This window comes from Aythya fuligula, chromosome 1, assembly GCF_009819795.1.
Source record: "Aythya fuligula isolate bAytFul2 chromosome 1, bAytFul2.pri, whole genome shotgun sequence".
Lineage (NCBI taxonomy): Eukaryota > Metazoa > Chordata > Aves > Anseriformes > Anatidae > Aythya > Aythya fuligula.
The window spans coordinates 62030886-62102974 of record NC_045559.1 but is presented as its reverse complement, the minus strand read 5'-3'; the positions used below and the strand labels follow the sequence as shown (position 1 = coordinate 62102974).

At 38.2% G+C, this 72089-nt stretch overlaps 2 protein-coding genes across 2 annotated transcripts; both read right to left on the bottom strand.

The window, feature by feature from the left end:
- Positions 1-3482: 3482 nt before the first annotated feature.
- On the bottom strand, positions 3483-27019 carry SLC13A4 (solute carrier family 13 member 4). The gene is made up of 16 exons (XM_032183378.1): positions 26921-27019; positions 22978-23106; positions 20319-20455; positions 19537-19718; positions 18838-18892; positions 17288-17327; positions 16557-16634; positions 14842-15032; positions 13447-13566; positions 10490-10591; positions 9890-9991; positions 8601-8698; positions 7303-7433; positions 6254-6415; positions 4417-4554; positions 3483-3620 (listed from the first exon to the last, which is right to left on the bottom strand). Exons 1-16 carry the CDS (start codon positions 27017-27019, stop codon positions 3483-3485), a joined length of 1902 nt encoding a protein of 633 aa, XP_032039269.1.
- A 3962-nt stretch (positions 27020-30981) lies between these two features.
- Positions 30982-57589, bottom strand: FAM180A (family with sequence similarity 180 member A). The gene is made up of 3 exons (XM_032185732.1): positions 57514-57589; positions 33070-33170; positions 30982-32216 (listed from the first exon to the last, which is right to left on the bottom strand). The coding sequence occupies exons 1-3, from the start codon at positions 57587-57589 to the stop codon at positions 31875-31877; spliced, it is 519 nt and encodes a 172-aa protein (XP_032041623.1). The 3' UTR covers positions 30982-31874.
- Positions 57590-72089: the final 14500 nt, after the last annotated feature.

Below are 72089 nucleotides of genomic sequence, written 5' to 3'. Positions count from 1 at the left end.
GTACATGAGGGCCTGTTTTAAATTCTGTTATTCAGATTTTTCTACAAGCAAGAGAGAATTGAACAACCACTGTAAAAGTATTACTATCATGCTCTGCTGTTAAGAAATAAAGCATTACTCTATCAGCTACAGGATAAAGAATTGCTCAGTGTAAATCACCTCAGTTTACTTCAGTGAAATTGTTCAGGTTTTATATCACAGGAAAAAATAGATATGTAGTCTTAATAAAATTCTAGTAAAAGGTAATATAAAATTGTCAGATGAAATAGTATCCTGCTACTAGTTAAAGTGATTATACCTTTTGGAGAGAAATCTTAAATTCTGGGCTGAAATCAGAACTTCCATTTTTATGGCCCGATGAATGTGATGAATGTTCAAAGCTTCTGGAAATCACTTCATTTGAAATCAGGCTTTCCCCTCGAAGAAAATACTTTGGCTTTGGTTATTGGTTCTGACAAATCAGAAGTTCAGTGACAGTACGTTTTAAAATGCCAGTTAAAGGTTCCTTTTTGTTTGTTTTGTTTTGTTTTGTTTTGTTCACTTGCCATTTATCCTCATTTCAAAATAGAAAAAGAAGCAATTGGCACCCATCACTGTCACCATATGAGCTGTGCAGCTTGCTCAACCCTAAGCTTGTAGTATTCTGCTACTCATCTGCTATATCTTGTAGTATTCTGCTACTCATCTGCTACTCATCTGCTATATCTGTAGTACTCTGCTATTCATCTGCTACTGTTTTCTCTTTTCCACTTTGAGATCCAGCTTCTGCCACTAAATACATTCTCATGTACTTTCTTGTTTCTTAAGTGAAATGAAGGGAATCAGAAATGTACATTTAAGGGCAGAATCTGGCTGTGCTGCATGCACTGACTGATCTGGTATGAAAAAAGTGCCAGTGCAGCACATTGCCTTCTTGGTGGGATGTGGCAGTGACAAGTGCCAGAAGCTGTGGACATCAAAATGTTCTGAGAGCTCTGATACAAGAGGGAAGGCTGCTGGGGAAACTCCCTGCCAGAGTTCACTCCAAATGTCTCTACATCAGTCCTGTGAGACACAAACTATGCCAGAGGCTCATGGAAATGTTTCTGAAGAAATGAAATATTGCTTTAGGTGTGCAACACAGCTTCAAGCAATATTCTTTGACCTAGTGCTATTGGTGTGATTACTGGCAGCTACCCTATTTGATTTGTGAATAAGCCTACATCTCCCTAAAGCTGATTGGCACACCAGCTGCTTTCCTCTCTTGCAAAATATAAATACCCCATGTTCATATCCCTTGGGAATTGTGTGGGATAGCAAGGCCTGACGGGAGCAGAGCCGAGCCAAGAAATAAGTATTAAGCAGTGGAGAGTGATTTGTTGCCAGACAGCTAGGGAATTTGAGGACGGTGGTGGATGGAGCATGAATTGAAAAGGATTAGAATATGAGTGCAAAGCAACTAAAGCTTTGGGAAGGAAACAAGCCAGAAAAAAGTTTGTTGTAAGGGGGAGAATGGCTGAAAGTAACTTTGGGGACTGTGAACAAAGTGATGTCCTGCTGGTTGTGCATGAGGACAGGCCCTTTGGATGGGGAGGATCTGTGTTCCTGAGTCAGGCATGGGTTGCATGTGTTGGGGTGCAGCAGAGATGCAGGCTCAGGGTGGAGGAATACAGGAATCAGGGAGGCGAGAAGGGTTTTCTTTCTTGGATTAGGATGGCATGGGAATGCACCAAGCCACGGATTTACAGAAACACTTTGTTTTTCAAAACCGAGTTTACAGGATGTACTATGAATAGAAATTGTTTTGTTAGAGGATGTTGTCTCCTGCTTTTGGTACAAGGAGTTAAGAAGTGCTTTTGTGATTTTCCAGTTTTGTTCCCCCTCTGCTGACCTGTAGCCTCTTACTGCGTCTGTTTATTTACAAGACAAGACTGTGGGATCCCTCTGTTTTGACAGAAGTCATAAAGCAACAGCTCCTGCTGTCTCAGCAGTGCTTTCCTAAGGGCTTTGTGGATTATGAGGTGAAATGTGTCTTATTTATATTCTCACAGAGTACAGAAATATGCAGTAGTGAATAATTTCTTTTATTGACATCTCATTTATGCTGTGTAGTCATTCACACTAACGTCTAGAGAGCCTAGATTATAAATGGAAAGCATAAAAATGTGTTAAAATATGTATATGAAGAATGTGATTACATGAAATCCAATCATCTTAATATACAGCTTAAAGTCATTGACATTAAAGAAATGATTAAAAGCAGCACATAATGCAAAAGAAGGTTTATGATGTATCACAGGTATCCAGTCAGCAAGGGCATTCGCTTTGCATACAATAAAGAGATTGGCCTTTTTGGTCTGCTAATTATCTGCTCTATGTGACAGTTTCCCACATTTCAAGTTCCTGTTCTCTGGGCTGCTAGAGAGCAGGCGGGTGTGATGTTCAAGTGAATACATACAATGATGAGATATGCCAGTGCAACTCCACTTCAGCCCTCTCCCTTCTTACTCATGGAGTAGCACTGAGGGCTATCTTAGAAGAGATGGTACTTTCTCTGTCAGGAAAATCATAAATCCTTAACCACCTAATCAGAGCCAAAAGAGAGGACTGCAATGGGCCTGTAGACCAGGCTATGTTTTGCTAGTCATGGCTCCCTTTACTGAGAAAGCTTCCACTGCAGCACAGTAATAAGGAAAGAAGATATTGACCAAAACTTTCTATCAGGGATTGCAAGTGCTGCAATACTGGAAACTTTGTACTAATGCTGTGTGATAAAAAACAAACTAAAAAAAAAAAAAAAGCAAAAAAAAAAAAAAAGTCATAACAACAACAAACCACCACCACCAAAAAAAAAAAAAAACAACAATTCTCCTTTCTAAGAGTCTTCTTATCTGTTTTGTCATTTCTTATTATCCCTTTGAAATGCTGTAGCAGATAGTGGGTAGCTGTATATATTTCCAGGCCATATGGATTCACTGATAAACTTTTTTTTTTTTTTTTTTTCCAACACAGTGATGACTTACTTCAAAAGAATAATAATAATTTGCCTTCAAAAGAAGTAGGCTTAGAAAACTCTGGCTTTGGGAAGAAGGCTCACCATTTACAATGGATTTATTCATTGTAGAAGTCAACAATGAAATTGAATATCTAACTACTGAGTACACAAGTGTATTCATACTTGTCTTCTCTCATTGAAGTCCAATATCCACTGTTTTATAGATCATACGTAATTGTTCTAGACCATGAAAAATCTATAGGCAGAGAATTTGGAGGAGACTTTTTTTTTTTTTTTTTTTTTTTTTTTATGCAGAAGACCTTCTTGTTAATTTTCTTCATATTTTTCCCCGGGATCTTGGTTTTGTGTATGCTCACATTTTCTCTTTTCTTTCATATGTATTTAGATTTACTATTTTGTCCTTACTCGCTTGGTCTTGCACTTTTATTTATTTATTTATTTATTTATTTTATTTTTAATTTGAATTTGTTTTGTTTTGTTTTTAAGACTAGATTTGGCTAGTGATGTTGCTTACTGCTGCCCATTCCGGAAAAGTATTCAGCTGGAAGAGTCTAATTCCCCACGTGTTGATTGCCACCATGACAACAGCCAGACCAATGAGATTTACACCCAGGCCAGCTTTAACCTATGGATAAACAAACAAACAAACAAAAAACAAACAAACAAAAAACAAACAAACAAACAAAAAACATTAGAGCATGATCAGTGATGACTTGATCAAGGACAGTTAACATGGAAAAAAAAAGGAAGGCGGCAGGGTGCATGCATGGTACAGAACTCTAACTTTGATGGAATATATTTGTAAATGTATGTGTACTTGTTTATACATATGATAATATGTATGATAATATATGTATACTGATTTGCAAGGTGACAAAAAAGCACAACTATTATTTATCATAGTGTATATCATGAGAGAATTCAGGAGTGGTAGATGCTGATGGTCAGAGGCTGATGCACCTCATTGGAAAATTAATTTGTCACTTGAACTTCTCAATCACATAATGAGAATGGGGTTTTATACTACACACAGAAAGAGGATAAGTGCTTGTTTTAGTGTGGAGCTACATGACAAATCTGATTCCTTGTGCTCTCCTCATTTCCCCAAGCACTGTGTCTGTTTCTTCTGCAACTGCCATTGTGCTTGTCCTAACAGATCAACACAAAGTATTGTGTACTTCTATTCTTTGCTACCTGTTTGACCATTATATTCATAAAAATAAAGATGAGAAATGTGCATATTCTACAGTAGATATGTAGATGTTCTTAACCTGGCAGTTCTGTGTCATAATAGCAGTGCCAATCAGCATGACTTTACATTAACACTAATATCATCACCATTATTACTGGCTGCTGGATGTGGGGACAAGGTGTCAGGGTTGCATGAAGCACTGGAGGATATACCTGATCTCAAGACTCACCATGTCTTTAATCTGGCAGTGCCCATAACTGAAGACAATGGCATTTGGAGGATTACCCACCGGCAGCATCACCGCAAATGAGATACATATGGTGACAGGAATCAAAGTGTATAAAGGATTGATAAGAAGGGTTTCTGACTGGAAGGAGAGAGGAGGAAAGAGAAATTTTACTTAATCAGTAAAAGCTGGTGCTGATAATTAAGATGAAAAAACTGTCTTTGCTTTATGTGAAGATAAAAAGTTTATGCATCTCAGCTCCCTCATTTCTAAACCTAAGTGTGGAAGTATTTTTTTTGTTTGGTTGTTCTTTAAAGTGGGATAATGGTTTAATTTGGAGCTGGTCACCCTTCAGGGATTTCTGCTGAGCTATTTCACACTGGGCATGGGTGAAGATTGCTATTATTAGGCATTCCTCAGTCTTTTGCTTGTTTTCCCTGTCATTCTGTGCTGTGTGTTCTGGATCTGTCACCGGGAGGTGCTTCAGCCTTCATCCAAGAGAGATCATAACAGGTTGAAATGAAGAATTTCCTTATTACAGCTGCTGAAGTTGATGAAACAATTCTGTAAAGCTTTCCCAAGTGGCATTTAAGAAAGCTAGTTGCTTGTGGTACAAATTTACATTGTGAGGGGGCCATACTGATGGAATGTTATTTTATTTTCACAGAATCACAGAATTGTCTAGGTTGGAAGAGATTTTATTTTATTTTATTTTATTTTATTTTATTTTATTTTATTTTATTTTATTTTATTTTATTTTATTTTATTTTATTTTATTTTATTTTATTTTAAAGTGGTCTAAATAATTTTTCTTCCACTACAGCCTTCAGTGGGGGTGAAATTTTGTATTTTGATTTGTGTTGTTTTAGCAACACAATACATAGTTCCATGGGGGAAGGAAAGGAAAGGCTAACTGGAGAGTGAAGGCTAACTGAAGACAGAAGTGTTTCCAAGTTACTTTCACAGTCAAAAAAGAAATACTGTCTAAAAATGGGTATTCATGCTACGAAAGTAGATTACCACACTAAATTTCTCTTTAGGAGAGTCTCTTTATGTGTAGCGCAGAGGTAAATTTGAACTCATAAGCCATTCTAACATAATTACTTATTTTCATCTGACCATATTTTCATATTACCTCAGAGCTGTTCACATAACATTCTTTGGTACAATCTCATAAAATTGCTATAATAGGGAAACAAGATTCATGGTCTGCATTCTTGGTAAGGAAAGCTTCACATTACATAAAAAAGAAGAAATGAGGTACGTTTCTGTAACTGCTGTTCTAATATGGAAAGAGATTTGCATTTCTTTTTTTCTGCCTTTGTCAACAGTGTACAATTTTTTAACTTTTCCTTACAAAAATCTCTGCTTTCCATGTTGGATGATAGCACACTTACCAGATCACACCCTTCAACACATTTTAATCTGATACTGAATTCATTAATACAGTCTTTTCTTAGAAGTAATGAGTGGGTGACCACTAATTAACGAACAACACATTTAAAATAACATTGATAAGCTTCATGCAGACTTCACCAACTATCTTGTTGATTGCATGATCACCTTTCCTTTTATTTAAACTATCTATTCTTCAGGGCAGGAGCTATGCTTTTGCGTTGTCCTAGAAGTCTCAAATAAATTTATCAGTGCTAAAATTGCGTATCACTATTTTTTGCCAGGCTGAGTTTATAAAGCCTTCTAAATATAAGACTGCAGACCAGTAGTTTGGGAACCAAGGCAGGGTTTCTTGAGATCCAAATGCCAATACTCTGCCATCCTGAAACATTCCCATGGGCCTATGAGAAAACAACAAACTAAAAATGCCATTGTTTTTACTCACCATGCTGCATAAAATAGGCAGAAATATGGTTATAGTTGCTGGGTTACTAACAAACTCTGTAACAAGGGACACCAAAATGCAGGCCAGCAGAGTTACAGCCCAGTAGGGAAGGCTGCTCAAGGAAAGCATTTGGCGTCCAATCCAAGTAGATAGGCCAGAGGTCTGAGGAAAGGACAAAAGCACAATAATGACTAAGTACATGGGATGTTTGTTAACCAGTTTGTTCTCTTTGGGGCAGTTTGCGTCAGAGAATGCCACCAGCAAATAAACAAAGTTTAGATCAATGCTTTCTCCATTACTGTTTGTTTAGTAAACTGGATTTCACTGTAGTGTTTAGATCAATGCTTTCTCCATTACCTTTTGTTTGGAAAACTGGATTTCACTGTAGTGCCTACTAAACAATTCTCCATAGTATCAAAAAATTAATAACATGAGTTGGCACCAAGGCTGATCTTTCCTCTTTCTTCAGCATGCAGACTGAAGTACTGCAAATTGGTGATGAAGGATTTCATAGTCTAGGATTTCATACTCATACACAAATTTATTTGCCTACAGATAGGTGTCTGTAGGAGAACTAGGTGTATATTCACAAATTGTATCGAGTGGAGGTACAGTCAGTATAGCCTAGAGCATTATTTGTTTTATCAATGCTGGGTGTTTGAATCAGTTGCCCAAATATGAGCAACCAGTGGCAACTGAGATGTTCTTCCCACAGCTAGCTAGCTACTAGTTGAGATTTCCCTCAGGTGAGGTTTCCCTCAGATCCTGTGTCATTTCTACCAGCCTTGTAGAAATATCTAGCTCTACTAGAGCATCTGAAATGGTAGTAGGTGCCTATGCTTACACAACTGATTTGAGTGCTACTCATTCTTTTGTTAGCTAGGTATCTTTCCATTGGGTTTAGGGAGTAGGGGCTAGCTTGTGTACAAACTTGAAAGTATCTGCTTTATAATTCCAATCTGAGGAGAATACGAAAGGATAAAATGCCAAGTTTGCATTATTTATTTATTTATTCATTTTAGGAAGGGGAATATAATCTAAATCCGTACCTTGCATCCAGCTGCTAAGGCATAACCACCTCCAACCAACACTACAATTTCCCAGGGCATGGTCTTCTGGAAGTCCTTCCAGGTAATGATGGGATCCAGTGTGTTAATGTCTGTTGACCTTTCACTATCTCCTATATGAAAACAAGTGTGTGATCAATGTTGCATTGGCATTTATACAAAGATCTTCACATTTCATGATAGTAGTAATAATGCAATAACCATGGAAGTTATCTTGAGACCTGTCTGTGAGAGAGATGAAGAAGAAAAGTATAGCTTAATTCTCTGGATAGCTCAGCCTCAGAAAATGCAGCATATTGATTCCCAATACCATGACCTCCCCTTGGCTGCTCTCTTGATGTCAATGGTTACAAAACCCTGTGCTTTATGCTACAGCTTCTTGAGGGAATGTCTGCTGTGTATATACCTGTGAAAATTATGTGTAGATTAAAAAGATGAAGTAAAAATGCGTTTATTTTGTTAAAGGACATTTTCTCTCTCCAGTAAGTCATGAAGCTTAATAAAATGCATTTATGTCCCTGAATCATTTATTGAAGTAGAAGCTAGATGGTGTTATTTTTCCTGATTGTTGCATGCATTTCAGTATAAAACAAAACAAACCAACCAACCAACAACAAACACATATCTATATACACTTGTAATTTTGTAATCTCTACATAAGACTGTGCAGGGAGTTCTGTTTCCATACATTATTGATGAAAGTCTAGCACTGCAAACTGATCAATACTTCTGAGTGCTATCCAAAAATGAACATGAAATGTTGATCATTATTATTATTAGGAAGATTGCAAAAGGAGCATTACCAAAAATTACAACTGTCACATATTTACTTACCTTTTTTACATCTACTTCATGAAATTATCAATGACTTCTTACATACAAGGAATGACCAAATTATTTACTAGAGCATTTATTTACTTCACCCAACTTTGAAAATCTCTGCTTTATCATTCTCAGTATGGAACTACATTTCAACCTATCCTAAAGCTCCGTCATATATTTTCAAAACTGTGTAAATACAGAAGAGATGGTGGCCATCATTACAAGACTGAGACTGTATCTGTGGCCTGTTAGTAAACTACCTAGTTAGATTACCTGTTAGTAAGGAGGATTACCTGTTAGCAGAGGACAAAAATGGAGTTTGAAATAGGAAAGGATGGTATCAAGGAAAAAAATATCTACACTTCCACTTGAGAAAAAAAATGTATTCTTCAAACATTTTACAGAGACCAGAAAAATATTGTTAAAAGAAAATGTGCCAGGGCTCACTCTTGCCTTACCTTTTTCTCTTTTTCCAAAACATGGCTTTTTTGCTGGAATGAGGAAAAGAAGGAAACCAAGAAAAACAGAGACAGTGGCATCAGTCCGGTAGCCTTTCCTAAGAAAGAAGTGGTGGAGTTAGCTTAAAAATTTACAGAAGCTTTCTTCAAATAGGTACGTAACAGTTATAGAATCCCAGAAACCCAGCATGCTTAAGGCTGGAAGGGACTGCTGGAGGTCATCTGGTCCAAACCTCCACTCAAGGAGTTACAGGTGAAGTTTTATTTCCACATCTAAAGTCTTAGCAACAGCCTTCTAAAAAAATGTCTGCACATCAAGGATACAAACAAATTTTTAACAAAATTTTATTCAATATAGAAAATTGTCTTCAGTAGCTAACTGTAATTATTTTCCTTTATTTTTATTTTTATTTTTTTTTTTTATTTTAACATTCTAGTGATAAAAAGAGATCCCTTTTGGTTTACAAATCTGTTAACTCAGAGGTACAGTAAAATAATTTGTTTACTAGAAGGAATAAATAGTAAACACATTCTCAGGAAAAGCCAAGCTCAAATGATCCTCTAGAAATGAACTTGACATTGATTTCTAATTAAACCATTAAAACTCAGCATGAAAAGTACTTCAAGGTATGTCAAACTACAAAGATTCTCAGGAAATCCTAACAGTAAAAACTGTTCTTCAGTCAAAATTAGGATTATAAATTAAAATAATTTTATACAACAGAAACTGAAACAAATATAACTACATGTAGTCTTTGCTGTGTATTGTTTATTAAAGTTACTTCAAATAGAAATCTTTTCAATATTATTTAAAATAAAAAATAAAGTCAATTGTTTCAATCTTCTAATAATTAATTGAAATATATTCTTGATAAACTTTATCTCCACAAATTATATTTTGACCAAAAAAATCTTTCAAAATAAAATAGAAAAAAAAAAAAAGCACCCCAAAGTTTTAATTTGAAATATAACATCAATACGTTTCAGAGATAGCTTCTCTTTGAATGTACTAAAAAGTTTTCACTTCAGTATGTGACTTTCCTATTTATTACATATGGAATATGTTTATTTCATATAGTTAATTCCTTTTTCCTTACTCAGAAAGAACACAGTTTGCTGCTGTTTGAAGAGATGTAGTTTAAAAGACAAAAATGCTAAATTTGAATAAAAACTTCATTTTTTGCCACCTTGTTAAAATTGGCTAATGACATTGTGTAGCCAAAATTTATGGCAGAGCCAGAAGCTGCTGGGCTGTACTCTTCTGCATTTACATAGGGAACTTCACTTACTTTTCAAAGAAAGATGACCAGCCTGGTACAAAGCCAGGCTCACGAGTAAACCAAAGCAATGTCATTAGAATGAATAAAAACCCAGTCACCATCTCAGGATAGCTAGAAACAAAAACAAACAAACAAATAACAATAGGAGTCAAATCCAAGGTCTGTCTGAAAACTCGAGAGCAGATTCCAAAAGAATTAAGCAATTATAAATGCTTCACACAAAAGAGGTATGAACCATAAGGAGAATAGAAAGGAAGATTAACCTGAATTAAATAATTCTATATTTTGCTCTCATCTGTGAACCAACTAAACCTAGTAAAAAATGAACTAAAAATATAATTATCTGTATTTTCAATTCAATTATTCATAGGGAATTTCTAAAGGAACATATTTATAAATGTTTGTTATGTATTTGCACTGATTTCCAATGAAACATATGGTAATGAGTTAAAGTTAATTTTACCATTCTACTGTAAAGACTTTGTATTGCATTTTTTTAAAAGTGTAATAAGCATAAGAGCAATTGACAAAGTAAATCTGTACAAATATTTTTTTGTGGATGATCCTGCCTGGACAAGCAAATTCCTGAGTAAATCAGGTCTGTTTTACCTAACATTTCCCAATTTCTTATATTCTTCCTGAATCCTTTTCTCTGAAATTTCTTCCCGTTTGGTCTTCTTCTTCTTGCTCACAGAACAGGTCTCCTTAAAACTAGGGTAGATAGCACAGTAAAATTAGACAAAGGTGTCAAGTGAAATAAAGAGTTGTAAAAAATAACAACACAGTGGCAAGCTGAAAATTCCACTTTTCATTCTTCTTGGGAGAAGATATGACTGGGACAAGACCTAATGGCAAGGGAAGCAGAAATTATTGCTTGTCACCTTTTCATGGTCTAGTTCTGTGTTTTCTGAGATGCAATCCTGCTTATGGTATGAAGGTTCCCATGGTGCCTTGTCTAATGCTGACTGGTATTGCTGAACATCTCCAAACTGTGGTTGGACACCCTTCCTGTAGGCTTCCTCAAACGGCTGGTGGTGGCTAGATTTTTGCTGTGCCTGAAATCTCCAAAGTTTATGGCTAGTTTTTATGAGTGAAGGAAATGTTTGCTTCCCGGTAGGATCAAGTACAGTCAAAACACTTGGATTTTAGTCTGGCTTTTGAGCCAAAGTTTGACTTGAATATTTAGGTTTTCACTATGAGTAATGGTGAAAGCTGTGCTGGAGATCCAAATAGATTTCAGAGCTTGTCTGTCTCTACTCTTCCTAGCCGATTCTGAACCAGGCATAATTAGCATAGGACTACATCACCTCAAAAAGGCAACAGCGTTTTGTTCTGTTGAAAAATGTCTGTATTTCCACCAGGTAAATGCAAGCACAAGCACATTTCACATCTGAACACATTTAAATCTGCCACACATTCATATGCAGATTGGGTTAAGCCCTTAGTTTATGCAGCTTGCCTTCATGCTGTAAGACTAGACTTTCCTAATTGAAATGAATACACTTGCAAGCTCATTTAAACCTTTTTTTCTTTTATTCTTTCCAGTAGTGTCACTTTGCTGTGCTTTGAGCCAAAGTTCTCTGCTTTTCTACTCCAGCTGTACTATCTGTCAGACAGGGGCTTATGGAGCGGGTTAAGAAACTTCTGCAACTAAGCCAGTCTAAGATAGGTTTTTTCAGAAGCTGGTATGTTAGTACGTTAGTAACGTAAGTACGTTAAGAGCATAATTGCCTGGTTTTAAAGTTCCTGCAATTTGAATGTGTCATTTATTGTCCCACAAGAGATCTGTGCTACTGCACTGGCCAAACTGTGCACTAATATCTCCCTCAAGAGTTAAGGTCAAATTATCAAAGAAATTTGCATACCTAAAGATACAAATAATACACGTCTGGTTAAAAAAGAATAAAAATTCTTTAACATTTTTTTTTCATGTCCCTTGCAATCAAACACCTATATGACACTTGTTTTAAGCACCTTTAGTACAGTTCTACAAATACAAGTATTTAAATTTCCTTGTGAACTTGTTTTTAAACTCCATTAAATCCACCAGCAGTAATGAATCTGCTGGAAGTATGAAGGTCTTTTTAATGTTCAATTCTATAGTGACAATTATTAGCTCTGCTTTTCTGGCAAAAATTGTTTGGTGGGTCTATTCTTCATCCCCTTTGAATTAGTCAAAAACCTACAATCCAAGTCTGAGATGTTGTTCCAATTAGGCCAAGTCATAGCCTAGTGATACTGGGCTTCCTAGGAAAAGAACATGCAACACGTACATCATGGGAGTCTGATAAACATTTATGCACAGACATTAACAGCTGTTTCAACATGTTGTGAGTGTTGCTAGGCTTAGGAGGATGTGAAGGCAAAGTATTGTAATCAAGCTCTTAACATAATATATTCTTTAATGAACTGCAATAAACAGAGATTTAAGAGGCTTGGAATCAAACAGCACTTCTCAAGAAGTCAATAATGCTTCAGTCTCTCGTATTATCTACAAAAACATTAATCAGCATGAGGTCTTGGATGCAATGTGGAATTTCAGTAACTTTTATTAAAAAAAAAAAGAATGTTTTTGAGGGTAGTGTTAGGGCTTGTTTCCTCTCAAGCTTAAAAAAAAAAAAATGTTAGCCTTTTAATTTGGAACAACAAGGCTCAGTGACTGAGAGAAGGACATAGAGCAGAGCTATTCCCCTCTAAATTACCTCTTCAAATCTAGTCAAGGTCAACAGCAAGCAGAATTCATTATCATATTTTTGGTTGTCTTTCATGGAAGAAATTTGTGATGTCAGTTCATCTTACTTTTAAGAGTAAACTAAATCAAATTAAGGCCGCTTTAATTCTGAGTAAATGTGTCTGCACCACAATTTAAAGCAAATGAACTAATCCACTCTAAATGCACATACTTAGTCAATTTTCATTAACTTTGCTGAATACCGCTGCAAAGAGAAGACGTGGTACAAATGAACTTGGAGACTGAGCCTTGTTCTTATCTGGGGGCTCAGGGTCTAGCTGGTATCAGAGGATATTCACCTCTTAGTCTGAGTCCTTTCCACATTACAGACAAATATAAATGGAGACAGTTTACCTTTAATTTTAACTTGTCTTACATTAACTTCATTGAGCTGGGGGAAGATCTGAAAAGTAACTTGTTTCATTTCATGTGTCTCTTGCTTTGTTTTGTTTTGTTTTTCTTTCATCTTTTCAGTTGTATTTTTCCAAAATACATTTGGGAGATTTTTGCTCCACAAGACACAGTTATGAGTCAAAAACAAAACAAAACAAAACAAGACAAAACAGACAAATAAGAAACAACCACACCACAGCCGACTGCATAGTAACGATTTCTATCACCATCACCTTTACTCTCAAGCAGCAATGCTATACACTGCTGCCTATCCAGTGCTGCTAAGAAATATGACTTCCTCCAGTAATTGTTCTGCTAAGAAAAAAGAAATTATACATTAGCTTTTGTCATTTACAACTAGAAATGCTTTAATAAGACCCATTCTAATAAAGTCAGACACCCTGCTTTTGGAATCCATACTTTTTGAACAACTTGCACTCACTTGCAACCCAAGAACAGCCAATGCATCCAGAACCAAGTAAGGACCAACATGATGAGGGATATTGGGAAACTGAACAAAAACCAGGTTCCAAAATTCACCACTTCAGCATTTGGGTAGTGGCTGTAAAGGAAAAAATAAATAAAAATGTCAGTGTGTAAGAGTTCAGAATGATAAAAAACACCTCCAACATGTACAGATGCCCACGCATGTACTTGCATATATATATCTGTCATGATATGACAGGAAAAATTAAACAGTATATATTTGTGACAGATACAATACCTGTGCATATTAAAGCTATTTACCAAAGAATGTCAGTCGCTGACCATGCTTGACCAAGAGATGAGCCCTACAGCACTTCACACCTTTAAGACCAGATGGTCTGGATTGTCCAGCCAGCTTCAAAAAGCTCTTATAGTTACCAGGAAAGAGATCCTGGCCTTACTTAAGGTTATTGTTAGAAATCATTTAAGCATCAACAGACCTAAGAATGATTCACCCAGAACATCTTTGTATGTCTTATTGTGGATGATAAAAATAAAAACTATATTCTACCAGGTTTTGACAAAGATGTCTGCTATGTGCATTTGATAGAAGTGTCATAATAACAAGGTCTTTGGAAATACCGTGAAATCCAAATTCTTGAGCTAGGGATGAGTTCTGTATTCAGTTTTCTTTGTTGCCACCATTTCAGAGAGAGAAGTGCAGCATATTATGACAGCAATTATGGCAGCATATTATGGCAGCATTAGATGATGAGAATTAGCTTTGAGCTTGATCTGTGCATGAAGAGAAGTTCTACTGGTCTTCTCACAGAGCTATCTTTGTGTTTTTGAGACTCCTGCGAATATATGATAAAGTGAATATTTAGCTGATCTCAGAGCTGCTTTCTGGTGTAAGGCCACATTTCTAAATGTAGTTATTTTTTGTAACACATGTCGAACAGCACACCAATGATGCCTATAGATTCACCTCAAGAACTGGCTTTCTAAGAACACATAGAAAAAACTTGAGGCAGGTTTTATGACTTTTCACCTTTTGCATAGATTTCCTTTTGTCTTCATTATTATGTCTGCATGGCTTTAGAAAGTAGTTTTCCTGGGTGTCTGCTGCTTTCATGATAATTGGTTTGTAATATCAACAGAAGTTGCTGAAGAAATATCACATGCTGAGGAGTTTTTAGTTTGCATGGGAGAAGGACATGGATACGTATTAACTTAAGCTTCCCCTTTCAACCATTAATCATTAGAAAAAATGTTAGTAGAGAAGGAAAGAAAACTGTCTTCAGAGAGACCATCTTAGAAAAGTTCCCTGAAGCAATAAATAACCCATGGGGAATGTCACAGATATGATAATGAAACAACCATATTCTCATGCACTCACAATGTCACTTACTTGTTGAAATGCTCTAAGAATATGAGGCTAGTAGAAGTCCCTATGATGGTTGTCAGTCCTCCAATGGTTGCTGCATAGGAGATGCTTAATGAGAGGCATTTACAGACCATGTGGTCATGTCTGGACTGATACCGGAATTTAGTGCTCAGGTGTGGTTCTGAGGGCTGAGGAGGCAGGACCAGTATCTGAGCCTGTGAGGAGATACATTGATCAAAGAGAGCAGAAGTTTAGAACAGCAACCCAACTTTTTCTAATGCCGTGGTGCTACTGGTCTCAAAGAAACAATAGGTTTGCATAAAAGGGAGCAAGCTTCTTTCTTCATGGGTATTAGTTGAGATCAGAGCTAGTAACCTGTCCAGGAGCCTGAAGTTGCCTGTCCTGAGACAGAAATGTAGGACAAACAGTAATCAGGCTTCTGGCCATGGTATGGGTCAACTCCAGTTCTTACTGGAATCTCAGCTGGATACCAAAAGCCTTTGTGTGTTGCAGAGGCAGGACGCCAGCACTGCAGTAGAAAGAATTTGTAATCCTTGAGGCTTATGAGCAGCCACCAGACAAATGCTTGGTGGACTTTTTGCACTCATACTGGCTTAGGACCTCTTATTAAGAAAGGAGTGTTAGGACGCTCAGAAAGTTCATGAAACAGGCTGGGCAATGGTGATATGAAAGAAAAAGCTACAGAAAAAAATATTGCTCCAAAAGTTTTCTTAACAGTGACAGGAAAGATGCCATGTTAGTAAATCAAGCACTTGGAAACTGGTAAAAAAAAAAAAAAAAAAAAAGGTACGGAACTTCAGAGCACTTAGCATGCAACCCAAGGCTGTAATTTAGAATCAGGAGAAAGATAGCAGGGGAGTTAACAGATCTGTTAAATTGTTAATTTGAATTTGGGTTTAGGTCATAAAATAAGTTATGCTATAGATTCATCATTCTTGTGAGGGTACTCTGGTTCACTTCCCTGTAGGTTAAAAGTGAAACAAGTTTACTAGCAGCAAAATAACCACTGAATGCAAATAGAAAATGGATATAACAGGAAATTAAATATCAGGAGCAGTACATTAGCCTTTATTTTAGAAACACATGTTTAGATTCTTTTGAACTACTAATAAAAATACATATGCTGAGTTTAGGTTAATCTTTTCTGGAGATCAACTTATGCCATTTAGGTACTATATAACTGTAGAAGAAACAGCAGCCACTCATTGAATCCACTCAGGAAAAGTAGAGATACTGCACTGGAGTGATGTAATAGAGGATTTTGGTAGAGGATATTTGTCAGAACAGAGAGGAGGAGGATACTAAGACTGCCAAACCCAGTTAAATGGTTCATGTCTGCTGTTAGTATGTTGTGTGTCAGGAATTGATGTTTTTTTGTGTTGCAGTATTTTCCAGGGAGACTTTGTAGAAATAAAGTGGGTAGAACAATCAAACAAGGGAAACTTGTGGTCATTAAACTGAAGATAAAGCTAAATGAATTGTACTAGATATTAGGAAATATCTTACTGGGGGAAGGCCCTCCAAAAATACCTGTGCTGTGTGTGTCTAAATAGGAGCAAGAATCAGCATAGGGCTAAAATGTGACCGCGATTAAGTTGACGGAGAGTAATTCCATACAAATTGTTCCTTACAAGGAACAAAGATGTGAGTGAGCAGTGATGAGCAGATACGTTCATCTCTGTCTTTTCCTTTATCCTCCATGTCTAACATTTCCTTACCTGAGGTAGGTGCTGCCCGTTGCTCTTGGAATTTACTGTTCCATTAGGATTGGCTATCATGTGCACATTATTCATACTCTGTAGGGAGGCAAATGCCTTTAGATTAGCCTTTCTTCTGTTCCTGGAGACACTTAGATTAGAACAGATGATGCTTTGCAAAGGTCATGGGCTGTGGGCTTTCAAAAGAAAACAAAATAAAACAAAACAAACAACAACAACAACACTGACAATAACAAAGAAAAATCTAAAACTTCAGCTATAAATTTTATACTGGAAAAAAAAAAACAAGTTTTTTTTTTTTTTTTTTTTTTTTTTTTTATACTATTTTATTTTAAAGTGATGTTAAAAATCAGATTATAATAAGTTTAAGATTTCTCCTTCTGCCATGTAGGAGGATCTAACAGATCCCTTTATAGAGACTATGGCTTTGTAAGAGATGCAGTTTTTTCTAACCTACTGAAACATCTCAGATGTAAACCCTACAAAGTTATTGTTACCCATCTTGATTTGTGCAAGCAGGCTGATAGGTTAAATACAAAGCTGGACATCTTGTACTATTCAGTCTCTTTACTCTTTCCCAACAACCACTTTTTTTTTTTTTTTTTTTTTTTTTTTTTTTTTTTTTTTAAATAAAGGAAATGTAAGTTTGTTGTAGAGCTATGTAGACTGTGCTCTGATGGCATTACCAGGCAGTATAGCTCAGAAGATACAGGTACTACCTATGACAATACCTTTGAATGCATCAAGGAGCTGAAGTCAGTAGTAGTAGCACTAAAAACAAAGAAAGGAAAATATACTTTAAAAATGCCTGTTCACCCTGCTCCCCCAAAAGGCACAAATCATTGGTAGGAAGGGCAATATCTGTGGAACTAGTGCCTACTGAAATGGTGAAGAACAACATTTATTAATATCTCTTTTTTTTGGTATCTTGGGCATATATATAGGAAAAGTCATAATGTTCCATAGCTCTGCCTCCAGCCTAGCAGCGATGAGATTCCACTTCCACGTAAGTAAAAATAAGTATTCTTGGTTGTGTATACTACATTCTAGAAATGGACTCCATTCACAGTGGAGTGAATCACTGGGCAATCCAGTGTTACTACTGTCTTGTTCTACTCAAGTTTTTCCTCTACAAGCTTCTTTAATGCTGTTTCTGAGCACCTTCTTGAGCCACATTAAAGTTTTTCACTAAAATCTCTCTTGTGTCATATGGACCATGCAAACATTCCAATGAACTTTGTCATTGAAATCATATTTAATTCCAGAAGATGGGCTACTTTTCATTTCCCAACAAATTTCAAGCTCTCTTTCAAGTAATACTGTTTTAATAGTAGCTCTGTTATGAAAGTTCTGTTATGAAATATCCCTCACATATTTTTCAATATGGCTTAAAGGAATTAATGACATAATGTCAGACTGAAAGTTTTTATTCTATACTGAAGAAAACATGGTTAGGATTAAAAGAGATAGTGGACAAAATATTGGAGAGTGTATTAGTCGCCAAACAAATGAGAAAACTATTCAGAACTTGCAAGGTAACTTAAAATCATCAACATGAGCCATCTGGATAATAATATTTGTTTTAAAGCAAATTTTCAATGGTGTGACCAGAGCTTGTTTCTCTTTTATTTTGAACTCTTAGAGATAAAATAGAAGGAATTCAAGAAACAATTGTGCATTTTAATCTCATATCTTGTAAGGTTTTTCTCAGAATTTACCTGTAGTATAGTTTGAGGACAAGAACTTTGTATATTCTCCTATCTAGCTGGTTAATTTGATAATTTGACATTGAAATTAGACATTTCCTTGATCTGCCCTTATTCTACCCCAAATAGAGGCCTGGTTGAAACTGTTAGTGGTTCAAACTTTTGAATAACCTTGGCTGTATTCAAAGAAATCTATTAATCTTTTACAGTTTTTTTTTTAAATTATTATTATTATTTTTGTTTTTGTTTACCCCTCTTCTGTCATCTGTCTCTTGAATGTTCTTAGCATTCAGGGTTTTCTCAAGAATCTTCTGTAAGTGGATGTTTCTTTCCCTTTATAATGGCCATAGTGTTAAAATAAAACAAAATAAAATAAATGAATCCTGGCAAGGTTTCATGACATCCAGACCATTACATCAATTCTATTTCTCACATAAGCCTTCCTTGTTAGTCGCATCTAAAACATTCACTTTTAAGCTTTTGATTGCCCTTCCTGGCTCTATTCCTAGGTTCATTTCATTGCAACCTGTGTAGGGTTCAAATCTCCAGTCGTGATGTACAGGGTTCATTCTTACTCCTCATTGGTGAAGATAAGCTCCAGTGAAGGTTGGTCATGCCTTTCGCTGAGATCTGTAATGAAGGAAGAGAAAGCAGCTCTTGGGGTAAGAACTGACCTGAGCCCCTGGGCCATGCCACTGAACCTGGAGGTTCAAAAAAAAAAAAAAAAAACCAAACTTGTTTGTCTGAACCTTCTCAGGTACTCTCTGACTGTTATGCAGCTTTTTTTTGTGTTGTGTTGTCCTCATGACATACTTCTGACAAAAGTCAGATGACATTGTTTGGCTGGAATCTTTGAAAGGAAAGAAGAAGTAATTTTTTTTTCTTTTGAAATCCTTGCTTTCTGGGAAGGAATGAACATTAAAAGCCTCTAAAGTTCTTATCAGTCCAGAAGATTTTTTTTTTTTTTCAGTTTCTTCACAGAGATTTCCTTCTGACCCTGTAAAATTACATGACCTAAGAGTTTATGACACACAGATTCCAGCTCATCCCATGATTCAACCTAAATAGTTTCCCACCTCCACTTCTTCCATCACATCTTGAAACTCTCTTTCAGTTTTGAAAGAAATATCACTATGCAGAAAGAAAAAGAATGGACTAGTATCATTGGCAGTACAAATCAGACAACTCTGCCTGACCTCAGTAGAATTTGACTCGTGTGTCAGTGATTCTGGTCACTGATAAATAAGAAAAGAATGGGCAACATTGGCAAATACCTATTGGCTCGTTTTCTTCAATAATGGTGCTGCCTGCAGTACTGATGACATCACGTTCCTCCTCAGCATTCACTAGCTCCTGGAGCACAGCTTCCACAATTGGCATCACCATGGCTGTGGTGGATGTGTTGGAAAGCCACATGGAGAGCACCGTGGTGCAGCACATAAAGCAAAGAAGCAACCTGGAGTACAACACAGTAAGACCTTGAGGCACTTTCACAGATATTAAAGGTTTTCTTACCTAACATTTTTGTTAGACCAATGGTAACTTTGTAAGGTCATTTTCTTTTTTTCTTTGTGGGTACAAAAATACTATTCTGTGCTTGGATAAAATGCTGCTTTGTGCTAATAACTGTCACAAGACCACGTATCATTGAAAGCCCTTTGTTGCCTCACTTGGAAACCATCATGTGATGTGAGAAACGCCAATTTTCAGCACTTCCAGGGATACTTTAAGAATCCTTTTATGTTTGCTAAACAAGCAAAGAAGGAACAGAGAGACTAGGAGACTAGGAACAAGGAATAAGTAAAAAATAGGAAGCAATGGAAAAATAAGCCAAGAAGTAAGAAGTGGCAGAAAAAAAAAAGAAAAAAAAAAAAAAAAGAAAAAAAAAAGAGAGAGAGAGAATATTTGAAATCTTTCAAACTCTGAAAGGAATGGTGGGTAGAGATAGTCTCCCCAGACTGAGCTAGCTTTTGCCTGTAGATGGAGAAGTTTAAGTTATGATTTGATCTTTCAATGTGCAGCTGTGAACCTCAGACTAGCCTGAAGTCCCACTCACATGCCTGGCTTTGCTCCAGCCATCATGACCATTCGCAGGGCAATTCGCTTGTGGAGATTCCATTTTTCTACGGAAGCTGCTACACAAATCACACCCATTAGGAGCAAAGTTGTGTTCTTGAAATATTCTGCAGCCACCTGCATTAAAGGCAAGAGAGAAATAATCAATTAAAAAATATCAGTAAGTATCCTACACAGAGAACATGCTGAATAACAAGACATATTGTAAGTTTCTGCCCTTACACCAGAAGAATGAGAGGAAGCAGGAGAAAATGAACAATTAATTATTCATGTTTTCTTTAATTTCTTTTATGTTGCATTTACAAATAACAATGCTCCATGCCCACTTGTCTGTAGATTTCTCAGGTTTGAAGAGACTGAGAGAAATCTTACTTCTTTGGGCAGGATGTTCATTGCTTGCAGTTAATCATATGCAGTGAGGTCCACACTGAAATGGCCTTATGTACACTTCTGCACTGAGGACACTTTATTCATGTGCTTCATCGTCTTTTTCTTTATGCAAATATAATTGTCTATCTCATTTGTATTTCTTATGTTCAACTATCTCTCTGAATACAGTAAGCAAAGATTGCTGTGACTGTCTTTAGACACTGCACCAGAACTTTTCACAGTGAAAAGACGCCTGCATTGTGTCAAGAAAAGAAGTGAAGTTTAAAAAACAAAACAAAACAAAACAAAACAAAACAAAAAACATGTCTTAGGAAAATATTCAGAGACCATGCAGAAAACACTCCAAAGCAAAATTCTTGAATTTAGGACTCACTAAGATATGAGAAAATGTCTGTGAAGCTACTACAAAATTAACAAACAAGAAACAAACCAAAACATTCACACACCCGCACATATTTATGTGTGAAAACAAGCTAAATGGTAGAAATAGTGTATATAATTGAATGCTTGGAATTTAGCTGATTTTTTTCTTTCTTCCAATGGATTTTTTCACAAAGTATTTCTGGAATATTTTTCCCTAAACATTGGCTCTTCAGTTTAAAACTATTTGTGTAATAAAATGTAGACTCGAGTATTTTAAAGCAATTAAATTCAGTAGAAATAATAGCATTTCTTCCATTGTCCTCTTCCATAAAAGTTCATGAATGGCTCTAATATTTTGTGAATGTTACAGTAAGTGTTAAGCATTTACTTATATTTAACAAACCCTAAATAGACTTGGCCATCATGTTTGTGTGCCAGAAATTTTAAATATCAGTGTTTTTTTTTGGCTTTCTTCCACTGGTTACTTTCTCATTAATTTTATTTATTTTCATTCTACTTTGTTCAAAAAAATCTTGAACTGAATGAAAGGAATCCATCGAATCAGCAGCACAAAGAATCTGTTGTTTCACTTTATCCCTTTCACAGTTATTTTGGAGAAAAAAGTGAACACTAATGTTCTTATTAATACACATGTACACGCATACAACACCCAGGCTCATGCTCTTAAGCCCTTGTGAGTTATGTGTGGCTCAAACTGCAAAGCTTGAGACCTGGTTTCTATGGCACCACAGAAAAGCAGACTGGAAATACTGCAGCATCATCAGCCTTGCTTATTTTAAAATACAGGGTTTTATTTATTTATGTTCCTAAAGTAAGTAATGTATTCTCTGCAGTAGTCCCACTGCCATTTAATTTGATAGTACATTGAATTTCTGTCAGGCTACCCCTAAATTTTCCTTCTCTGATATGCTGCAGAGTTTAGAAATGAAAAAGTGTAACTACTTTAACTTTTTGTTAAGAAAAAAAAAATCAACTGAAAATATTTAACTGTGTTGACATAGAAATGTACCTGGTTATATTACACAGCTGTTACACCATTGGGAGGAATAAGACAGATCATAAAACTCTTGGTTAATGCTTGACTCAATCCATTTATGGGCATGCATGGTATTAGATTGTGTTAGAAATTCAACTACCTTATGGTTTCTTTCTATTCTTCTGTGTTCTTATCTGTATTTCTAGTCCTAAAAAAACAAGTGTTATCCCCTCTCCGTCCCCCCCTTCCGAGAGAAAGAGAGAAAAGTGAGAAAAAAGCTGTAGATGAAATCAAAAAAATTCTTGGCATATCATGAAAGGAAATGACATTCAAGAGAAACTTAAGTAAGCAAATTCAGAACTGATCAAAGAGACTTTTTATACAGCTACTCCTTTGCCTTAGAAATAATGACTACAAGGCAACTCTAGGTTGGAAAAAAGGACCCAACATTTACCTGGATATTAAAAGTATTTAATTTTATATAGTAAATGGTAATAGTTTTTAGAATGTGTAGCCTCATGCTTTAACATGTCATCTATAAGTCATGTAAATCTTCCATCTATTACTAAAATAAAACATTCCACTTTCCAGTTTATCCCATAAATACTGTTAATACAATTTTGGAGGAGGGGAAATGTCATATCCTTAGGTGGAGTAGGCAAAGGCCATTGCTGGTGATGCAGTAGCTGATAAGATGAACATCCCTCTTGGCTACTATGGCCTTTCCTATGTCTAGCTTTCTTCCACAGAAGAAAGTGCTGGTTGGCCCAAGTTACACATTGTAAGATGTACACTTCTTCCTCCCAGTCTTGCTAGTCCACTAAGATTTGTTTTCTTCAAATAATTAACTGTGAGTAACAAGTTATAAAAAAGTGCACACTGGTCTGACCTCACTGGACTTCATGACTCCGAAAAGTGGATATAGGAAAGCAGGAATTAAGGCTGCTGCACCCAGAGGTACCGCTTCAGAAACCCAATACACAGCTGTCACAATCAGCACGTAGGCACATGAGGCTTCCTGTAGGGAGAAAGCACTGAGGTTACATGTTGCTGTCATACCACCTATTGTGAAAGTGTTCATGGGACTCATCAATTTGTGGGTGCCTGAACTAAAAGAACTCAACAAGCTAAAAGCTTTTATTGCAGTTGTAGCTTTGGTGCTACTGAGAAGAACTTTTAAGAGAGGCTAGAGAAGATAGTGTTAGAAAGAATGGGGTCGGGGTGGGGAGGGTATTTTTTAATATTAATGAATATTAGTATTATAAGCATGCATTTTACAAAATAGCATTGCTATATTCTTTGAAACACTGAAGGACTGATGTTCAGTCTGTAGTAGCTTGAAGTGACCACCTCAAAAAAAAAATCGGAATTAAAATGGAAATCATTTCAAAAAGTGAGAATACAGGGATTAGACATCTTTAGTAATCTCAAGTATAAAGGCAAAACTCTTTTATGTACGAGTCACGGGACTCATAAACACTAGCCAGCTTGCCGCTTAGTCAATTTTAACTGCATTTGACTTCATGGTTAATATTGCACAGAGAGCGAAGTTAAAGGTCCTTTTTGGTTACCAAATAACTATTTAACACTTTTTAAAAAAATATTTTTTAACTTGTTAATTTCTGCTAACAAGTTAGTATGTATTCATGGGCTCTATGATGTCCAGCAGTTTTGAGGAAACAAGTCCTTTTTAATGAAACAACATTAATTTTTATTTTAAATCAGTGCAGATGTAACATCCAAGATATATATTTTGTCAAAATTCCCAGTGTACATTTTATCTTAATCTAATCCCAAATTATTTTCTCCTTCCAAATTTATATTTGTCTTGAATCTCTTTGAACATAGACTGTTATTCTATATTGCCTGTGTGCATGTAGCAACAGAATAACAGTGGAAGTAAAACAAAACAAAAGGAAATTGCATCTCTGTCAAAAACTGTCTGGGGCAGGAGCTAAGTCTTTGTGTTACTTATTTTCTACTTGCACTGTTTATCCTCTCAGTGCTCTAAACTAGCTCTTTTCCAACACTAACTAAATTAATATCTTCTAGTGAATTGGATTGAGTCTATATATTTAGTTAATGGTTACCAGAGCTACTAATTACTGGATTGAAGTAAAAAAGAGTATAATTTCAACTGTTGCCACTCTTCTTGTTGTACAGATGAAAATGAAGGTTAGGCCCACCTCATGGCTTGAAGCAGAGGGTAGGAAAACACAACATGGTGAGCTCATATGTGATGGTTGGAGGGACTACCACTTAATTTCAGTCAGTCCTTTAAGGAGATGGGAAAGAGGGCAGAATAAGAAGTCATGGCTAAAACTTCCACAAGGATCATGCATAAAACTTTAATAACTAATGTGTCTGAGGATCTCAGAGTGATTGAAAACAAATTTTGGATTAAAGATTTGCCCACTTAAGGATGAATGATACACATCTTGCATGCATGCATGTGTTTGAGTCATGAGGAAAAACAAAAACAAAAATAAAAACAAAACTCAGTTCAGTGTCTGGTCTACCATCTTTGAGCTGTTAGGATCACACTTTAATTCCCTCCCTTCAGCTTGTATACATAAAAACAAAAGTTAACAAAAATGTGCCATCTGTTACTATTCAGACTGTTCTGTGCATCAGGCTCCATCCCCTGGATGTAGCATATCAAGCTGTCAGCGTCACCTGATGGTCTCACAGCTTACAGCACCTCTTGCTGCCTTTTGAGGAACATGGTTTGGCACAGGATCAGCAGTCTCAGGAGATCTTCCCACTACTGACTCTATTGATGTGATACTCTATGGTATCACTATTGGCTTTACGAAAAAAAGTAGATAAAGATAAAAAATAAGGTAGAAACGCTTCCCCATTACCGTTAACAATGAAGGAAATTAAGACAGGATGAAAAAAACCCACAGGCCAGAAAACACAGACTCTTCATTTGTTTTTCGGTACATAAGATACTAGAAAAGAAAATGTGTATATGATCTCCTGTAAATCTTATCTCCAAACAGTTTTGAGTCCTCATGCTTCCTTTGATGTCCCTTGCTACTGCATATGTACTGGTACTTTGACACTTCCAGTATTGTGTTGATATCAACAAGGAAGATGCAAGATGAAACACAAATACAATTCACCTAGCCATTTTGAACCCTATAAGACAGAAAACTACTACAATTGTCTGGTAACTGAAAATATATGTCAGCAGGCAACACATTTAATATTCAGATTTAAGAAGTAACCTTAGTCAATGGGTTGTAACAAAGTAAATACTACACTAAGGCACTTGAATAGTGTCCTGTTAACTGAGTTTATTAGGTGTAGATGTTTTCTTAATGGCATTACAAAATTTTATCCAGCTCAGGGTCAGGTTCACAGCTATGCTCTAACTTTTGTGGTCATTCACTTATAAACAAAGTGAATCTAAAACATCATCTGATGACTTTTCATATCACTTTGCAGTAAAGCAACACTACAAGGTGCAGAATAATAGTGCAGAGGAACACATGCTGTATAATAGCAGTTCTTGCAGCAATACTGTCACTGAACTTCTGTTCCAAAACCCACATGATGCTATTACAATTCCCTTGGTTATTAGAGTTTCCTTATTACATCCTGTGCCTCTGATTCCAGCAGTGAGTGAACATGAATAACAACATTAAGTGCAGTGAATCTCATGTTGCTTAAGAGAGGTTCTCAAGGGATATGAAGCATGCTACCGTTACAGTGCCATATAAGTGTATCACAGAGAATCTGTTCATGTCATCCTTTCAGAGACACTGCGGGAGATGAAACCCTTTTAAACACACATTTCTGTAAAAAAGTGTGCATTACTGTTCTCTGGAGAAGGCATGATTGTCTGTCATTCATTTCTTCTCAAGACAGAAGAGATGAAAAGATACTATAAGATTGCAGCTGAGATATATATTGAAGTTTCAAGCAGGAAAACTCATTCAAACTGCAACATACCATTTGTACTAGCATTCCTTTCCATGAATCCTGTTTTTTCTTTCCCAATAAAAACCTGTAGATTTAATTTTGAAAATTGCTATACAATTTCTAATCCTTTACATTTCAATTTGGTAAAGTAGTAGTATTCATAAATCCTCTAGTGCTAGAAGGAAGAATTAATCTTTTACAGGGTAGAGGAAGGAATGGAAATTGCTGCACCAGATTTATGTCTAGCTCTGTGGAAGCCACAGCTGCAGAATATTTAGCATGTTGTTAATGCTGATAAGTTAAACATCACCATCTCTATAAGGTAGGAAACTTTTTTTTTTTTTTTTTTTTTTTTTTTGATAACTGCAGAGATATGCAGAGGAGTTGTAGCCAGTAGTGGATGTCATGTTTGGTCCTACATATCTGTCATTGAGTCCTAGTTCCTCACTCACTTGAATAGCTGTCCTCCAAACTCACATCCAATTTAAAGTCCATCCATGCATACTTGCTATTAAAAACTAAAACACTGGAAGTATTAATTTTAAACATCTCTCTCTAAACAAAATTTTATTGGAAATGTTCTGTTTTCCACTTCCACCCAAACGGTGTTGTAGAAAAAGAAGAGATGCAGTGTCTCTGCCTTAAAATAGTGCTTCACCTGGTTCTTCAGCTCTGCCTGTGACATTACTCATACTATCTCTGGTTGTTACTGTGATGACTGCTTAATGACTTGTATTTCACACTACTTCAGATTCGAGTCCTTGTTTCTAAGAGCATTTTTTGTTTTGTTTTGTTTGTTTGTTCTCAATTCTTGCCTTACTTTTTGACTACTGCTGGCTTATCCAGCAAAACTGCCTACTGTACTCAGAGGTTTGTGAAAAAGGAAAAGAAAATGTACTTACACTGCTGGGGTATAAGAGTGGCAGAGGAAGCAGCAGAAGTGGAATGAAAACCACGAGTAAGAGATTTCTGGATCGGAGAATCTCCTTCACCATTGCCATACTCCTTTAATTCCCAGTGACTTTCTTCTCCTTGGGTTTCTCCTTGGGTTCCTCAGGTAGTCCAGTTTCCACTCCACATTTTCCTTCACCTTTGCCTGGATTTCCCCAAAAGGGCTCTCTCTGCCTCGTTTCCTATTTCCACAAAATCAACTCAAAGAGCTTTCTTAATTTGTTTATTATTCTTGCCGTTGTTTTGGAAAGAAACCCTAATATTTTTTCTATTAAAAAGGCATTCAGTTTATGTAGGGTTCATCAGCACATCCAAGGGATTATCACACCATAACAGGCAGAGGTTTGTAAACTGGAGCATAATGGTCTTTTGACATTTTTTCTTTTAATTCAGAATCACAGATATAGCTATATAAAAACATGTTTTGAAAGTTTTTTTTTCTTCTATCATCTGATTTCCAGCAATGCAACTCCTATTTCATAGAGTGGGTCAGATATCTTTTGGGATGCCTCTTTTTCTCCTGTTAATTAGTCTGAATGCCTCAAATATAGGTTTCTTTTCTGCTGGAAAATAATTAATACTAAAAACATATTGTTCACTGCATAGAAAAAAACTTGTATTTTTTCTTAAAAAAAAAAATACAAAAAACAAAAACATACAAACAAACAAAACCCAACTAACTCCAGCTCCTTATATCTTCTCTGTTCAGATTTTGTCTCTGCTATAATTTTGGCTTCTACTTTGAATCTACCTTTAGCCCACTTTTTCCCCGAGCTTGGAATTCACAGGGTAGCAATTCCAATATAGATTATACTTGGTCTCAAGAGTCTCAAGATTAAAAAAAAAAAAAAAAAAGTCTTAAAAGGGTGGGTTTTTTTGTTTGTTTGTTTTCTTTTTTTTTTTTTTTAATTCACCAATGAGGACTGCAGAATGCTGTAGTTGCTCCACCCATTATCCAAAATGCAGTCACAAATTTTGAGAAAATCAGCAGACTCCTCTTTCTGACACACACACACAAAAAGATTTATTTTTTTTTTCAGTTGATGAACAGTTTGTTATTGTTTCAAGGTCCCAGTACTGATAAACAAATAATCATTGTTTTCTGGACAATACCTTTTGTCTTTCATGTTTTTTTCATCTTGAATCTTGAATGCCTTTTATTCATAAAGCATGAACATTGATTCATGTGCCTTCAGGAACACTAGGATCCTGACACAAACTCAGAATTTTTAGGCTTTCTACTCTGGTCTTTTGGAGGAACATTTCTACTGCTCTTCAATGGTTTCTTTGTGGAACAGAAAGTACCGCAAAATTATGAGTGAATACATTGACCCAGGTACAACCTGCAGACATCCATTTGCTCTGGGTCTCCCTGGAAGTCATGCTCCTGAACCTATTCAGCTTGCCTTGCTCTGCTAATCAGACAGAAGATGAGCTGCCCCGGCTGAGCTGGGATGCTTCTGTGACACTGAGTCCAGGAGGACTGGAAAAGGCAGACCTGTGTCAGATGAGACTGCTTCAGCATAGGAGTCTGATGTGCAGCTTGAATTCTTCCTAAAATTCATAACTGTATCTGAGACTATGTAATGTTTCTATGTCTTGAAAGTAATGTCAAGCAACAGCACCCTGAAAGCCTTCAGGCAAGTTTAGAAATTAGATCTGGAAGCAAAAATGTAATCAATATGAAGATTTTGGGTTGTACAATCCAGCCAGGGAATTTAAGTCTCTTTTTGGCAGTTGTTTTCAAACAAAACAAAACAAACCAAAACAAAACCCCAAAGAATTATTAAAATATTCAAAATTTATTATCATTATTATAAATTTTAAATATGTGTTATTTCACTTTTTCAAGATCTGGAAGGTCAAAGGGTGGATAAAACTTTATATTAGAGACAATGACTTTTTACCCCATGAAAGAAAGACCATTTATAAACATGACTCGGTCTGAAGAAATGAGAAGCAAGTTGAGCTAGGGATAGCCAACAGTCTTCTACCTATCTTTCTCTTTTAGGAGCAGACAACCTGCACATGCATCTTAAGCAATACTAAGGGAGGGAAGCTGCCCTAAACTCAGAGATCTGCCCTGAGGCAGAGTGCTCCTTCCCACAAGAACTCTGGAAAAAGGAGACACCCTTGTTCCCATTTATTACCACATCCTGCTCCATAGAGGGAAGAGCTATGCTCCCTTCTCTCCTGTACTGTTGATTGCACAGTTTTACAGACTGAAATAACCTGTTTTCCTTTCTGCCACTCACTAAATAGCAAATCTGCTGCTGAAATCAATACAATGGATAAACAGTTTTATGCAAAATATTTTTTATTATTACATTAATATTTTTCTGTTAAATTAACTTGGGCAATCCAAGCACATTCCTGAAGAATAAATCTCTTTACCTACACTACACAGAGTAATGCAAGAGCTGAAACAAACTCAGAAATATTTTTCTTTTCAGGAGATAAAGGTTTCAACTACCAATTTGCAAGGTGTGTATGCCATAGGGGATGATCACCCATCATTCAAAACTATCTGTAATTCTTTTCCAAAGAGCCTATGATACATAGTGATGGTTAAACCCTCACTGCTTTACAGTTCTGTTGTGGGATGAGGAGGGTAGCTGGGAAGTATTTTTGTGGATGATCACTGCCAGCAATTAATACTTGCTGTGGTGCTCTTTTCTGTTATCTTTGCATATTTGGAGTCACTGTCTGCAAGGGATTTAAGAGTTTCTGTTCCAGGCTCTTCCAGAAAGCAGTGATTCAGGGAGCCAAGAATCAGTAGAACTGGAAAGGCAGGAATGTGCTGGCATTCCCTCTCCCCCTGTTTATAAAGCATAGGGTAGGAAGAAAACACAAGCAGATCAACAGTTTATGCTGAAGGCTTTAAAAGGCATGTGAGTTGTAACACAAGGCTGCTTTGAGGGTGCTGAACTGTGTGTGCAAGTACAGAAAATGGATATATTTGTGGCTGAGGTTTCCAGTTTCCTTTTATATAAACCAGTAAGGCTTTGAAGATGGACAGCAAAAGTCTTCAGGTGTAAAAATGCATCTACACATATGCATGTATACATTTAATGATGTACACCCATGCATGCTGATACTGTAACTGCTAGGGAGGAACAGGATTGTCTCTGACTTTTATATGCCCCTTTTCCAGCTAGTTATGCCATTTCTAGCCTGCCCCTAAGGCTGCTGTGGTTCCACATTCCCATGGGTGATTGCCAAGCCCAATATGCTCTGACTGCTTGCAATATTGGTTTGCTGCAGCCACTTGGTTAGCTACAACCAGCTGATGCTGGATGGACTTTTTCAGCTCCAGTCCTTGTAGTATCCTTGTTAAAGGACATGGAGTTTAATGCTCCTTTGCTCAAGTGATACAGGAGCAAAGTTCTGAAACATGTCTCAGAACTGGATTTAGGGTCTTCAGCTGCCCTTTAGAGTCTCATGTTTTTGTGATTTGAAACCATCTCCTTAAGATATTTTGTAAATAGATAGAGAGTGCTGGTATGAAAGAACGAAATATGCTCAGCTTTTTTTCCCTCGCTTTGGAAGAAGAAATACCTCTAACACCAATGGAGAAACAGCATTTGTATAACTTGTTGATAAAAAAATTGCAGTTTTGCTGTAGAAAAGTTTAGATTTAGATCTTTCTTTGCTAGCCACTTGTGTTACTAGATAAATTTCCTTTTCCTGTCCATTACAGCCACATCTTCCATTATATATATATATATATATATTTTTTTTTTTTTTCCAATTTGTAATAATCTGTTGCACTACTTCTACAAACAGGTTTTGCCATAAACAAGTACTGTTTTTCCTCTGTTCCCAAATTCATGATTTCCAATGCTGGACTGATGAACAGCCTCTTCTGCTAGATGGTCAGATATAATTGTTCCCTGAGTGAACAAAAAGGATTCTTCCATGCACATACATACACACACATGCACAAACATGCACATACATGTACACAGGTGAACAGTTCAAAAAACAATCAAAAATGAGCCACACTAATGAATTCAGCACCAGGTATGTTTTTTAATCCACCTTCTTCCCTTACCTCAGAGGGATTCTGAAGCACTGGTTTAGATGATATGTGTTCAAGTGATAGAATCAGGAAAATATTGTCATTGTTAAATTAAACAGGGTTTTGTTTTGCCTTTGACTCCACTGAGGACAAATCCATGTTCCATTCAAAAACAAAGGAGCAGAAGCAAAGTCATGTGCAAACAGTGAAAGAGTCATTGCAGACTGTTTAGGAGGGCAGTTCTGAGGGGGGAGCAGGGAATATGTTCACAGGCATTGTTTGCTGCTGGTGTTCACAATGCTCTTTGTCTTCTACAAATGTTATTGTGATTAAAAATTAGCTCAGCCAAATGAAGTGAGTCAGACAGTGCTTATCTACAAGAATATTTGGAATTAATATATTTTCCATAATTTCTGGAGGCTGACAGTAATGAATCCTCTCCCTTTTACAGAGGACCTTTGTATCTCTTTTTAATATTCTTTTGCTGGGCAGCTGAAACATGAACTTGTTTTCCCAGCTAGGAAAACAGCATTTTCCAGCACATACACATAAGTATGTGAGCATAAGCATCATGTACTTATGTATTGTTTATAGGAAACATACAGATTAGATACGGGATTACCCATCTGGGACTCCCTTATTTTCCAGTCACAGAACATGCCTCTAAACCAGCACAAAAACAAATTTTGGGGACTGAAAATAACATTTTTTTCCCCATTTAATTTGTATCTATAAAGTGGATTCCACAAGAGGGAGCTAGAAAACAAATAATCTTTCATGAAGCAGGCTATTAAATTCTTTATAGAATAAAGTGGTGGACGTGCTACATGTGTCCCTTATCAACCAGAAAAGATGGCTGAGTTGTTGTTGTATCAAATCTCCCATTATGATGGCTCTTTGGTTTTATGGAACATCAGGTCGTGTTTCAGGGCTTTGTAAAGACTGACAAAGGATTCAACCCAAGTGTCCTTCTGGTGCCCATCGGACTGAGCAGCCCTGTAGGCTGTGTAGACCATGGTCAGCACTGTCCTTTCAAAGTCTTCTTTCTTGAGGATCCTCGGGTAGGACGACAGTCTGCTACTCAGCCTGCGGATCTCTGTGATGCTCTTGGGGATAATCTCATTGCAGATGGTGTCAAACTCAGCAGCCTTCCTCAGTGAAGCCAGTTCCTCATCTTTGATAGAGATCCTCTGACTCTTGTCGATGTCAAGCTCGGCTAAAAGAAACTGGTACAAAATCAGAACACAGAAAGCTATTTATCTTCTCCAAGAGACTCTATTCAAAGTAAAGACAAATTAACAACATATTCTGAGATCTTTGCTACATGTCAAATGGAGACAAATCTCTGAGAACACTGGCTGGCAGTGGCGCAGACCAGAAAGTCTCTGTGAGAATATTGGACTTCTTCATTTTCTACCTGGGAAAACTAGAGACAGGCTATGGGGAGAGAGGATGAGGAAAATCAGGTAGTCTCCTCTTGTCCAAAACAGTTAGAGGTTACTGCCAGTGCTATGTGAGGATTAGAGAGGAGGGGACTGCTATACAACTAGGAAAGCTCATTTACCCTGACAGGCACAACAGCTCTGGACTCTATTACATCTGCAATCTCCACTGCTGCAAAAGAGGGGACCTGAATAATTTTGAAGTGAAAAAGTCATGCCTGTGGGATTACTCTGCAGTGATTGATACTGGTTGTTTTAATAGCTTGGACAATTAGTTTGGGACTGAGACTCAGATCAAAGAATTAAAATACATCGTGCTTTTAATATATAACTGTTCTGAAAGAAAGTTACTTTCAGTGAAGACACTCACTCCATCTTTCACTTTGCCTGCAAGAGAGCTAGAACCCACATTTGAGGTACTGCAGGCAGCTGCTGCCTGCTTAAGTGCTGAAAGAGGTGCATTTGGTATCTATATGTCTTTTCCCTTCCTTCTGGTAAGCTACTATATAGTCAGCAATGGGTTTAAGGCTTGGATTAGTAAAGGTGACATGGAAACATATGATGGATAACCCCATTATGAAAAGTAACCCCAGTCTTGTTCAGAGATAAAGGAACCATCTGCTCCCATATACTGAACCTCATAAAGCAGGACCACGTCTTCCAAGGAGTTTTGCAGCACTGGATTAAGGAAGGCAGCTGAAGACCTCTTCAGTCGCTGAGCAGCTGGGTAAAGCATAGCTGGAAAATAATTAAGGAAAGTATGATTTCTCACTGCAAATAAAATGGGCCACATGGATTGTTTTGACTGCAATCAAAAAATCAAGTTAGAGGTTAACTGTCTGTCCTGTACCTGTAGAGAGTCCAACACAGACAGGTTTGTGATCCAGGCTTGGGACTCTGAGATGCAGCCACAGTATAAGGAATAGTAATAATAACTTCAACAACAATATATCCTGAAATGTGTGTTCTTCTCCTGCAATATGAAACCAATACTGAGCCTCTATACAGACTACGTTCTTCAGGCCATTCTCCTGCTGTCACATGTCTAATACCCTACGTTTCTCCTGGTTTCAGCTGTCTAAAAGTTAATCTCTCTTTAGTTGACAGTGAGCACCTCCAGAGAGTAGATTACCTCATCTGTCCTGGCTATTTATGTCTTGAAGGAGTGACTCATCTTTTTGAAATTGCTATGTCTCTTCATTATGCCTGGTACCAGCTTGAACAAGACAGCTAAATTCAATGAGGTGAATCCCAATTTATTATGACCTTAATACTACACAGTCTTATAGATAGATACAGCCCAGTCTGCCACTGTTAGGCATTTATTCAATTGCAAAATTCAGTTGCAAAATGCACTATGGATATTCTCTTAGGAAAGTAAAACACATAGATTCCCTGAACCCAGCATCCCAGTTTGGTAAAACATTTACAGAATCAATGAACTGTACAGTCAGGAGCACAGAAAATGTCTGGTGCTGGAAGATGACCACCAAAAGGCTTTGAGTTACTAGTTAGGTATTATTGAAAGGTGTAAACTCCTTTTGGAGTTCAGGAGAAAAAAATATATATTTTGTTCAATGTTTTATATATATGATTTGGATGTTGACGTTTAGGTATGATAACCATAGTTTGGATTTGCTGGATTTCTTTTAATATCTGGGAACAGGAAGTTTTCTGTTTGTTTGTTTGTTTGTTTGTTTGTTTTATGTTTGTTTTTTGTTTGATTTAAAGATGTGCTGACATGACTATTGGTGAATTTTCTCATGAACTTCATTTCAAAATTTTAGCTGTTCAACACTAAGTAAACTTGGTAACTAATTTAGACAAGGAGGAAAAAAAAAAAAGAAAGACATTATGATCACCCTCCTGCTCCATCCCCCCCAAAATAAAATATATTAAAAAACATACAAACAACAACAACAAAAAAACAGTTCTGTAGTTACTAGTAACATTTAATGGGACACTCAACTTATTTTAAATTTCTGAGAAATTTCATTCCACCCTCTATCTACCATATTTTTTTCCATTAAATATTTGAACTAGCTCAATTTTGTCTTTTTTGCCAAAGTTCTTGTGATGGATTTTGCATGCTGCCTATAGAAAATCTAAATGTCATTTAAAGCTCTCTATGCTGTACATGCAAAAAAAATTCTGCAGTAACTCTAATTTTATGGAAAAATTGTCTGCTCCTCGACGATATAGTTCTTCAGAGAATTTTCTTGTTTGATTACCCAAGCAGATCAAAAATGTATAGTTTCTTTCAAACTCTGTAGCCAAAAATGTATTCCTGTTTCCTGAACTGTTTCCAACTGTTGACTTTGTTAAATTTTGACTTGTTAATGATGTTTAAGTTCTTATAATCCAATGAGAAAGAAACCAGACCTTATGAGAAAGAAACCAGACCTTAAGAGATTTAATTAATTAGGATCTGTGTTATCTGGCATATGGAAAATTATTTGGGATAATACCAGGTATAAAATAATTCATGCTTGATCTAGGAAAAGGTATTTTGGACTTGAATTAATGGGGGAATACAGTATAGGTAAAATAGTTTGCTACTTTGCAAAAAAACATCCTGGATGTTATTACATCCAGGATGCAGTAACATTACATCCAGCTGGATGCTACTAACTGTAAATATATCCTACAGTGTCGGGTGTCATGAAATTTTGGTAAGACACGGTTCTTCATATAAGGCTCAGTGCTTAATATCATACCCATATAAGTTTGGATTAAAACTTCCTTAAGGAACTGAATGGTACCTGAACAATATGTGACTAAAAGTTTGAAAGTGAGAATGCACCAAGTAAAGGAACAGAAGTGCAGACAACTACTTGGTCTCTGCAGTAGTCTTTCCCCCACCATGACACCTTTACTACCTGAGCATCTTGTCTGGCCCAGTTGAGGAGGTGGTGAGTTTAGGACAGGTCAAAAGCTGTCTGCAAGATCTGCTTTGCAGGTATGTCTGCCTTCATGTCAGGAGTCAACTCAGATCTGCTCAATTTGCTCTGGTGTATTAACTGGAGGATTGTGGAAGGAATGATGTAAGTGATCAAAAGGACAGGTGTCTCATAGGTCTGTTCTTCACCTGAAAGTCAATATGTCCTCTCTTGGTAACAACCTCCTCTCTAGCATCCTTCCTATCTGCTTCCTGATATTGGAAAGAGAACACAGCTTTCCTACAGCTCGGGTTTGACCTGGCCAAACTGGCTGACCACTGGCAAGTGGAACTATCCACAATTTCTACTGCTGCTCCATCACTGATGTTCATCATTCTTGCTCATAGCTTTACCAAGACATACTGGAGCTATTTCATCTTTCACTATTGGCAGCTGGAGAGTGCATTTGAGTGCTTGTGAAGGACTTGAAACTTCAAACGTTAATTGCTGAGTAATTAGAACTTTTATTACTGGGCAATTAAAATTCTAATTTCTAAGCAGCTGGTAAAAATCCAGTCCATAATGGTGACGATTCATTTTTATCTCTTTTATATGGCTTTTCAATGGAACCAGACCCAGAGTACAAAGTACCTATGCATATGCAGATGATTCACAGCTCAAATATTCCCTGAGCCTTGGAAAAGTTGTCTGTGTCATTTGGTTTTAGTGCTGTTATTCTTTCTGTCGTCACACTGTTTTCTCTTAGTTTTCAGATGAGGGCAGGTTCCTACACTGGAGCTTGGTGAGGACTCATCAGATCCAGCCCATCACCATTTGCCCAGAAAAAAAACTCACTTAAGGAGTCCTCAGGATATTGAATAACATACTATTGATTTAGTACTGACACACTTGCAGAATCACTAGTAACATCTTGAAAGGTAGATAGGTTCTCCTAACATGCTGTTCCCAGGTTGACATATATTACTTTAGGAGATTCAAAGGGACAAGGGCCTGAGCTGTTATACCGTGAGAAACAGTTTTGTATGCGTATCAGAAGCATACCATCCTCTGTAGGGGCCAGACTAGCACTGACTCCCTGATCTCATTATCTTGTTCCCAAAACATATTAAACTTTGTTACAGTTCTTACAAACTTTACTCAGAAACTCTTTCTGAGCTCATTTGTATTTGTCATGGTGATCTGATTTTCCTGCTTCACATTTTATTCCAGTCCTTTACTTTCTCTTTCTTCCTGCATAGCATTTAGATCCTTCCACCATTACTGCTTCCACCATTCTCTCCATGAATTCATGAGTTCCTCAGAGACCATGCGAGCATTTAGAGCAAGTACTCTCTGACTTTTATCACACTAAATTAACATGTACATAAGTTTAGCAAAAAAAAAAAAAAAAAGCTGAGACTGATAAAGATTTGCAGCTAGTTTCTAGCTAGTTTCTAGCTATTTTCTAGCTGCAAATACTGTTGATTACAAATTCCACTTAAAACTTTTCTGCTGATTTTACTTCCTCCTCCATTTACTTCTAGATCTGATGTAAGTTAGCTGGGCAATACCAATAAATAAAAGAGTTGCCATCTCTTTACAGTTTTCTTTTTCAAAAGAAAATTACCACCTATTTACCATTTTCTTCCCCAGAAGAGTTACCATATCTTATCTATTTTCTCCCCTATGTCATAGGAAGATTCAGAACAGGGTGCATCATTTTATGGTGATGATTCAGACAACTCAATTCATTTTAGTGGCAGCAGTTGTAAATGTCTGAAAAGATCCCCTCAGTACTGCCAGAGAAGGCCCAAACTAAAACTATAAGGCAATGGATAAACTCCTGTTGATTTATAGCTTTTACTTTTGTTATAAATATGTTGAGAGATCTCCAACTGAGTTATGGGTGCTTCTGTGCACAGGGCTGAGTGGTCACATAATAAAAAGCTTATGATACATGGAGATAAGAAAAATCAGGTTTTGATTAATATTACTGTAAACATTTTCTATTACGTATCTGTGTACTAGCACTCATCCTCCTTTGCATCCCCTCTTCAGAGAGGTGTTAGAAGTGCTCCCAGATCTGCCTACCCACACTGCACAGAGAAACCTCAGGGCTGGAGGGAGATGAGAGCAGTGTGTTTGAACACGGTCACCTGCTCCCAGCCCACCTGCCTGACCCTGAGCAGCTTCACTCTGTGCCTTGGAGTGCACCACTGCTCATGCCTGAAGGTGGTGGGCAGCCAAAAAATCTAGTCCTGCAGGCAGTTGAAAGTGCCCCACAAAATGGAGTAGAGGAGTACCCATCTTCATCATTGCTCACAGCAGGAGTGCGGCCATGCTCATAGAACTGCTGACAGCTCCATTTCTCCTTAAGGACTACCCAGGTTTTTAAATAAGAGCTGCAGCAGGGTTCACCAACTCATTGGCCTGCTTCTAACTGTTTAGCTGTTTAAATGTAATGTCAAGTCTGAAGCTGTCGATAGATTTATTTTAAAGATGCTTTCGTCTTTTTTAAGAACTGTGCAAGGATTTTCTGGAACTCAGTATCCACATGATAGATGTTTGTGATCTTCTCCCAGATTTTCCATGCAGTTTCACTGGTGACAGTATAGCTGTTTGGTTTTGCTCTCCAGTCCATGTTCCTGCTCATGACAATTTTTTTCCCCAATTCAAGCACTGTGATGTGCTTGCTCAACAAGTACAGAGCACAGCAGCAGGACTACTGAATTGTCTGTGCATCATCAATGACATTTTCCTCCCCTACAAAAAAAAAAAAGTATCAAGCCAAGAGCATGAATCAGGCCCTGTGGGGGCCATCCTGGCAAAGCATGTCCCTGGGGTTCCTGGGACATTAACACAATTTAACTGGGATCATGACTCAGTAGGAATTATTTTGATTGACTTCAGGGTCATGGAAAAGGACTATCTAATTGCTTCATTTGGACCCTTTTCATGAAGGACAAGAGGAGCAGAGTAACAAGAGGGACTTGTGGCTTGACTTCCTGAAAGCAACATTTGCCTATTGACATATGTGAAGGCAGTGGCCCAAGTGGAGCTGTTCTACAAGCCAAATTCAAGTCTGCAGCTGCTAGTTTTGTCTTTCAGTCTTAGATTATTAGAGCCTGAGTCCAAAGAAGTAGTGAAAATCATTAATTTGGACATCACTAGATTTTTGAGACCAGCTCCCTATTTCTGAGATTACAAGGAAAAGAGCAGTTGCACAGGCAGTAATGCACCAGAAAAAGAAGAGCCGTCTTTGAAAGTCCTTTACATTTTTACCTGTAATTGTAGTGAAACCATATCTTTTCAGATCACCACAACCATCTTTTTACTACAAGATCACAACCACTGCTTAGTAGTGAGAAACTGGTACAAACTCTGTAGTACTTGATTCCTAACAGCAAAAGTTTCCCTTTCTTGCCAAATACATTTGAAATCAGGACTTCTAGATTGCAATGGGAGGAAAGGAATCCATCCCAAATTTTAAGGAGAACAATTTCTCTCTATTTCAATGCATTTTATTAGTAAACCAGAGAATAAAAGTTATGGTTATAAAAAGAGCTTTTCAGTGCTCTGAGTGCATGGAAACAAGTATGCTACCCACTACATGAAAGGAAATGAAAATGTAAAACTTGATAGGTTATTGTTCATGAAGGTTCAGTAAAGTATGTAAAATATTTTTTAAAATTAATAATTGGTTATTATTTTTGTTCTGTCCTATAACAAACCCAGAGAAGCAGAGCATGACACAGCATTTGAATCTTACTCCAAGGGTAGCCTAAAAATCACATGGTTAGAAAAGAAAATTTAACAAATCTGTAAACTTTCTCAGTCTTTTTTTCTTTTACATATATATATATATGTTAGCTTCTTCAAGAGTCAAAAAAAAAAAAAAAAAAAAAGGAGAGAGAGAAAATACCCTTTTAAGATTGCTTTGAATCAGCCTGGAGCATATGTTAATTCCATTGGGGAGCTAGAAATTTTCTTGGTATCATGACATTTTTTTTCTCACGTCCCTGGGATTTGCACTAAATGGATCTCTGTATACCCAGAGGATCTTGTCAAAAGAAGATATTTGTTGATAACCTGATAATAGATTTTCTATTTTCTTCTTTAATTAAGAAGAATTCAAGCATTTGCAAAAGCAAATGAGCTGAACACCTACCACAAGGTAGTTGTATATGCAGATGCAGCAGCCATTATAAAGCTATGTAATAATTATTAGTGATCTAGTTTTATTGAACTTGTTGTGGAGTCTGCTGGGCAGTTCTCAGGGGTGACTGTTGCTGTGGATCTTAGGGAAAATATCTGAAATTCTTGCAAGAGGGTTTTTTTAATGGTGTATGAGAAGTGTTGCTTTGACTTTGTTCTCTATGCTTTTCCGTGACTATACACTACAGAGAAGAAGACATGAGTCTCAAAGTCTGCATGCCCTTGAGGAAAGCTTTTTGCTTCATGTTTCACTTTGATTATCTCACTGATGGAGGTTTACAACCAGACCAGAAGAATATTTTGTACATAAAGAGCTTTAGTTTTAGTTAAGTTGCTCCATTGCTGGTGCAGGAATCCCTAGTTAACTGACTCAGGTTGATTGTGAAATTCCTGTCCTTACTTTTCTGCAGTCATACAAAGGCAATAAATATTTTGCTTTCTTGAGCAACTACCTACTTTGTGTCTGGGACAGACCTTGATTCCAGAAGCACTGTTTCCTCCAAAGTCAAATGGTGTTGGCTTATGGAAGTTGTGTGGTTGGCAGTGAAAATTTTGATGAGCAGGTTTATGTGCAGTAATCCCATTCTTTACTTCTTGTTGTGTGCTTGCCTTGTCCCCTGTGGGTTCATCACCTGTAAGGTGTTTAAACTGTCCTGGGCCTGCATTCTCTGCTAAGAAAAGACCTGAGCTTTGACTGGCCAGCACTGCAGTGGAGCGTGCTCAGGCAACCTTTCTTAATACTTCCAGATACTTTGTCTTCATGCATAAAACTGCGGTGTTAGAAATGATTGAACACTTTGCTTTAGCACAGGAGAAATAAAATGAGTGGGAAGCTGAAGGAAGAATAAGAGGAACAGAAAGAAGGGAACCACACACACACAAATATAATTAAAAATAGAAGGACTAGGGAAAATCATCACAGTGCTATAGGCCAGCTTCTGAAACCTGCATGTGGAATTACAGTTACTCACAAAAGTAGCTCCCATGACAACAAGTACTATGCAGAACTTGTGCATTCCAGTTTTAATACATTAAAATCTCCATTACAGGGACTTGAAATCCCAGTGCCCCTTATGAGAACACAGCAGAGAGATGAAGAAGACATTTTAATTACAAACCAAGATGAACTAACACGTTTTTAAAAGCAACTACCAAGAGAATTTTCCTCTCTGTACTTTCAGCTCCATATCATTGGTATCTTAGCTCCTAAGAATAAAATTAATAATGTCAATGATACGTCCTTTTATCTGACTGTTGACTAAAAGTGAGGATAGAGATTTGTTTCTTCTTTACTTATAAATGGAAGGTTAAAAAAAAAAAGCTCCATCTTGAAAGTCTGAGTTTTGTCAATAAGGATACAAGAAGCAAATCTTCCTACTAAAATCAGTAACAAGTAACACTGTGCTTAGAAAAAAAAATAGTAAAAAAAGAGAAAAAATCACCTTAGAATTATTAACAGATTGTATTTAATTACTTAGTTAGTGACCTAATCTTTTTTTTTTTTTTTTCTTTTTTCCTTTTTTCCCAAAGTTAAGATTTATTATTTTACCTCCTTTTAAAGAAACATATTTTCTAAATGGGCACCTTAGTTCCCTAAAGTTTGACCAATCCACTTTATATTTCTGCACTTCATAAATATTCTGAGATACATTGGAGTAGATTAGACTACATTAAATTAAGTTAATGTGTAACAGAGTTCCAATATTAAACAAGAATTGTAATAGCCTTTCTAGTTATTTAACATAAGTAAGAAAAAAAACTGTTTATAGAAATGGAGACTGCTAGAGAAGGAAACAGTCCACCTGAGCCTGTGATTGTGAAAGAAGGAGGAGATTTTAACTTTTATGATTTAAGTAGATGGTTTGAAAGATATGATTAACATCAACCAACTAAAATGGTCTCAGAATGTATTTCCTCACATGGAATTTTTATTATACAGCATTTTCACCAGTTCCCGGCCTGGAGCAATGTATGCTGTGTTATTTATTCTTCCCTTGGTCATAAAGAGGGTGTTCCCACCTATAATTATTTATGCTCATAAAAAACATGAAAACAGCCAAGAAAGCCTTTAACGTGCTGGAGTAAAGCTGCTGCAGTAGAAAATGAGAGAGGAAATAAACACACACTAACTAAAGGGAAGAAGAAGTGAAAAGTTGTGTCCTTCAGTTTACTGCCATAGTTCTAGGAACTGGGGATGGGCTATGGTAAGCACTACATGAGCAAAGGGCAACAGTAAAGAAGGGAGATTAACATTTAACAACAATTAACATTGTTGCACAGACCTAACACAGAAGCAATAAGCAATTTTAGAAACATGAAAATCAGGCAGAGGTGGGAAACGAAACTGTGCTTTATATCTCCTTCCTCATTGCAGGGCCACCTTTCCTTCCCTATTTGTATCACATTGCTCACAGGAACTTCTGTTCAAGATCTCTTGTATGAGAGGAAAACATTAAGCAATCTTAATTAAATGCATTTGATTTTTTTTTTTTTTTTTTTTTTTTTTACAAGTGAAGGGATATAATGATGGTTAGGTCTACTTCCAGATCTCCCATGAAGGGAACGAGGGCGGGAAGATGTGCATCCAGGTTGGTGTTTAAGCACCAAGTAGTAAGAAGGGCCTTTTTAGTTTTTCTTTTTCTTTTTATTTCTTTTTCTTCTTCCTTTTTTTTTTTTTTTTTTTCTTTTTGTTGTAATTTCTTTTTCAGTCAGGCTTCCTTGGTTTTGAGACAGGCAAAGGTGTCTGTGCAGCTAGGATTTTTCTGAGGCTGACCTCATCATGGCTGCAGCTGCAAGAAGCAGTCTTGTATGCCTTCCCCACAGTCACGTTCTCCTTCTTCCCCTCTGTGCCAACACCACGTCGTGTGGCCACATGGTGAGCCAAGAGCCAAGTCAGGGATCTGGCTGGTTGTGAATGAATGCTAACAGCAAACCCAAAAAAAAAAAAAAAAAAAAAAAAAGATAGATTTTAGCTGCCTTGTTTCCCATCACAGCTGCTACATTAGCAATGCTCCTCCTTGTGAGCAACTCCCAGTGCAAGTGGTGGTCCAAGTGCTCTTAGGACATTTGGTGATGATTCCAGTTCTTGAATGATGTAAGGATGGATGGTATCCCTGGTTAGGAAAAGCAGAGGACATTCCTCATGGTTACACACCCTTGATCTAACCACCAAGCTCAGGGTCTCCTTTCTGAGGAAGGCCATCTCACACAGTGCAGTTACTCCTACTGGAGATAAAGATAGGCTGCAGGACCACTAGCCCACTAGCCACTGACCATTCCTTTCTCTTCTATGCTTACACTCTCCTGAACCTTTAACAGAGTAAATTCAACTGGCACAAAGAATATTTCAAATTTATTCTAGGCATGAATGCTGAGAAAAAAATTAAAACATCTGGTTTGAACTACAGACCTAGCAGAGAGCAGTATGGATTTTGTCATAATCGTGAATGACAGCTCAGATTCTTCAGTGGAAATATGTATTGCTGTTGTTGGCCAGTTCCAAAAAATGTCTATTCAGAGAACAGGAACAGTATCATGTACATTAGCTAGACAACCACTACTATATATATTTACAAGCTCTTTTCAAGGTTAGCCTGTCCTTTTAACTGAGAGAATGGCTGTCCCCTACCACAAGAGAATTTACTGCAAGAGAATTAGGAGATTTCTGTTTCCTGATGTTTTCCAGTTCAATCTGTCTGCCTTCTCTGCATTAATGAAACACAATGCACTGGATCTGTTGAAAAGGCCATTGTACAAAATTCTGTGCAGGTGTCCAAATTTAAAAATACATGGGCCTACTGACTTAAAATATATGACCATACGATCTGCAGATTAAGAAAAATAACGAGGGATTATTGCTGGTACTGATTATGTTGTCCTGTGGTGAATTATTGTGTGGGAACTGTCCCACTGAGATCATGGAACTGTTAGCTGAGGGGACCTTACAATAATTCACTTAAGCTATTTGTGAATACCTTCAACCAGCAAATAAATTCCAGAAGTTAACTTTGGATCTAGGAACAGTTATTAAACTGATAGCAAACTATCTATTATTTTAATTGTGCATGAGCTTCTCACCCACATATAGCACATGTGTGAAATGGCAAGTTACTCCTCAGACTCATTAAGTATCAAAGTCACAGCTTAAAACTGAGGACAAATAAATGTTAGATTGTTCATCATATCTTCTCCCTCAGAACAGAAAGAATCAGAATTTTCTTCCCCTTTCCTTCAATTCCTATCCAAGCTCAAGTAAATCAGTAAGAGGAAAATACATAAATCCCACTTCTCTGCTTCCTCTGTTCCAGGATTTCACTTTTTCTTCAAAACCAAGGAAGACCCAGCTGTTTTTACAGCTGCTCATTGAGATCCAAATGTCAGTGCACCTGCTACTGTTTTTCTTAATGACATGAATATGTGCTGGATAGAGAAAATGTACAAATCAACATTGCCCAATAAAGAAAAACCAGGGGGATATAATGTCATTTTTGTGAAGAAATAGATTATTTCTGGAAGTAATGTCTTTTCAAAGCAGTGTGTATTTTCTAGTAGTGAAGATAAAAAAAAAAGACATCTGAGAATGTAACAAAGCTGAAGATGGATTCACGTTGTTTCTGAACTGGACTGGTACAGCTGTTTTGCCACCTGAGCAGAACATGGAGTGTGAAAAGCTGTGCTGTATCCCTGCTGAAGAAACAGAGGGGACCACATGTCTCTTCTGGAGTGGTAAGGGAGGGTTGCCATGAGAAGACATCTGTTCTGTCAAGTTCACACCTGTGTGAATGTCTGGGCCCTATTTTGTTATTTTCTACATCTAAGTGAAAATATTACTAAAATAATCGACAGAACTCAAATATAATTATCAACAGAATATAATTGTTGGATTTCATTGTGTGAAGATGTAGTGGTCTGCCAACAAAATTTCATCAATCTTTGTGATATTGTCAGAAACATAGTAACCTGAAGGATGAATGAAAAATGAATTATTTTTTATAGCTGCCTCTCCCACTCCACAAACACATATATGGGATTTCCATTTTACAAAGCTCTCCTTTGTCTACTGTTCCTTATTATTTCACACTCTCCTAAAATCTGAATATTTCTAGACCTTTCAGGTTTCACAATCTGCAAAAATAAAGCTGAGACTGAGGTACAAATGGATTCTCTATTAAATACAGAAAGTCCTGCCAGAACCTTGAGTTCTGCAAACTGCTAAAGGCAGGACACTGTGGACGAGGTCCTCAGATGACCTGAGCTAGCACCACCAGCCCTGTGATGCTGCTCTGTGAACACCCAGGTCACAGAGAGCCCTGTGCTGTGAAAGGCGTATTTGGAATCAAATGGAAGAGAAGAAGGTTAGATTTGGGCTTCCAGAACTCTTACAGCCAACAAATACATTGTCTTCTGATGACAGGAACTGAAAGGAACCAAATGCTGACAGCTGCTGCTGAAATTAATGAAAGTTCATATCTCAGCATCTTTTGCTGCTCCCTCTCCTGTCACCTACAGATGTCATCAACCAATGGCTCCCAGGCAACAGCACCCTGCCAGTTTGTCCTGGGTATTAGAGTCAGAGCTTTTCTTCCTTTCCATACAGTCTGTTTTTTTTTGACCTGAACTTGTAAAATGGATTTTTGCTTCCAGGAAAATAGTCTAAGTAAATGTTTAAGGAAAAAATGCTAATGATCTCATGTTCTATACTTAGGAAGAATGAAACTGGAATAAAGGAGGAAGACTTGATTTCCCATGAAAACATCTAGCATATTGCTGACTGAAACCAGCTGGGAATTTATTCTTCATTTTAACTCCTCTGTGTGGGGGAACTGGAACAGAAGACATTTTTATGACTGTGGAAGAGCAATTTAGGTAAGTTGCTGTGATACATTGTAAATATCAACCTGCCTTTTCCTGGATTTGGTCTTTCTTCTCACTAAGTTGAACAATTTGAAGCTTTCATAATGAAATATGCTTGCTTAGAAAAGTTTCTGTCAGCATGTATACACTCATTTGCTTGTCATTGTAAGCTGCTAATGAAAAATCTTTAGGTCACTCTTCCATGGTCTTGTGTCTAGAGAAATGCTCTTCATGAAAAACAGACTTCATTATGCATGACTTTTCTTCCTCAGTTTGGTAGTAATGATTATCACCAAGGAAGTTTAGAGAGATCATCTAGATCTGAGCATGTGATTGATATTCATCTTATGCCATCCTCATCTGACTTGCTTTTGTCATATTATGGGAATATTATTATTAGTCTACCTTATAGATAAGAGGCAATCACTGTCTGAGGTACTGGAGCACAAATGATAAAGTAATTATTTATAGTGGTAAATTGACATTTCGCATGGCTACAAAATGAGGTAGGGACAACTTGTCCCCATATTTGTTTCTAAATGGGAGACACGGTACTCTTTAAGTTCCATTTTGACCTCTAAGTGCTGCACAGACATTAATGATGAAGCAGAATGCAAACTAGCTGGCTGAGCTCCTAGGGCACACTGGATTAGCAGCTGCATTGGGTTACAGACAGCACGCCAGGCTGCTGTGAAAAAGACTCTCAGAAGGTGATTTATAACTTCATCTAAATAATGCTTGCTTTATTTTTTCAACAAAAACACCCACAAAGAAATGCACTGTAGTTTGAAAACAGATAAGTAAACTGAAATATGTTCAAGTAGCTGCTCCCAGCTGAAGGACCAGCACTCTTTTCCATTTCAGCAGGCAGGCAGTCAGGGCCTTGAAGTCCAGCCTTGGGTTCAGCAGCACTTACATGCAGAGGTGTCAGAGGAGACTCATTTGTTTCTTTGACAGTTGTCTTATTTGGCAGCATGAATTCAAGCAGGAGTGAACAAGCCAGCTGGAAATGATGCACACATCTCTTTGATCAAGTAAGTAGAAAGCAGGAATGAGTATAGAGTATTTAACACACATGATGGGTTGGTTATTTTTACCTCACTGGCAAACGTGTGCAAGTAGAAATAGAGCTCTGCATTGATGGTGCTGTTTTGCTTGAGTCCCCATATGTTCCTCTAGGAACTATGTGGACATCTCATTCTGCTTTAGACTTCACCTCAGCTGGACAGTGCTGTCTGTGAGCAGCATGCACAGAGATTTCGGCTGACATAAGAGGATCTGTGCTGGATAGATGGTCTGTGGTACATGCAGTTAGTCATTCAGGATTTGAAGGGCATCCAGAACTTACCAGTAATCATCCAACAGCCTGTTCCCTAAGTACTATTTCTGGCAAAAAAAAAAAAAAAAGGTCTTTCTAGGGAAATGAAATTTCTCATGGTATCCCTAACAGTTAGCTATATACTGGGCAGACTCTTGAAATACTTCTTCCTAATCTGGAGCCTACAACATTTCCTCACTGTGAACATGAGAAATACAACACCCTGAAAAGACAACCCCTGAGTCTGTGTGATGGGTGGCTTGTGACTGCCTTGTCTTTCTCAGCCCCACTGATAAATATCTGAATCTTCCTCTCAGCTCCGTGCATTCCTGGAGGATTCCCTCCATCCACTGTAGTCAGCATTGCTCAGGCCTCAGCCAAGCAGCTGCTGTCTTCGTGCATCTGGGTTTGATTTTGGGGAGAGACAGGGCATGGTGAGACAGGAACTTGGTGCAGAAAAGCAGGAGGGTTAGGCAATGATGGCAAGAACCCCAGACCTGAGATAGAAAGTAGGTTTGGGCTATTCTTATTGTTTGACACTTCCCTTTGCGACTTGGGCCTAACTGGGCCTGATTGTATGAGATTCCTGTAATAGGGAACACAAGTGAGGAAAACTTGTTGGATATTTTTATGAGGACCCAACTGATCTTTGGGCTTACTAAGTACAAGCCGAGCTAAGTCTGCCCCTTTGAGCTCTGTTTAGTGAAAAATCCTGTGAAAGAAAGCAATAAAACAAGCTGTATATACGTTTTTATCATTAGACTTATCACCTTCCAAACTTTTCTGCCAAATTGGCATGGCAATCCAGAAAACCAGAAGTTGCTGTGACTATGACAAATGAATGGTTTCACTTAAAACATGCTGTACTATATTAGGATGTCTACAAGTAGCATTTAACTGGAAATGGAGTTTGTTCAGTGCCAAGTCATGAACAATAGCAGTAAACGAAAATGAAGCATGCGTTAAATGCCTTTTATTTTAGGAGGGGGTTTAAGTCACAAACAGTTCTCTCAGACATAGAATCTGCATTTAATAAATAAATTCAATAAAAAAAATACTTTGTGCCTCTTTAGAGCCAGGCACAAACAAAAACGTAATGTCATGGCTGTGAGCATTATGAAAACCAGGGAGGAAAATGAGGGCTTGCAGAACTTAACATTTCTCCAGGGACTGATAGGGGGGAAACAGGGACATATGCCACTGTGTCACTGCTGCTATGACTGATGTTAATGGGAGAAGATGATGGGTATTAGTGGGGAATGCTGTAGCCCTATAACCTTGTAAAAGAGCAACCTTCTTACAACTTCCATGGGGAAAAAAAAAAAAAAAAAAAAAAAAAAAGCCTGTTTCTTGGGAAGTGGGAAGAGTTCCTTTCATACCTACATAGTTTAAAAAGCTCAGAGAGAGGCAAAAAAAAGGGGATATGTGGAGACCTTGGCACCTTTCTGATTCAGCAGCAGTAACTTTACCTTTTACACTGTGATCAGTGGTGAATTGCCCAGATTACGGAATCTCACCGTCCTGGTGCAGTGGCAGATCGGTGAGGACCACAAGAAAATGGGAGTCCTGCTTATGTGAGAAAAGGCAGATATATGCAGCCATCCCATGAGCCTGAGAAGTAGACAGATGAGATGAAGACCAGCTGTGACAGATGGACATCTGCTGAAGAGCAGGTTCAAATGAGGATGCATACCACACTGACAAGGGGGTGAATGCTACCCTATTCTTAAGCAAATGTGTGCTTTATTTTTTCCTATCTACATTTATCACATTTTCTCTCTCTGTCTACCTTTCCTCTCTTTTCCTATTTTCCTCTCATTCATGCCAATTCCTCCAATTTGCTACCTTTGCCTTCAACTTTTTATCTCTTCTTTCTTAGTACTTCTGCCTTATCCTTTTGCCTCTCTTGTTTCCCTCTCAGTGACTCAAAAAAGTCCTGTCAGCTTAGAAAGTCTGTACTTTTTCCAAAACAGACAAAAGATCAGAAGCGTCATCTCCATTTGGGGCATGCCACCACCTGCCAAATAGATGGAAATGATGAAATCCTCATGCTTTGGATCTCAGCAGATATCCACAACTAGCCCAGGGCAGTTTACTCTCTTCACAACTAGGCAAAATCTAACCTAAATGTTCTGCTCCCCCACTGCCATTCCAGGGAAGGGTGTGAGGGGATCACACAGAAGACCTTGTGCATTTGGGTCTCCATCAAGTGCTTGCAGGACAGCATTGCCCTTCTGCCACCCCATTTCCTCCCAAATAACCTCTGAGCTTTGAAGAGCTTATTTTTCTCTTTCTCAGAAATTCTTTTTCAGCTACCCACCTGGCTCCTTCTGAGCAGAGAGAGACTCCTGGAGTTTGGAGCCCAGCTCCTGGCTGGTGACCTGTTTCCCTGTGGCCAGGGAGGAATTTCCAGAGGATGAGCGGTATGCGTGCCGATCTCAGAGGAACTGGGGAGCTGCCAAACCGAGCCAACAAGCTGAGCCAGGAAAGGCCCCACATATGCTTTCACCAGAGGAAAGGAATGTTAGTGGAAACTGGGAATATTGGAGCTTATTTAACTCTGCTGTCTTCTTCCTTGCACTCTTAGCCTCAAGTCCAGTACGGAGCCCTGCTTGCCACAAAAACAGCAGCAGCAAGGCAAGAAAAGCCAGCTTATGGTTGCAGTCTGCAGCACCTCAGGGTGGGGGGGATGAAGAGAGTTACTGGTGAAAGATAAAACATTGAATAAGCAAGGGAGCCCCATGACTTGGGATGCAGACTCAAGCTGGCATAATGTCTCCCAATGAGTACATATACTGTGGCAGGTATACCGCATATAGACACTGTGTGTCTTCCCAGAAGTGTTACTTGTAGTTCATCCTGTTTGATTTTTTTTTTCTTCCTTTTTTTGTGATACTTTGATACATTTCCTTCTCTGCTTTCCACCATCAGCCATCCACATATCTGACCTGCATCAGCTTCACCCTCAGTAGTGTCACTTTGCTGAAAAACACTTTAACCAACAAATAACATTTCAAGGCTGGAAGTTTTCAACACTCAGGGTCACTGTAGGAAACTAAGTTAGTGAGAACTGAGGTTGTGGCCTCCCTCAAGACAGTGGCGAAACTCTTACTGACCTGAGTGCTGCTGGTTTGCACATTTTGGTGCTATTAAGGTTAAAGCAAGGAACAGACACCTTTTTCCACATCAGACCAAGACACCAAGACACATGGCTCCCTGTTTTGCTAAAAACTCAGGGTCCATGTATCCTGCTAGGTTCTCTGCATTTTAGATGCTCCCTTCAATGGGGTGCAGAGGGAGAGTGCATGGTTTTGCAGATCCCAGTTTTAGTCTCCAGGACTGCAGCCCAACGTATGGGTCCTGTCCTGCCTTGAACTTGAGCACTGACATTGCATGCAGAATTAATTACTCCACTGTTCCATGTTTCACCTCAGTGATTTACATCTTGCCTGTCACAATCCAAGTAATCAGAGCCTTTGCACACTGATGATATTCATTAAGACCTGCTGACTTGCACTTCAATGACACTGTACTGTTCAGTGCTTCTGACAGGATTTCATTCTGCCCAAGAAGTCATTACCTTCCTGCTGAATCTGGCATGATTTACCCAAGGAAACAAGAAAAACACTTTATGCTTCAGAAACATGAAGAAAAACAAATCATCACTAACCAATATACAGGACTACACACATGCAGTCATCCTGAAGAAACCCAGAGCAAATGATTAAATTACCCTGTGCCTCACAAAGAAAAAGGATGTTAACACTTACTCTCTTTAATTACACTGAAAGTTCTTTGGAGAAGAGACATTTTTACCCTATGTTTGTTTGCACGATGTCAGGTATTAGTGGTGTCTCTGGCCAGAGCAGTTGAGTAAAAGATAATCAGGATAGGACTCACAGAGTGCTCTACAGTCTTTGTAAGTGTAGATGAGTTATTTCATTCATAACAGAGCTGCTTCGCCTGTGGAGGAGAACATTGGCTTAATAGCGTGCATTTGGAACAGTGTTTGGGTTGGTAAAAGTAAGATGAAGAGAGCTATTTCAGTCTGAAAGTATAAGGAGGGATTTGGATGGCAAGAGGTGCTTCTGAGCTGTCCTTTGGCTGGGAGATAAGGAGTCTGTATACTGATGAAGATCCCATGGCAGTTCTACATCTGGGACCTATGCGAATACATATGGGGCATGCAGAAATCCTAAAAAAAATAATAAAAAAAATAAAAGTAACGGCATGTGTTTTACTGGCTCACTAGTCCTCAGTATTGGGATGAACATGGGATCACTAAGAAGATGCGACTGGGTCACTTTCATCTTCTACTTCTCACTTAGTATAGCAAATACTGAAGAGAAAACTGCTTTATTTCATAACTCTCTCCAATGTTCTAATATTTTTTACCCAGATTTCATTAAAATTATTGAGATATTTTCCTTTTTAACTTTTGATTCTGTCAACCAATTTATGACAATATGGGCTGTAAGATTTAGCCATTTTTTGTCTGCTTCCTGTGGTGATAAGAGTCTCAGAATCACTTAGATCCTTCCCTGTTAACAGCTTGACTGATTTTAAAGAGTACAAAATCCACCTGTGATCTTACTAAAATGCAAAAACTATAATATATCCTTCCTCTGATCTCATCACAGTTTAGCACCATTACCCTAGAAGAGATCATAAACTTTGATTTTTTTAAGTATCCCTTGTATGTCTTTCAGCGTTAGGTATCCACAGTGAATCCTGATTCATGGATCATACTCCATACAGCTTAAATTAATAAAGACTGCCTCTAAAGGAGAATTTGGGGAATCAGGACATGCTAGAAAGGATTTTGATTACAGTTGCAGCCCTACCCTATTGGATATTTATCCTACTCAGGTTAAATTCATTCAGGGGCTATTGTAGCCTAGCTATATTTTGCAACACTGAGCAGCTTTTACAGGTACAAAGAATTAATCTCTTTTCAGCCTCTTCAGTCTACTCCCTGCTGTTTCATGCAATAGCTCCTTGTTTTACAGTTTCAGACTCCCACTGTGGCTGGTGTCCAAGGGATCTGTTAAGTGGAACAGGAGGACCATATCTGTGCTGCACAGCAAAGTGTAGGGCAGACATGTCAGAGCCAGACGCAGTACAGCCATATCATTGTGGCAGCAGGTCCAAGCAAGTGACCCTTGCTGAAAGGCATAGCTTATTCCCTTGGGGACATGCCACGATGTGACTGTCACCCTGCTCAGACTCCAGATAGGGACCTTTCATTGCCTTGTGCTGTGCCGCCTCCACCCTGGGTCTGTGATCTCTGCTCTGCACACCACTGGCCATGCAGATGTCCTAGTTGCCTTCTTCATTCGTTCATTCGTTAATTCTCTCTCTCCTCTCTCTCTCTTGTTTTTTTTTTTTTTTTTTTTTTTTTTTTTTTTTTTTCTGCTTCAAAACACATTTTTGTCTTTGTCTACTTCTAATTTCTTCAACAGCAGGAAACATTCTTTAAATGCCTCCTTTCTACTTATTACAGTCTGGGATTTTTTCTTTAAAGATCTATTATTTAGGCCTATGACATACACTTACACTCATCTGTTCTACAAGTCGTTACAACAGAACTGAGGAAATAAAAGCTTAGTTATAAAAGCTGTCTTCTTCAGGTTATTCATCTTCAAAGCTAATAATTCTTCTGAATTTCAATCCCTTTCACACAGTGCCTACTTCTCTTTACAAGTACAGCTGTGATAATTAGTGTGGTAGTGATTTACATCAGGCAAATGAACCCCCAAACCAGGACACTCCAGCACATAAATGTGTGTTCACAGGAATTGGTACAGACTGCTGAAATAGGCTCAAGGTACGTGGGAAGAAAATCCACAGCAGATTGATCAAGCGGATCAAGATCAGTGGAATGGGTCCTACAAGCAGGGAAGCTGGGGCAGCTGAAGCAAGTTTCCAAGTGACCATGTAGGAGCCAGAGAAAAGGTATTTTTGTCTCCATAAGAAGGAACATACTTTACACAGCCAGGCATGGGTAATGTGTGTTTTATGTGCAATATATATTATATATATAGATAACAGTAACTTTATGAAAATCAAGGGAAGTTAAATAGATGTTGCACTTTAAAAAGATCTTGTACCCAGTCAAGCTAGTGCAATTTGCCTTTGCTCTTGGGCCAGACATTTGGAGACCTCAACATCTCCTAAAGAAGCCAAAATGATAAGTTGGTATCCTTGAGGTCTGCTAGGTAAATATGTATGTTTGAACATTTGTGTCATAATTACATTCTGTGTTCAAGCCACATTCCCTTTGCTCACACCATCCAAGCCAATGTGTTGAACAAAAGTTGTTGAACAAAGTGTTGAACAAGCAGTACTATCAATGGTGGAATCCCAGACATTGCCTGAGAAGAGAGTACCTGGCCATAACAGTGCAAATAAGAGATGAGGTGGAAGAGAAGAAAATAAGTTGAAAGGTGTGGAGATGCTGTGTATACCCTAATTCCAAGGCTTTCATCTTTTTTTTCCACATGGTGAAATCACCAGCAACCTGATATGCAGGAAATGTTCACATAGGATAGAAAATTCTAAACTCTGCTTCCTTACAAAATGACTGGCTGGGTTTCTAGCAGCAGCCAGTCTCTCCTTCTCTTCTGCATAGTCCCCCCCTCTCTTGGCACTGGAGAGCTACCAGCCTGCTGCAGCTACGCCCAGCAGCAGAAGCAGCCTGCAAGAGTTGTTCGTGTAGCAGCTGCTCCTTCAAACTCCCAAATTCAGTTGCCACAACATTAGAGAAAATGCTAAAGGTTTGCACTGTTGGGAAATCAAGGAGGACAGGCCTTCTGTTCTTCCAAGTAATTGTTTCTTCAGAGAGCCTCTAAGAAGAACAAAGTATTCACCTGGTGTTATGGAACAACCTTTTGACTTTGACTGAGCACTAGAGGTACAATGTAAAGTGGATCAGATAAATCTGGACATGACTATAATAATGCTGAAGGTTTGGAAGGCACAGCAAAACCATTCCCAAAAGCATGGAACCTCATAAGTATTAATATAGCTAATATATCCATTCTTCACTAAGGTTTTCTGTGTCTTTCAATTTTCTGTCTTCCAGTATCTCACAGAATCACAGAATCACAGAATTTCTAGGTTGGAAGAGACCTCAAGATCATCGAGTCCAACCTCTGACCTAACGCTAGCAGTCCCCACTAAACCATATCCCTAAGCTCTACATCTAAATGTCTTTTAAAGACTTCCAGGGATGGTGACTCCACCACTTCCCTGGGCAGCCTGTTCCATGTCTAACAACCCTTTCAGTAAAGAACTTCTTCCTAAGATCCAACCTAAAACTCCCCTGGCAAATTTACTGCTGGGATTAGTTCTATACTAAATTTATCCCCCGACAAAGTTTACCCTAACAGAACATTGTAACACTCACCAGAGAAAGTTCCATTATATGAGAGGGGAATAATAATAATAATAAGCATTCACCTTCTCCAAGAAGACAACACTAGTTGTATCCATGGTAAGTAATTCAACAGATATACGGCATCTCCTTCTCCAGCCCCCACTTACTATTGCAAATCTCTCCCGCTGTCCAAGAAGCCACAACCACAAGGAATCACACTGTCTTCACTCCCCAAGCAACCACATAACAGGCATGCTACTGTTTGTGTGCTGTTTATTTGTATTATGAAGCCCTTAAGGCAAATATTGCCAGCTGAGATGAAATGTATAACAAGACTTGCCTTAGAGTTTTCCTCTCAGGGAATAAGCAATTGTTGTAATGCAGATCTGAAGCTTACTTTGGCTCTTCAACATATTGATACTCATCAGAGCAGTGTGAAGAAAGCAACTGGGTGGCAAGCAGTGACATTGGCTCAGGTTACCACAGCTGTATGTGCCTTTTTTGTTTGTTTGTTAGTTTTTATTTATTTATTGTCAAAGGGCAGGGTTTGTTGCTTGATCTCTATAACAAACACATCTTTTAAGTACTGCAATTATTATTTGGACCTTTCAGAAATTAATAATCACCTTTTCCATTCCATAGGGAAAGCAACTCATTAGAGACCTAACATTATATTTTTTCCCTAGACATGCACTTTACAAAATTCAAGAGACTAATATCATATGGATAAGTCTACAGAAGGCTCAGAAGGCTTGAGCAAATCTGTGTTGATGAAACAAATCGTTTTGTGCTCACTTAGTATCCCTACTTTAATATTCTAAACATGTCTATCTTAGTGACTAAAGTATGCCTGTAACTTCTGTACCAATGTCCACAGCTGGATCTCAGCAGGCTGAAGACTGTGTGTCATTTTTAATGCAAATGAATGAGGGAGTAAAAAAGAAAGTACAACAACAAAAAAAAATAAGCAAGCAAACATAAAAAAAAGCAAACGAAAACACACAAAACAAACAAACAAACAAAAAAAAACTCTAAGATTTGTGTAGATTTTTTTTTTTTCTTTGCATTTATTGATGTTTATAAAAGCACAGGGACGTGGCAGATTGGTGTTCCGACTCAGCACTAAGCACAAGCACATTCGTCTTTCCTCACATGACTTTGTTCTTAAGCAAAGACTAAATACTTTGTTACAGGGCTTAGGTATCCAAAGTGCCCCAATGCTGCCAGTGAAAAAAATAAAATAATTAAAAGCTAGACTTTGCTTTATCCATTTTTCACTGATCATTTCTATTGGGAAAACAAACAAACAAACAAAAAATGCTGGTAATAAAAGCAGGATTACTTGTCCAACTGTTTTGTAAACAGACTGGACTACTAGTCAATATGGAGCTGATATGCATATTTGTATTTCTTTTCCATCACACCAGATGCTGGTTTGTCTTTTCTTTTCTATTGCAAAACACAGATAGAGAGTTGGACAAGACTTAAATAACTGAGATTTAATCCGGACAAAAGTCAGTTGTCATTTGTGGAGGGAGGGAAGAGTAATGAGTGTGCAAAAGGGTGTGTCATGCCTCGGTACTCAGTCAAATTTCCTCTGAGGTTTCTGAGCAATTCATAACTTAGGATGGTGCTTTGCTCCCTCCCCCCCACACACACCTCCTCTAGATACTGCAGAATAGGATGGGACTGGTTAGGCTGACACACAGACATTTTAAGGGAGTGAAGGTACTCTGAAACAGCTATTGCTGAAGGAGTCATGCCCTTAAGACTGCATCTGCACAGTCCCATCAGCTGTGGAGAAGTCTGGTTTCTTCCTGAGAAGGTGTCTGTATATAATATCTGTGATCACTAAACTCCTTATCACAACAGTGAATGAATCTCCTTTTCACTCTGAAATCTCAAAAAACAAGCTGTAGAGATTCCAGCTTGAAAATAATCTGCTTTCACAAAAGGAAGAACAGAGTTCTGATGTTTTCCTTTAAATGTCCATGGTGATTAAAACTGTATTTTAATAATTGCATGGGTTTCTTTTAATTTTTTCTTTTTTTTTTTTTTTTTTTTGTTTTTGTTTTTTTTTTTTTTTAATTGAAGTAAGTGGGTTAGCAAACAATGAACATCCTTAAAATGCGTGGTGACTATTTCATGGAAATGGACCTTCCTCCTCCTCCCCCCACCTTTTTTTCCCCCCCCTTCATAAATAGGGTGTCCTCATTCTTCCAAAAGGTAGGATATATATATACATATATTTTATATATATATGTTATTTATATATATAGATACGTTTCAGATATGCAAATCTACTTTTAATTTCATGACCTTTTTATGTGTCATCACTGGAAAGACAAACACTTATCTGGAAAACTAAGGTTTTCATGAAGGTGCCATTACCTCTATTATACAGTCACAAGAAAGTGAGTTATGTGAAGGTACAATAACTCATCCAGCATCATTCAAGAGGCTGATGTAAAAGCCAAGGAAAGAACCTGACACTGTGAGTCTCACTGTGAGTCCTGACAGCAAGACCCTGCTGACTCTAAGGAACAATTAAATATCGATACAGACTTAGCAGAGTTGCATATCTCTTCATTACTTCATTCAGACTTTGCCTCACATAAGAAAATTAATATGAAATCCGAAGAGCAGATTAGAAAGAAATTATAATGAGAAAGAAATAGAAGATTGGGGCTGGAGGGTAGGAAAGGACACCTGAGTGCTTGATTTAACAGACTCCAGTTCCTTTGGAAATCTGTAGATGTCAGTATCAAAAGCAAAAAAAAAATCCTTTTTGGAAGGGAAAGACCATCCTTAATAGCTCTTAAGCAAGCATCTCATATGCAATCTAACAGTCCCAAACTGTTTTATAAGTTACTCTCACGCACTTGAATACAAATATATCATGACTATGTATTGTCATATTGGCCATCAAAGCCTGATAACACCCTAGGTATCTGTTTATATGTTGTGTATGCTAGTCTATCAGCACAGTGTCACAGGCAGTTCTAGGCATCCTGCAAAAGCTGTGCATTACTGTGTTTCCTGTTACCAGATATCTGCCTGGTAGAGCAGAAAATCATGCCACCTGTGGCTGCAAAGGTTTTTCCTTTAAAGTTTCATGACATGTATTTTCTGTTAATTCAAGAGAAAAAGGAGAAGGAGAAAGAAGAAAGTAAGAAAATAAATAATTTTTGTTCTTGGGATATTTCTTGAATATTTTTATTATACCAGAATATATAAATAATTTTACCTTTATGCACTTATGCATGTGTATTTTTCTATTTGTCTATGTAGCTATTTAACTGACCCATTTAAAGAAGAAATGAAATTCCAGATCTGGGAGGGTCAAATTACACATATATAAAATGGAAGATTATTACAGACCAAATCTACAAACTCAAAGATTTCTCTTAAATGTTTTTTTTCATGCTTAAATCTTACCTCTGCTCCATTTGTATGTCACAGTGGCATGAGCACTGTAATAGAATAGCAGCAGCAACAAAGTCTTCCAAAGCATCCTTTTCTTTAAAATAAGTATGTCTAGCTATATATTAGCTTCTTTGTTTTCTACCTCCCTTCTTTTCAGGAATAAATAAATGGCTTTTCCTCTCCCCCTCCCCCTTTGAAGGAGAACCTGTCTGATCTTCCGAGTGCAGCTGAAGTCAGTGTGCAGCTCCTCTCCCAAACCAAGTCTCCTCGGGATCAGGAAACTTACTTTCACAGACAGACTTTGTTTTTATCCACATCTGGAATGACTCATAGTGCATGTGAGTTTGCTGGCAGCTGTGTGAATAAATATCATTACATTTTTGCAGTTGAGTTTCATTTGTTATATGGGCCAGTTGGAATTCATTTTTGTCCAATAAACAGCCACAAGCAACCTCATTAAAGGACACCCTTGAGTGCTAGATCTGTTGCTACTCCTCTGTAACACAGGGGGCTGTACGTTAACCTGCGTCTAAGGCAAAAAGCTCCTCTGGAATGATGTACAGCTGCACTTGGACGCTTAAGTCAGGGAGTGGAGCATATGCTCTGCAAGAACATTTTGCTACTGTGATTCATATAATCACTCCTTTATTAGGAACATATAATGCTGCACTTAGACTTCAGTTCTGTGAGACAAGTCTTGGCCTTTTCCTCTGTTTGGCCAGTGCAGAGCACAGGAAGGTCCAAATCCTTAACTGGCTCTCTTCAACGGTGCTATGGGGACAGTCTATAATACCCAAGATGAATGTGGAGAGGTGATGCTAAACATAAAGGCTACTGACAGATGTTTCCTCCCTGATGCTGGCCCCAGGGAAGATGACACTGGAAACATTATCCTAAAAAGACTCAACATAGAAGGAGCTGTGGGTATGTACTGTCTGTGGTGCAGCTCCAACAACAACTTCAGGACAGGGCTGGGGAGCACATGGCAGTGGTTGGTGGGAATGCAACACTGGAATAACAGCAGGTCACTGTGTGTCAGAATAGACTGTTGAAAAATTGGGATATAAACAGTACTTAGCAGAATCAAGGGACAGGATATACCCCATTCAGTGCCTCAAAGTAATGTGTCTAATTCTCTTTTATAGGTGAATGTAAGCCAGAAAAAAATCCACTGCCTTTATTTATACTGGTGTAAAATTGGCATATATGAGAGCAGAGTCCAACTTAGAAGGTATAAATAGCAGGATTAAGGGGAAGGATCAAGAGCTGGAATGAAGAGGGCATTGTGGCTCAGGATTAATGGACACTGGCAGGAAGGCAGGAGAAAACCTGCTCAGCTCCTGCCTTGCTCATGCCAAACTCTGGCCTTTGCTTCAGTCCCCTTGTTCTTCTCTGTACCAGCTTCAAGTAATACCAGCTGCAAAGGAAGGAAGAGGGTCATATAAGGTTGCCTTGCCTAAAGCGACTTCACTTCTTTTCCTACACACATGGATTTTCCTATGCTCATACTGCCTCAGGTTACTCCCACATGAACAGCACATGAATGTAAGACAGCTCTTTGCATGGCAAGGAGATAGCAAAAGGTATAATTAAAACAGAGAGTGGCTAATTATCTCGCTCATTATATACTCTTCTTCTTACCAAAATATGTTAGGGATGGATCTGAATACAATGTTAAAGCTAGGAGTGAGAACAGGTGCTCTCTGGAGAAGTTGAATCAAGTCATCAGTATGGCCAGTTCTGAAAGGATGTGTTTGCATCAAGAAGGTGCAAACTGCACAGTAGTAAGAGGGTAATGACCTGCCAACTGCTGAGAAGAAGAAAAAAAAAAAAAGAAAAAAAAAAGTGATATAATTCCTGTTGGAAAGACTTCTATCAGGATGGAAGGCTTGAGGAAGTACATTTTAAATTAGTAAACCACCTTAGTGAAAACCCTCTAGCAAGTTAACAAAGTGGGAATAGACGGCTTCATTAACTTAAGTGCATCAGTCAGGCTACCATGGCATGAAGATCTTAATATCAGCAGAGGCTATGAATAAGATGCTTCAAAGCCGAGTAGACCAGGAAGAAGCATTACTGCATTACTTAGAATGTAGATTGCAGGCTTGAGAGATAAAAGAAAACTATGAGAAAACTCAGAATCCAATGAGGTAACTAAGGAACACATTTTTGGTGGCAGTAGATAGAGGATGAGGAGTGGAAAAGATGTTCTGAGGTGCTGTATCATTTAATTGTTTATATCTAAAGGAAAAGTTGTCTATAAGAGAGGATGAAGGAGTTCAGCCTGGCTCCTTCCCCCGGTATTTTGCAAAAAAAGCCCCGCAGGATGGTTTGCCTCCCGTCTGTGAGCAACAGGACAATTCCTATGCTCATTTGTTGTCACCAATTAATATAGCCACCCTAGAAAGGGAAAGAAGGATCCCAGGAATTTCCTTCCCTAATCTTCTACTCCACCTCCAGCCTCCAGAGAAAGTACTGCAGGAGCAACAGGGAAGCAGCAACTGGGAGAGACAGGGGAGATGTGTGATAAGACTTGCATACAGGTCAGATGGAATGAGGGAATTAAATGATTACAGATCTCTCCTTTTTCAGACCCTGAAGAAGTTACTCTGAAGTTATGTAATCTATGATATTATTATTATTATTTTTTAATTATTATTATTTTTATTTCTCCTTAGTCTGAGTCCAGCTACAGGACCCTCTCTAGGGGCCTTGTCCTTATTTGAACTCAAATTGAGTTCTCCCCATCTGTGGCAGGACTCCACTTAGTGGAATCTTCAGGCATTCCACTTTAGACTGCAGCTCTGTGTGCATCACAGCTGTAGGGCAAATGGGCAAATCTGATGTTAAGACTTTATGAATGATATATTTCCATCTGTATTGTTTGTTTGTTTGTTTGTTTTACAGGAAATGCAGCTGTAAATATAACATGTCTCTGTAAAATGATGCTCTCCCTGTGGAATCTCCTCAAAAAGTATAAATGTCTCTTTCTCCCCATTTAAAACTGTAAAAGTTTTTCTCTCCCAGATGGATGCATGCACACAGAGAGTCATATCCTCCCTATTAAAGAGCCCTCCAGATGAAGCTGTGAGATAAATCTTCACATACACTCAAGGCACTTCAGCTCTATAGCTTCTATTCATCTCATGACTGTATTTTAATAGATGGTTGCCCAGTTTCAGCTCAAGGCAGTTTCTGTCTTTGCTGGAGGCTTGAATCACAGCAACTATAGTGAATGCTGAAACAGTGTAGAAATCTTCACTATTTATAAATATTAAACACTCTTAAATTGTTTTGGAAGTGTCAGGCAGAAGAGTTTATGCTGAAGAATTCATCTTGAAGATGTGTCTGCTGCGAGAGAGTACCATGCTGCTGAAGCCAGGAAGCAAAGAACTGATCTTCAGGCAAGTTGATATTCAGATTTTAAAGCAGTGTGGTGCTGGGCATTGTCACAGTCATGTTAAGGTGAATATTTATGTGTTGCTGGTTCTTAAACATTTAGGTGTTGCAGCTGTGATTCCACCAGTTCTCCCAGTATCTGTGAGACCTTTCAGGCACAGGGAAGAAGTGACTAACTACTTCCTCTGGCAGGTTGCTAGGGGTAAAAATGAACATTCATGTAACTCTTAGCAGTATGACTAGACTCCAAGGGAGCAGCTTTTCCATTCAATTCCTCCATCCTGATGTTGTCATTCAGTGTCTGTGTGCACTGCTACTCCACCACAGTCTTTTTGAGAAACCTGGAAATAGAAGAGGAAGGAAGGGTGTGGGTGAAGACTAAATAGGGAAGGAGTCAGCTATTATTTTGTGATCCATGCAAAGTGAAAACAGAGAGATGGTAGCGCTACTCCAAAGCTGTCCTTCCTTCCCACAGGTACTGTCGTGGTGAAAGGACAACTGCAGCAGATTGGGAGTGTGGAAACTCCATATTTCCCAGGGGATGATCTGCAGTGACCAATGCTTCAAATGAGGTGTCCCTATGCGCTATGTTTAGTAGTTTGTTGTATGGAATAATTTATAAAATAAAAAGACAATACAAAGAGAAAGAAGTCACCAGGCAATCCAATATTAGCAGCCTGCTGGGTCTTCTAAGAAAGGACGAAGAGAAGATATTTTTTTCATTGGAGAATACTAGTGCATTACATCAGTTCAGCTTTAACTTTGATGAACTTCTGCCAAGCCCAAGGCAGGGTTCCAGTCTGTCCTGACACCTCAGTCACTGAGAGAATTCCTCACATATCTTCTATCAGACTTTTTTTTTTTTTTTTTTTTTTTTTTTAGAATTTTCTTGGCTCAATTTGAAAAATGAGTGTGTGTGGGCAGAAACTTCTTCTGAACCAGAAGCTTTGCTTTACAGCCAGACTCCTGCCCTGCCTATCCAGCCATGAGACATCTGCCTGTTAATATGCTAGCACAGTGGGACAACATCTATGCATGACACAGACATTCGTCTCCTTCCCACAATAGAGATGTATAAACTGAGACATACACATGAAGTGACTCACTCTCAGAATGAATTGATGGTAGAGATGGGTCTAGAAACTAAGTGCTGGTCCTTCTAGTCTTTTGCCCAAAATATAACGTCTCAATCCATCATGGCATCAGCTCAACAGCACCAATATTATCTACCAAGAAGAGAAAGAACCTTACTCAAGAGGCAAGTAGTTCCCACATAATTGGGAGTACAGAAGAGGAGGAAAAAGAAAAAATCAAAACACAGACTACCGAGTAGCTGAATATCATTATTTGTGATGACTTCAGTTGTCACCTCAGCTGCTGCTTATCCTGCAGTAACAATTTGGATGACAGAATCTCACCAAACCTCACAGGTAAAGAGGCCAGGATCAACCTTACGTAGTCACAGAGTGCTACTCTGGAGATGTGAGTTAGAAGGGACATTGACGCATCATACTGTTTGTTGTTCTGCCCCAGAGCTCCCTAGTTACCTTGATCTAGCTGTGTGATTTTATATTCACAAGAGCACTTAGATGCTGAACTGATAATTTAGACCAACATTTAAATAACAAAAATTTAAATTCTACTCATGCAGCTTTGCAGATACCTGAATTGCTTGTGTGCCTAACCTTCCCTTATGAAGTTTCTTAAATGCTTGTATCACTGTAACTATCTTGAAAACAAGGAACAGCTTGCGTTTTATTTCATATTTCAAACAAAATATTGAGACTTGTCTTAATATTTACAATCTAAATATTTACAATATTTTCTGACTGAAAATACCCCTTCTCAAATCCCATGCTGCAAATTTCAGTTTTTTTCTTCATAATCAGGAAGCAGAGGGGTCACATCTTTCACTCTTTGACTTTACTGTTCAAGAAGTCACCCACTTTATAATGTATCCTGGTTCTAAGTCTTTCTCTGCCTGGGAAGATGAGAATACATATCATAGAAGAGGACTCTAAGCCCTAAATTGAAGGATCTTCTGGGATGGAGCTTTTCAACTCCATTGCTGAATCTATTGCCATGGTCAGGAGGTAATAAAATATTCATTCTTGCAAAGAGAAGGAATGTGAGGGTGACTCTTTTGGCATGATCATAGACCCACACAGGTGATGCAGGTCTTACTACCTACTCTGATATCCATTTTTTAATTTGGAAACAGCATTCATTCCATTAACAGAATAACATTATAGACACCTGATGCATAAGGGAGATGAAAGATCAAGTTGCCTCAGGAAGAAGAGGTATTTGAATGGTATTTGAATACAGGTTCTTGGATTCTAGTTGTGCACACTAACTACTTAACTGAAAAGAGATCCTTCTCCTGCTTCAGATGCAAAAAGTCAGGAGAGAATTCATGTTTATGAACCTGAACAGAGACAAATAACTTCCACTAGCTTGAAGCTTGAAAGGGATACAAAATTTAATATGCCCCTTTCTGCTTGGTATTTCCTCTTGCATAGATTGTTTCTGTTTTTCAGCCTGGATTATGTGAACCATTCTCAGACATCAGACTCTCTCCCCAGGCACTATACAGATAGCCTAAATACTGAAAATGGGGCTGTGAATAGAGTTCAGAGCAACTTCAAGCATGCTCAGAGTTAAGCACAGCAATGATGAGCCAGAGTCTCCCCTGAATCCAGTCTTGATAAAACTGATGTGCTAGTGAGGCTGTTTTGCTCACATGTGTATTCCACTATGAAAACTGACGATTTAAATTTTGTACCCCAAATTATTAACAGAATATGTAAGAATTCTTGTTTGGCTGTTTTGTTTGCATGTTGTTTTTGTTATTTCTGTTCAGCTCTTCAAGCATCAGTCAGGATGGTGGTACTCAAGCCATCTCAGAGAGGAAGGAACATGGAGACACAGGAGTCAGCATGGAAATATAGATGTCAGCACAGATATACGGTACTTATCATGGAAAGTCATGGATGGAAGACTGACTTCTTTCTCTCTTCTTTTCACTTTAAAAATAGAGAATTAATTTTCCTTGTAGCTGCTAGGGTACCTCTTGTTGAAACAGTTGTGTTTGCTTTTTTTGTGTTGTGTTGAAAAGCTGTTCAACAGAGTGTTGAAAAACACTAGAGCTCCACCTATCTTAGAGGATCTATGCCGATTTACAACAGCTTATAAGGATGATGGGTAACACAGAATAATCCTTTTGGAAAATTAAACTTAAAGCATTCCATCAGTTGCACTTTTTTCTTTTTCTTTTTTTTTTTTTTTTTTTTTTTTTTCCCAACATTTTGGCCATTGTTATAAATTCCAGTGATCCAATGATACATAGCCAATGCAAACATTAAGTCCATGACTTGCAGTTAAGCAACAGAAAATGCTGTTAACAGTGCTACTATAAGACCAGATCTGAAATAAAGCAGACAAGAATTTTGTGTCACAAGTCACTGCTAAAACCATAAAGGAAGGTCAGCTATGCAGAGAATTTCCTGCCTTTCAGCTTAGAAAGTCAATAATGACAGCAGTGAACAGTCACATGTGGAGTTTAACGATTAAATCCTCAGACCAGCAAAAGAATGTATTTTTAGTAAATATAGCAATGAAATGTTAAATCCCCCCCCCCCAAAAAAAAAGAAAAAAAAAAAGAGAGAGAAAGAAAGAAAAACGGAACTTGACAATATAAAACCAAGAATAACTGATGCCATCACTGGAGCAGAAAGAAACACTAAATTATAAAAACAAACTCATTACCATAGTTCATTACAAAGAACAGCCAGACCAAAGCCCTGCAGATTCTCTGTTTTACTTGGAGTATGACCTTAGATTCATCAGTTTATTAAAACTGTGAAAGAAATTATCCTGAGGAAAGGAGAGAGGCTAATACTCTGGCTAATAATTGTAAAACTGTGAGATTAGAAACACAGTACGAGGCCCTCCAGATCAAAGAAATATTTAATCATTTAAGGTCCCCTAATCATTTTTAATCAATTAATCATTCTCTAAATCAGTAAGGTTTTCAAATATGAGAACAACTCCATGGCAAAAGTCTTTAAGAGGAATTCAGGGACCCTTCTGTTTCTTTCTGTGTGGTATAAACTTCAGTTTGCCTTTTGGCAAACTCTGAGTAAATAAGTGACTTTTCTCTGCTTGATTCCCTGTGTGCAGAAAAAAAAAAAAAAAAAAAAAAAAAAAAAAAAAGTTATTCTGTGCTTGGTCCTCATCTCTTTACTTCTTTAAGCTGTAAATCCAATGTCTAGAGTCCTTTGTCTGTGCCATACCAAGCACATGTGGGACTTTACCTCCGCTGGGGCCTTTACGTGTCCAATAAACCCTCCATGTCATGCCTTCCTATTTAACCACAAAGACAAAAAGGAGTGACGGGAATTTTCACTTTGTTTTATTCAAACAGGTCACATCTCAATCATTGCAAAATGATGTAGTTTATTGTAATATGTAGCACCATCTTCTTGAACTTAAAGCCCAAGACACCTGTTTCTGTGCTGGTAGATGATGAGGGCAGAAAAATAGCAGCAGATACTAGCTTCTCATTTCTCCAGGGCTTTTCTCGTGTCCCTTTTGTGAAACGGCAACTTGATCTTAGAGATAAGAGCTGAGACACACAGTTTTACAGACAACACTGAAAATAACACACAGGCTGGAGATAAAAAGGAGGTCAGGACCAACTAAATCTCCTAGGCTGCACAGGCCAAACTAGAAATCAATACCCTGAACATATGAAGTGCTGGATAGTAGCTCAAGACACATTTTTTCCCACATGTGGACCAGGATTTTTCTTGATATATAAAGTGAATAGCATCTTAAATCCTGAGACTGTGTTATAGGCTTCAGGAGGAGAGACAGCACATTGATTTAACAACTCATGTTTATAGCTAAAACCTGTTCAGGATGGCAGATTCATTGAAGGTTGAAGGATCAGAGGTGAGTGTAAACCATAGGTAGCATCCTGGGTTCAAAGAAGCTCTCACAAGTGCTTTAAGCATTGCACTTTCTCTTGACTTTCTTCCCAGCTATAATCCTTCTCTCTGATCAGGCTTCCAGGGTCTTGTATATACACACATGATGGAGCAGAGGAAGATGCAAGCTTCTGGCTGTTCTGCAGGGCTTGAGGTGCTTCTTATTGCTGGTGTATCTGCTCATCCCCAGCAGGCTGCAGCTGGCACTTGACAGCCTAAAATACTGCTGTATGGTGATGAAATTGGCCCCAGGCCTTTATGGAAATGTTTTCAATAATGCCACTTTTCCTCTTCCCCTTTGCCCTCCCTGTGCCTCCCCTCTCCCCCCCCCCCCCCCCCCCCCCAAAAAAAAAAAAAAAAAGGAAAAAGAAAAGAAAAAAAAACAGATTCTGTGGGTGAATAATAAGCACACAACAGAGATCCTTCTCCAGAGAATCCAGAGAAATAGTGGATGCATACAACAGGCCATTCCCTCACTTGAGAGGTCCACAATCTTTCAAGTTAATGTATATTCCAGTTAATGGGAACTGTAATCATTGGCAAGAGGCCCACATTTAGCTCAGTACCAGCCCTAGCACAAGGGAGGCATTCAGCAGTAGCTCACATCCAAAGGCAGGAGAAATGAGCTGCCAATTGTGTCAGACATTGCCTCAGGGGAAAATCTAGCTTGTGGTGCAGCCGCCTGTATATTTCTCTGACCCATTCAAGAACTGGCTGCCTCTCCTCTGCCTAGCACCCATGAACTGCCAAAGCACGTGGTGCTTGTTATCTGCCAAGACTTCTTGATTGTGTATGGCATAGTGCACAGGTGACAATTAAACCAAATTATCTTTCTTATTACTAAGAAGGGTGTGGGCCAGTCTCTTTCTGATGTTCCCTTATTTTCCTCCTTCCTCGGCTTGGCACAAAAGCTTGAGAGCAAATGCAATGGAAAGAAAAAAAAAATCCTTCCAGAACTGCCCATATAAGTCTATGTGAATATGTGTGTGTACACATATGGAGTGAGTATACTGCTTAGAACAGCTTTCTTCATGAGAAAGAAAGCTTTCATCCCTACAGAGCATGGCAGTTTGGAATCGCTTGCACCACAATAACCTTACCTCTGCAATATTTGCATTTGTTGTTCTTCAAAATCCATATCAGCTGTTCCTTGATTCCTGGGCTGTGCTATCAAGTGCCAAGAGACCAAAAGAACAGTCAGATTAGCTCTAGGCTTTCACCAAACCTCCATTGAATTGGTGGTACTGGCAACCATGGGACACATCTAGCTACTGTCTCTAAGCTGGACAATTCTGTGTTGCTAAACTGCTTTAGTTTGGTGGAGCTTGGAGCACTACTGTTGTTCCCAGTTCATTCTGTATTACACAGTGCTGTGTACTACAAAATGGTGGTTGAGGTCATGTCGACCAATTTCTTGTACATCGCCTGTGGCTAAAACAAAGAAAAGTGTTTACAGGCAATGACAGCCATACTGCAAAGGAGAGGGAGAAATTGTTGCCCCTCTTTGGAAACAGGAAAAATCAATAAAAATCAGGTAGCTTCAATGTAGTAGGGAACTGTATGATGAGGATGCTTCTTCTTAGAAAGCATCAATTAAAATAATCTGAAATTTTCCAAGGTACGTAAAATACCTTGGAAAATACAAATTATGTGAGGAAATGTTTCTAGGCCCCAAATGGGAATTTCTGGTGAAATCTGATAGGGCATCCAGCCCTCAGTGAATGAATGCGATCTTCCAGTGCATAGCTAAGAGATATGGAAGACCTGGATTCAAGTCCTTGTTACTCCCACATTTGAGACAAGAGCCTTATCCATCTATTTACTACATGCAGAGAGAGGTCTTCAAGTGCCTCTGTTCTAAGTAGTCAATATTCTTTAAGTAAACTAATAGTAATTGAGACAGGGAGCCAAACTTGGCTTCTCCACCTCCCGTGAGAATGTTATAATCCTGAGTAATGCCTTTCTGACTCTTTTTACTGAGTAATTACAAAAAGTGAAACCCCTTTCACAAAAGGATTCAGGTAGCACCTCTCTCTTTCTCTAAAAAGTGTTGGATTTGTCTTCACAGAGATAAAATATTTTTGATATTAGAAAAACTTGTGCAGGGTAGGAAGCCTAGTTTTCACTCACCATTAATTGTGCCCCAGTAACAGGAGATCTGATGAACAGAAAAAAGCTTAATAGACACCATTAAATATGGTTTGGGTACTAAAATCCAAACCAAAGATGGCTTGGATTTAGTACTTCTGTTAGTTGAGCTTACAGAGCTCAGAAAAATTATGCAAACTGTTGAAGAAATGCTTCCAGTTTGGCTTCCCTTGGAGCCAAATCATTATGTCAGTCTCCACAGAAAGCAGTGGTAGGTTTTTATCTACAGATACAGGTTTTATGAATATCCTTTTTGGAGAAATATGCAAATGCCTAATGAAAAACAAGATGCATATCTGTCTGTCTGTCTTTCATATGCCTGTGTTCACACAGCTTCAGATGTCAGATTCCATCAAGCAGAATTTATATCTCTAATAACACGGATCTGCCTGGAAGAGCTCAGCATAGAAAGGGTGCAGTGGTATGGCTACCTGGGGTGCGGGGAAGGCAGATGCTTCATATCTACAGGCTGCAGAGAGGAGGTACAAGTAACAGAGTGGGATTAACAGCTGGTCATGCTGGTGCAGCTGGGAACTCCTTGGCCTCACTGGCCTGGAGCTGGTTCTCCCCAGGAGAGATCTCATGCCTTGTGCTAATGAAGGGGTGCAGGGCTGGCTGGATGCTGAAAGCACGTGGGACAAACTCCATCTGAGCACGGGTAGTTAAAACTACAGTGATAACCACAGTGTTGTGCATAGTGTGTGCTTGGAGGTGGTTCAGAAACCAAACAGAACTTAAAAAAAGAGTAGAAATAAAATGTCCAGATACAGTAATCTCTGAATGTACATTCTGTATGACTGGTAAGCTCTTTATTGGGTAACCTGTTCTTGTAACTTGCAGAGCATCTTGATCATTACAGTATAGCCACAGGACCAGATGCGTGGAGGATATACATTTTTCTTCTAGAAGGTCCCACTGTCTGCTGACATAACACTGGCAGTTGTCAGCATAGCTAAGGGGAAAGCAAAATATGGCTGTGTATTTTTAAGAGCTGGACCCAGTGGTTATGCCACATTTTAGTTAAAATTGGAGAATGAGGATAGGAGACAGATTATGCTAAAGCAGATACTAGTAAGTATCAAAGTGAGATTAAATGTAAACTTTAGCAAACTGGGGAAGCATAAAAAAGGGAATTTAACATAATCCTTTTTCAAATTATATATTAAAGATGGTTGATCGCTTCTTTTCTCCCCCTCTCTCTCCCTTTCAGCCACTATCTTCTCTTCTTATTTTTATTATGACAGTAAGCCTAATGGAAAACACCAACAGCTGAGCTAAATTGCTGAAACATTGGACAGAAAAGGGAAAAGATGAACGCAGCTTTGCAGATTTTGCAGGTTATTGCCTCTGTGACAATAACCTCTCTCATTCCCTCCACCCCCTCCCTCTGGGGATGTACATCTCCTGCTGCTTTTAGTTGGAAAGCAGAAAGAAACTTTGCAGATAAATGGGTTCAAGCATGTGTCCCAGGGAGATAATAGCTCTGACATTATTCTAATTTTCTCCTAGTAAACTAGGGCTTGGTCCTGAAACAATCTCTCGAGCAAGGGGCCCTTACACAGAACAGGAGTCCCATTTTAACCACAGAATAATATTTGCAACATACCTGTTAGGTCTTTATGGACAGCAGAATGGAAAAGGAGCTTTGTGTTTGGTGTTTGACTGCCAGAAAGGAGATAGGACATTAAGATGCTGTTGGTCCACAGGAAGCCACAAAATAGGAAGGATTTAAATTCTCTCCAGCATCTACAGTTGCTCTGCTTTCTGTTCTTTCCTTCTCTACCTATGTCCCACAGTCTTCCCTTCAAGGGACCAGTGTCATGTTTCCTTCCAGTATCAGCCCCCAGAACAAGGCAAATGACAGGAGCAGAGCAGCCTTGGGAGGCAGATTTTGGATGCCAGGTTTGAGGCTTTGAGTTGTTTGCCTGAGTTGTTTGCCCCTTTCCTCGACCAAACTCTCTCCATAGTTTACTCCCAATTATAATATCTGCGAGTGCCTGTTCCCTGTGGTTCCCTGTGGCTTGCCTAATAGGCTGCTAAGGCGTTACTGAATTCCAGGATAGACAGTGAAGACATATGTGCCAACGCCTTCCTGCTGCCGTCTCCCACTCCCACATGCACACACATCACCACAGAGGAAGCAGCTGACCCCATTGGCAAAAGAAGGTGACCGAAATATCCAAGGCCCCACCCAAGATTATTGAAGCCATTAGGAAGACGCCCAATGGGCTCTTGGTCAGGCTTATAATGAGCACATACTTTTAAAATTAGTTTTCACCATTGTGACAGGGAAAGGAAAAAAATATGTTTTATTTATCTTGTGGCTGTCTTAGCCTGAGTCTTCTCTGCACAGTTAAAGCAGACTTCTATCTGGAGCCACCTCTGACCTGGATTAGAGGTTTTCTAAGGCTGCGGTTATAAACCTGCACCCTGCTTGGGCTTAGGGTGTCATACTCTCTCCCTCACTGACACATCAACCTATGCGTGTGGATGGACATCCACAGCCCTTTTACCAACAGTCCACTTTCATCTCCTGTCCCAACAAAGCAAAGAATTGCTCACCCAGGAGTCAAAATCATTTTCCATGTCCTGGGACATACCCAAGGTCCATCTCAGCTAATGGAAATGAAATATACAGTGGTGGAAGGAGAAGTGTAATTCTTCAGTGACAGAAACAATCAAAGGGACATTTGACAACAACAGACTGCTGTGATACTGTACATATACAACTTGCAGTATTGTTTTTTGTTTTTATAAATTCCACCCCCCTCCCCCTCCCAGCTGGGAGGGAAGACAGGGTACTGGAGAAACAGAAGCTCCTCAGAAAGCTTGTGTAGTGGTGCTTTGCAGCAGCAGTATTACCCAAAAGGGAATAGGCAGCATGTGTTTCCACTTTCACCATGGCAGGTCATATGCAAGACCAAGGTAGAAGTCCCACTGTGGTTTGAAAGCCCCCTTTTACAAATGAGAAACATTGCATTTGGGCAACTAAAGAAGCACACTTCTTCCCACAGAGAAATTAAAACTTCAAAATCTCAAACTTGGCATGAAAGCTATGAATCCTATTTAAATAAACTATTTGTTCTTACAAGAGAGCATTGCATATCATTTATTTATTTATTTATTTATTTATTTATTTTTAATTAGCAGTTTATGGTGAGAAAATGATACCATCGATGTTTAGTGCTTGTACCAGGTAGGAAGGCATATTGTTTTTTGATATGAATTGCATTTGGTTTAAATTGTGTTAAGAAAATAATGTCATATTCTTTATAGCCTTATAACCATTAGTCTAGGCCTGGAGCTATTTCTAATTAGATGTTTATAAAATGTGCTTCAAAGAGATGACAAAGAAAACACCTCTAAACACCTCTACAACACATTTGAAATGCCTATTTTTCAGCCATCTGTTTTATATATGTGTACATATACATATGCATATATATATATATGTATGTATTTTTGAACTAGAAATATCTTGGCCCACAACTGGAGAAAAAGAATTCCTGTTTCCAGAAATAAAAAAATAAAAATTAAAAAAAAGTCAATGTATGACTGATTGCAAGACTTAAATTCTGCCTACAGCATGAAAGCCCTTCTGAAAATATCTCTAAATATGTGAGAGCTACACATAATCAGAAGAACGAAAATATTTGCTGACTACAGATCAATATTTGAAGAAGCACTGGAAAAGGTTAAGAAATAAGTAATGTAAACTATGAAGAATTTGTAAAAGCAAATCCCAAATTGTGTGGTACAAAGAAAATATTATGTTTCAGAGTAACTCAAGTGAGCATGCACTGCACTGGGAAAATATTTCCTGAATGTCTTACTAGGATGGATAGCTACTACCAAAAAAGTGTGAAATGCTGGTGCTGCTCAGTACCACCTTTGGTAGCTCTTTCTAAGATTTCAGGTCTGAGCATGGTCGGTAGAGACCTGAATCTTGTGTACCCATCCTGCCCATAGTACCAGAACTGAGATGGAAAGCCTTTTTCTCACCTGGAAAGCCACCTGCCAACCCAGACTAGGTGCTGAGGGAGGTACACC

Excerpts from the sequence above, each read along its gene's own strand:
- SLC13A4 (XM_032183378.1), bottom strand. The coding sequence starts at position 27,019 with ATGGCAATGGTGAAGGAGATTCTCCGATCCAGAAATCTCTTACTCGTG. Across the intron at positions 23,107-26,920 it reads CACTCTTATACCCCAGCAGT|GAAGCCTCATGTGCCTACGT; the intron begins GTAAGTACATTT and ends TTCTCCCTACAG. Across the intron at positions 3,621-4,416 it reads ACTGCCAGATTAAAGACATG|GTTAAAGCTGGCCTGGGTGT; the intron begins GTGAGTCTTGAG and ends GTTTATCCATAG.
- FAM180A (XM_032185732.1), bottom strand. The coding sequence starts at position 57,589 with ATGCTTTGGAAGACTTTGTTGCTGCTGCTATTCTATTACAGTGCTCAT. Across the intron at positions 33,171-57,513 it reads GACATACAAATGGAGCAGAG|CTATGCTTTACCCAGCTGCT; the intron begins GTAAGATTTAAG and ends ATTATTTTCCAG. Across the intron at positions 32,217-33,069 it reads ACGTGGTCCTGCTTTATGAG|TTTCTTTTAGCCGAGCTTGA; the intron begins GTTCAGTATATG and ends ATTTTGTACCAG.